The sequence below is a fragment of the Lactuca virosa genome, chromosome 3 (genome assembly GCF_052849685.1).
Source record: "Lactuca virosa cultivar CGN04683 chromosome 3, Lactuca_virosa_CGN04683_v6, whole genome shotgun sequence".
Lineage (NCBI taxonomy): Eukaryota > Viridiplantae > Streptophyta > Magnoliopsida > Asterales > Asteraceae > Lactuca > Lactuca virosa.
Window position 1 is genome coordinate 321,623,261 of NC_136428.1, and position 72,089 is coordinate 321,695,349.

General features: G+C 37.5%; 1 protein-coding gene and 1 long non-coding RNA gene across 7 annotated transcripts; both read left to right on the forward strand.

Annotated features, from left to right (window-relative positions):
* Nucleotides 1–5,909: 5,909 nt before the first annotated feature.
* On the forward strand, nucleotides 5,910–33,979 carry LOC145164734 (uncharacterized). Its single transcript, XM_079083427.1, has 3 exons — nucleotides 5,910–6,165; nucleotides 32,619–32,720; nucleotides 33,168–33,979. The coding sequence occupies exons 1-3, from the start codon at nucleotides 5,910–5,912 to the stop codon at nucleotides 33,977–33,979; spliced, it is 1,170 nt and encodes a 389-aa protein (XP_078939553.1).
* Nucleotides 33,980–52,877: 18,898 nt separating this feature from the next.
* On the forward strand, nucleotides 52,878–55,341 carry LOC145167369 (uncharacterized). Of its 6 annotated transcripts, none has more exons than XR_013741108.1 (4): nucleotides 52,878–53,490; nucleotides 53,601–53,928; nucleotides 54,404–54,462; nucleotides 54,653–55,341. It is a non-coding gene; the product is annotated as an uncharacterized LOC145167369 (long non-coding RNA). The 6 variants fall into 6 exon arrangements; XR_013741106.1 differs by having other exon boundaries at nucleotides 54,404–54,458; XR_013741107.1 differs by having other exon boundaries at nucleotides 52,886–53,490; nucleotides 53,601–53,774.
* The last annotated feature ends 16,748 nt before the right edge of the window (nucleotides 55,342–72,089 follow it).

The following is a 72,089-nucleotide window of genomic DNA, read 5'->3' on the forward strand; positions in this document are numbered from 1 at the left end:
TGAAGATGAAGATGAGCCTATCGAAGAGGAGGAGCAGCCTGGAAAAGAGTTTGATACCTCAGGAGGAGGAATCTGCTGAGTCAGAGTCATCTTGAGAGATTATTGCTCTAATACCTCCATCCTTGATCTAATCTTTCGGTAATCATTCATTGGGAGCCATGACTATAACTACCCCCAGAAAGTTCATACCCATTATGCCTTGTAGGAGAGTTTCCTCACCGCCATCATCACCTAGGTCATCCAAGAAGCCTTTCCCCACCCACAAATGGACTTCGTAGGTGGACGAGTGGATTAGGGAGGAAAGTATTGGTTTTGATGTGGTCGGAGAATCCTCTCAGGAACCTAGGCGTGATCCTATTCCAAAGGATCCCATAGATAGACCAATCTCAGTGTTAGTCATGCGAGTAGTACGACACAGGGATCATATACATCAGGTGGAGGAGGATCGTGATTCACTGAGTAGGGAGATCAGGCAACTGGCTAGCAAATTTGGACATTTGGATTAGGGAAGGATATAGACGAGATGAGGATCCTTCACGCATACGATAATCTAGAGGAGACCTATTATCTGGTGCAATATCAATAGATTGTGATTGAGTATTTAGAGCAACATGTGAGGGAATATGAGTTGATATTGATGATCTCAGATATAGGAGCAGCCACAATGGAGGTTATGATCAGTTTCCTTCAGCACAAGTTTGCACAGATAGTGACTTAGAAGGTAGTTTGTTTTGGCTTGTGGTAAATAGTTCTAGCCAACGAAAGCTAGGGCTATGATATTTGGGTTTGAGGGAGGGAAAAGTAACATAGTAGATAATAGGATATTTTTACGTATTTTGCTTGTAAAATAGATGATTTTCCTGTTTAAACCATATCATTATACACTTTTTGGGAAATCTGAAGTAAAAAGTTTTGGAAATTAATGAAAGATATGTGATCTTATTGTGTTACTTGTTTGATTCGTTTTCTTGATATAATTAACTCTCTTATCTAAATTGTCAATGTAAAACACAAAATTTATCATAACAACTAACATATGCCATAAACTTAGAATCATGCATGGCACTAGGATAAACCCAGGACAACCTGAATCCAATACCGAACCCATGAGCTCAGCCATGATTTAGGAATTAGTAGCGCAAAACATCGTTGATGCAATATCAAACCTAGAAACCCTTAGGAACATATGATTAGGAGGCAATGGAGGTGAGAGTTCGCAAGGAGATAACCAAGGTCCAACTAGAGTATGTTTATATAAAGACTTTGTAAACTATAAACCAAAACCCTTCCATGGAAATGAAGGCATAAATGGTTTGACTAGGTGGATAGAAAAGATGGAGTCTATTTTTGAGATAAGTTTTTGTTCGGAAGACTGCATGGTTAAGTTCGCCATCTACACCGTGGTAGACGCAACGCTAATCTGGTGGACCAGTTACACAAAGACCATCGCCATTAATGTAGCAAATACCATGTCTTTGAGTGAGCTAAAACAACTTTTGATTAAGGAATACTATCCACGTGAGGAGATTCAGAAGTTGTAGCAGGAGTTGTGGAATCAAGAGATGAAGGATGCTGACGTTGCCACTTATGCAAACCATTTCAATGACCTTTCCACCTTATGTCTCGGGATGGTCACCCTGGAATATATTAGAAGATAGAGAGGTACATTTAGGATTTACCTCAGCCTATCCAAGGTTTAGTCACTACTTCAAAGCCAACCACCTTCGACAACACCTAGAGACTAACCTTTTTCTGACAAATCAAGAGATTGGTTATGGTATGATGGTCCAAAAGGCCGACCTTCCGAAGGTGGAGAGTAGAAGAAGGATGTTTGGGAAGGAGTCCAAAAGGAAGGATATGTAACCAGCAGAGAAGAAGCGGGAAGTGAATCAAGCATTTGTTGTTGCCACAACCTCGACATGGACTACCACTAAAAGTATCCCAAGGTGCAATGAGTGTGGGTTTCATCACAATGAAGCATGTTGGATTTGCACCAACTGCAGAAAGAAAGGTCATCTTGAAAACATATGCAAAACCCCACCCAATCGAGGAACGCAACAACAAAAAGTCGAGTGTGCTATGAGTGTAAGGAAGTTGGACACATCAAGAAGGATTGTCCAAAACTGAAGGTACAAGTAGGTAATTCTAGGAGTAGAGCATTTGTGATAAGAGCTAGAGAAGTCATCCAATATCCGACGGTAGTTACAAGTAAGTTCCTAATCAATAATTTATATGAAAATATACTTTTTGATACCGACACTGATAGTAGCTATATTATTCCCGAATTAGGAAATTATCAGACCACCCATCTAGTAAACTTAGGGAAGCCTATAGAGTGGAAATGGCTAACGGCCAAGTCGGTAGTACCCAAGACATACTTAGAACTTTACCTTGACGTTAGATAATCATGATTTTCTCGTCAACCTTATGCCAATGGTCATTGGATGTTTCGATGCCATCATCGGTATGGATTGGTTATCCCCTAGAGACGTTGAAGTATTATCCTTTGAGAAAGCATTACATCTGCCCCTACCAAATGGTGAACCCTTAATCATCTACGGTTATAAACCCGACATAATTCTTAGGGTCATTTCATGCATGAACATCAGAAAATAATTGCAAAAAAAAGTATTATGCCTTCTTAGATCATATTCTTGATAGGAAATACAATAAAAAGAAAATGATTGAGGAAGTATATCACGTGTGTAATTACACTAATGTATTCCCGGAAGATCTACGGGGTCCGCCACTAGCTCGACAAGCATAGTTTCATATCGATCCAATTCCAGGAGCTGCCCCAGTAGCAAAGTCCCTTTATAGGTTGGCACCATCGGAGATGTAGGAACCCTCTAGCCAATTACAAGAACTTCTTAAATAGGGTTTTATTAGATCAAGCTTCTCGCCTTGGGGAGCACCCGTTCTATTTGTCAACAAGAAGGATGGCTACTTCCGAATATGCATCGACTATTAAGAATTAAATAAGTTGACCATTAAGAATAGATATCCACTTCCCCAAATAGACAATCTCTTCGATCAAATGCAAAGATCCAATTATTTCTCTAAAATCGACATGAGGTCTGGATATCATTAACTCAGAGTCGTGGAAGATGACATTCCAAAGACTAATTTTAGAATGTGATATGACCATTATGAGATTTTGGTCATGCCCTTTGGATTTACCAATGCCCCAGATGTTTTTATGGAACTCATGAATTGAGTGTACAAGCCCTACTTACATAAATTTATGATTATATTTATCGACGATATTCTGGTATACTCACGAACCAAGGAAGAATATGGACAACATCTTCGAGTGATCCTATAGATTTTAAGGAAAGAAAAGTTGTATGCAAAATTCTATAAGTGTGAATTTTGGATAAGATAAGTACACATTCTTGGGCATGTGGTAAGCAAAAGAGGTAATGTAACGCCAGTGTTTCGGGGCTAAGCATTAGTAGATGATGTAATAGTCTAGGTCAACCATTGTAACCTATTTTGAAGTAATAAAGATGAAATATTTACGTATTATGTGATTTATGTGTTTTATAATTAATTGGAAAGATATAATTAATAAAGAATAAAAATAAGCATAAAAATGAAGGTGTGAGATAAACCCGATATCTTTACATAAAGTTGTAGTGGTCGAAACAAGGATTCCGGATATATAAAGAACGCCGAAATCCGAGTTATAACCAAGAAGTTATGGTATGTCGAAGTTTTGTGAAAAAACCGACACGACGCTGGGTGACGTAAATAGTGAATTTACGACAGAGGAATTATTGGTCTTAGAAATCTAAACAAAAGTTGTAGTATACGTTAAACCGAGAGCGTGTATAAAAAAACACCCAAATCTGACTTCGTATGAAGAAGTTATGATTTTTCTAAGATTTGGCTTAGTAGTGCACAGCTCGAAACTCGAATTTTAGATCGAGCGGTTTTTGGCCAACGCGACCTAAATGAGAATTTAAAATCTCATTAATAGGAGCTCAACGATAAAAAGACAGAAGAAAACGGAGTCCGTATGTAGAAGTTACGAATTTTTCGCAGTCCTTTAACAGTATAATCTCCTCATACTGTTAAATTTAAAATCGGTCGAGAATTAGCCAACGGAGTCAAAAGGAAAGTTGTAGATCTTACTTTTAGATACGCGTGTATATAAAGAATGTCAAAAATGGAGCTTGTATGCAAAGGTGATGCTCCAGGCAGCCTATAAATAGAGGTGTCGGGGCTGCCTCATTCCTCACACCTTCAATCCCTTCTTTCTCTCTCTAGAAACTCTCTCTAAGCCTCCCTAACCCCCTCCCCCCCCCCCCCCCCCATATCCTAGGGTAACTCCCTAGCACGAGTCGGAAGCCTCGGAGCGCCTGATGGCTCCGAAAAGAAGAGCCTTCGGCTCAAAAACTCTGCTCCAGCGAAGCCCGGTTTTTAATAAAAATCCGCTGTATGTGAGATACGTCTACCATACTTTAAATATAGCTTATATTTAAACATAATATTGTTTAGAAGTGAAGCGTTGCTCGAATTTCGAGTCGTCACTTTAACAAGTGAGTGCATAGTTACTTTCATCTTACACATAGATATGAAGTATTTTATATAAATTACGTGCTATGTGTGCATATTATCTGAATACTTGTTGTCTATGCTGGATGAACGTTTTTATACATGTTTTAAATGATTTAAATTATATATGTATTTTATATCTACAAAATGTGTTGGGTAAAACACGGGTAGATGTAATAGTTGGGTGTGATGAAATAAAATGATGAGAGGTCTCGATGTTGACGATGTTTTCAGTCATCTAGCGGAGTATAGATGACGACCACAGACTTTCTAGACGGTCTAGTGGAACACTAGCAGGCTCGCAACCTGTAGGTGTTTGTGAACGATGTGTTCACCGGTGTACTCCATCCCCCTCATGGTTGCCTTAAGGACATTTACTGCTGAGGAATCCCCTCAGCAGTAGTGTCCATCCCGATAATAATCCTTAGGCTAGGTCCCTTATGATGGGTGTTTTAGGGACATAAAGTGAGGATAACGGGAACGGGTAATCGGGTTATTGATGGTTGATGAAATTAAATAACTTATTTATTGTGGGTTAAAAACCCTATGTGCTCACCAGGCTCCCAAACCTGACCCACTCAGGTTCTTGTATTACAGGTAGTGGCACTCGAGCATAGATGTGATGTTTGCCTGAGGGATTGCGGATTATAGGCCTGTAGTTATGAATAAATGTTGTAAGGCTTATATTGTATTGTTTATGCTTTTGATCTGTATCGAACATGACATCCCTAGGTTTTTAATGAAAGACATTTCTTCGGAAATGCTTTGATAAATCTTTATCATATTTTATTTTGGGAACAAATTCCGCAACACTTTTATTTAAAATCTTACTCTGATTTTCAAACAAAGCATAGACAAAATCGGTCTTTTCTGGCCGTGAAAATGGTGATGTCATAGTTGGTATCAGAGCATTAGTTTAAGCGAACTAGGAATTTGTAGGATTTCTAGAATTAAACTTAGAATGCTAAGCGATGATTGTGAGATGAGTGTCTACTATATTTTAGACACAAGCACTAGTTTATTTTAGGAACGATACCTAAAATGCTTTTATGTGCTATATGCTATTATTTGTTCAGATCTATGGTCTGTTGCCGACCAGAACTGGAAACCTTATGTGTTCAGGATTCTAAACATACGACTACGATATTAGAACTAACATGTAAATGTTTCGGAGTAATAAGGATGATTTAAACATCTATCGAAAATAAAGATCTAAATTCACCTTATTCGGTGTATAGATCAAGATGGCAAGAACCCGAAGTGGAGTCGGGAACGCAAATGGGAACAGGAACCAACCACCAGTGATTGAGCAAATACCCGTTGTGGTAGCCGCTCCTGAGCCAATAACGATGGTCGGAGTACAAGCAATGATCCAAATGACGTTAGATCATCAAATGGAGGAAACAAGGCGATTACTTCAACGAAACCAAGAGGAACTTACGGTACTCGTTGAGAACCCTGAACTGATTCCCGAGCAATCGGAGGAGGGAAACTATAGCCGCCTTGTGAGTCAAGCTGGAACCCAAGGGGCAAGGAATGGACCAGAAAGGGGAAATGAAAAGGATTGTCGAATGTACAAGAATTTATTGGGTGCGAAACCACCAAGTCTCTCAGGATGCCCAAAGTCTATTGAGATTATGGACTGGATTTCCGAAATGGAGATGGTGTTTGAGAGTTGCAACTGTAGCGAGAAACAGAAGACCGTCTTCGCAGTAAGACAACTGAAGACTGGAGCCTTGAGCTGGTGGAAGTTATTGGCAGATACGATGCCGCGAGGAGAAGCCCTGAAGATGTCATGGGAAGAGTTCTTGGAACAACTGAAGGTGCAGTACTCTTCAGAGATAGATCTGATTGTCCTGAACAATGAGTTCCAAAACCTGAAGAAGGGGAGAATGAGCATTGATGACTATGCTACTGCATTCACAGAGAATATGAAGTTATTTCCATACCTAGTGCCAACCGAACTCTCCAAAATTGACAAGATCGCAAACGGACTGCCAGTCGACATTGGCCCAACAGTCAAGATGGCAACCACTCTGAAAGCAGCTGTTCGAGCAGCTAAGAATGTGGAGACCCAATAGAAGGAAAGGGGTCTGGAGAGGGCCAAAATTGGTGAGAAAAGGAAGTTCGATGGATCTTCGAGGTCCAACAAGAAAAGTAAATTCTCGAAGTCTGGGTCGAGAGGAGGAGGTGCATAATCGAAGTGGTGCGACAAGTGCAAGAAGAAGCACTCCGGGAAATGCGACGGAGAAGTCACCTATTTTAAGTGTGGAAAGCCCAGACACTATGCCAATGAGTGCACCCTCACAAAGAAAATATGTTATGGGTGTAACGAGGAGAGGCACATCTCGAGGGACTGCCAGAAGAAGAAGGAGGCAGGAAGACCCAACATTCCACCAAAGCCGAAGGCGAGAGCCTTCCAGATGACGCTTGAGGCTGCGAAGGAGGCAACAGATGTCGCTTCAGGTACCTTTCTTGTAAATGGATTACCTGCCAATATACTATTTGATTCGGGAGCAAACTACTCCTTTGTATCGCATAGATTTGGAGGAAAATTAGCATTGCTTGTAGAAAAACTTGATAATGCCCTAATTCTCGAAGTTTCCAGTGGCAAGTTCGTACCTGTTAGTGATCGTATTAAGAACATAGTCATCGACTTAAACGGAAACAAATTCTACGAAGAGCTGTTGTCCATAGAGTTGAACGGTTTTGACATCGTTCTAGGAATGGATTGGCTTAGCGCCAACGATGCTGAGATACTTTGCAGGAAAAAGATAGTAAGGGTGAACCGACCTGGGAAAGAGTCATTTATGGTGTACGGGGACAAACGCAGAGTAAACTCTGGAATAATCTCCCCGATGAAAGCCAGAAAATGTTTATACAAAGCATGTGGATCATATTTGGCATTTGTGATCGATGTTATGAAGGAAAAGAATGAGGTGCAGAATATACTGGTCGTATGTGATTATCTGGAAATCTTTCCCGAAGATCTTCCCGGATTACTGGCTGATAGACAAGTGGAGTTCAGAATAGACTTGTTACCAGGAACGGCGACAATAGCAAAAGCCCCATACCGATTAGCACCGACGGAGATGAAGGAGCTCATGACGCAACTCTAGGAGTTGTTGGACAATGGTTTCATTCGACCTAGTTCATCACCCTGGGGAGCTCCGGTGCTATTCATGAAAAATAAAGATGGAAGCATGCGAATGTGCATAGATTACAGAGAACTGAACAAGGCAATGGTGAAGAACAAGTACCCATTGCCAAGAATTGATGACCTATTCGATCAGCTGCAAGGTTTGAGCTATTTCTCAAAGATCGATCTTAGGCCAGGATATCATCAGCTGAAGGTGAGAGAGTATGATATTGAGAAAACTGCATTCAGAACAAGATATGGACACTACGATTTCTTGGTTATGTCGTTTGGACTAACCAATGCTCCAGCAGCATTCATGGATTTGATGAACAGGGTTTGTAAACCATTCCTCGATAAATATGTGATAGTGTTCATAGATGACATTCTAATTTACTCAAAAAGCCAGGAGGAGCATGGCAGACACTTGCGAGAAGTCTTAGAAGTATTAAAGAAGGATAAGTTGTATGCAAAGTTCTCCAAATGTGATTTTTGGATCCGAGAAGTCCAATTCTTGGGTCATGTGGTTAAACAAGAAGGGATAATGGTTGACCCAGCAAAGATCGAAGCTGTGATGAAGTGGGAACGACCGAAAAGTCCCACGGAGATTCGAAGCTTTCTGGGATTAGCTGGATATTACCGAAGGTTTATCCAAGGCTTTTCTTTGATAGCTGCTCCATTAACAGCTTTGACCCATAAGGGAGCTACTTATACATGGAGTGAGAAGCATGAAGAAGCATTCGAGATGTTAAAGAATAAATTATGTGAAGCACCGATTCATTCTCTACTCGATGGAGTTGAAGACTTCGCTTTCTATAGTGACGCATCTGGAGTCGGGTTGGGTGGTGTTCTGACCCAAAGAGAGAAGGTGATAGCATATGCATCTCGACAATTGAAAGAACATGAAAAGAACTACCCCACTCATGATTTAGAGTTGGCAGCGGTAGTATTTGCCCTAAAGATATGGAGGCATTATCTCTATGGCACGAAGTGCAAACTTTTCACTGATCATAAGAGTCTCCAGTATCTCTTCAATCAGGAGGAATTGAATATGAGGCAACGACGCTGGCTAGAGTTACTCAAGGCCTACGACTATGAGATACTTTACAACCCTGGTAAAGCAAATGTTGTCGTTGATGCTCTCAGTCGGAAAGTAAACCTTGAAAAGAAGAGGCCAAGATCATTGAGAATAGAAGTTGTCTCGACGATTGTGGAAAGCATCAAGAAAGATCAAGAAGAAGCTTCAGAGAAGAATGACCGAAAAGAAAAACGTTTGGGAAAAACGTTAGTGTTCGGTACAAACAGTCAAGGACTGAAGGTATTCCAATATCGGATTTGGGTACCTAAGATGGGAGGAATAAGAGATCATCTGATGGAAGAAGCTCACAAGACCATGTACTCGATTCATCCCGGTAGCACTAAAATGTATAAGGACCTAAAACCCTACTATTGGTGGCCGACGATGAAGCTCGATGTTGCAAAGTATGTGGCTGAGTGTGTAACTTGTGCAAGAGTTAAGGCACAACATCAGAAACCGTATGGGAGTTTAGAACCTTTACCTGTACCCATGGGTAAATAGGAAGACATCACCATGGATTTTCTGACTAAACTGCCCAGAACGAAGAACGGTCACGACTTGATTTGGGTGGTCATGGATCGGTTCAATAAGAGTGCACACTTCATAGCAGCCAACGAAAGGTGGTCTATGGATAAGCTTGCAAATGCTTACGTGAAGGAAATTGTAAGACTTCATGGTGTTCCTCTAACGATTGTATCGTATCGTGATAGTAGTTTCACGTCAAGGCTTTGGAGAAGTCCACAAGAGGAATTGGGTACGAAGTTGTGTTTGAGTACAGCTTACCATCCGCAGACTGATGGTCAGAGCAAAAGAAAGATTCAAACACTGGAAGATATGCTGAGAGCATGTACCCTGGATTTCCAAGGTAACTGGAATGAGCACTTACCTCTGGTAGAGTTTTCCTACAACAATAGTTTCCACTCGAGCATCAAGATGGCACCCTATCAAGCCTTGTACGGACAAAAGTGTCGTACGCCGTCTTGTTGGCTTGAGGCTGGGGAAAAGCAGTTTATTGGCCCCGAGATAGTCCATGAGACTGCTGAAAAGCTGAAGGTGATCAGGGAAAGAATGTTAGTAGCTCAGGATCGTTAAAAGAGCTATGTTGACAAGAAAAGACGGTCGATGACCTTCGAAGTTGGGGATTCGGTTTTGCTTAAAGTCTCACCGTGGAAGGGACTTATAAGATTCGAAAAACGAGGAAAGTTGAGTCCAAGGTTTATTGGACCGTTCAAAGTTCTTCAGAAGATTGGGAACCAAGCTTACAAGCTCGAATTACCCGAAGAAATAGATAGTATTCATAACACCTTCCATGTGTGTTATTTGAGGAAGTTCACAGGAGAAGTTCCCGACATAATTCCAATCTCAGAGTTAAGGATGGATGAGAATAAGAGGCTAATCGAAGAGCCCGAGGCGATTGTTGACCGTAAGACTAAGAAGTTACGACGCAAGATGGTCGACTTAGTGCTTGTCCATTGGAAACATTTGAATGGGTCGAATCTCACCTGGTAAATAGAGAGTGACATGATGAGTCGCTATCCACATCTGTTTGTTGATGCATGATTCCGAGACGGAATCATCCTAAGGGGGAGAGAATTGTAACCCAGTGTTTCGGGGCTAAGCATTAGTAGATGATCTAATAGTCTAGGTCAACCATTGTAACCTATTTTGAAGTAATAAAGATGAAATATTTGCGTATTATGTGATTTATGTACTTTATACTTAATTATAAAGATATAATTAATAAAGAATAAAAATAAGCGTCAAAATTAAAGTGTGAGATAAACCCGATATCTTTACATAAAGTTGTAGTGGTCGAAACAAGGATTCCGGATATATAAAGAACGTCAGAATCCGAGTTATAACGAAGAAGTTATGGCATGTCGAAGTTTCGCGACAAAATTGGCATGATGCTGGGTGACGTAAATAGTAAATTTACAACAGAGGACTTTTTGACCTAAGTAATCTAAACGAAAGTTGTATTATACGTTAAACCGAGAGTGTGCATAAAAAGAACGCCCAAATCTGACTTCGTATAAAGAAGTTATGATTTTTCTAAGATTTGGCTTAGCAGTGCACAACCCGAAACTCGAATTTTAGATCGAGCGATTTGGCCAACGCGACCTAAATGAGAATTGAATATCTCATTAATAGGAGCTCAACGATAAAAAGACAGACGAAAACGGAGTCCGTATGTAGAAGTTACGGATTTTTCGCAGTCGTTTAACAATATCATCTCCTCATACTGTTAAATTTAAAATCGGTCGAGAATTAGCCGACTGAGTCAAAAGAAAACTTGTAGATCTTATTTTTACCTACGCGTGGATATAAAGAATGTCGAAAACGGAGCTCATATGCGAAAGTTATGAATTTTTGAAAATCGGCTGTTTTACTCGTGTGTTCGGCACCACGTGTCAGCACCAGGCGAAGCCTTGGAGCCTACGCAACACCACAACGTGGAGAGAGGCACCATGATGTGGTGACGCTCCAAGCATCCTATAAATAGTGGTGTCGGGGTGCCTCATTCCTCACATCTTCAATCCCTTCTTTCTCACTCTAGAAACTCTCTCTAAGCCTCCCTAACCCCCCCCCCCCCCCCCCCCAAAGCCTAGGGTAACTCCCTAGGACGAGGCAGAAGCCCCGGAGCGCCTAACGGCTCTGAAAAGAAGAGCCTTTGGCTCAGAAAAACTGCTCCAGCGAAGCCCGGTTTTTAATAAAAATCCGATGTAAGTGAGATACGCCTACCATATTTTAAATATAGCTTATATTTAAATATAATATTGTTATTATGAACCTATAAATAAGAGTTATCAGTGATTCAAAGTCGTGATACTGATTGATCTACTTACGGGAATGATGTCTAGGCTGTGATTTAGTGAGGTGTTTAAAGTGGGATTTCCAAACAGTATACTTCGTATACGAAACGGACCCTACCTCCGATATGATCCTACCTGGTTGTTCCTTACTTGATAGATCAAGAAGTAGACTCTGAGTTAATGATGAATCTAGACTAATAATTAGTCGCAATAAATATTAGACTAAAATCTAGTGATAATAATACTAGGTTTCGTCGAAGGAAATCATATTGTTAAGAAGCAAAGCGTTGCTCGAATTTCGAGTCGTCACTTTAACAAGTGAGTGCATAGTTACTTTCATCTTACACATAGATATGAAGTATTTTATATAAATTACGTGCTATGTGTGCATATTATCTTAATACTTGTTGTCTATGCTGGATGAACGTTTTTATACATGTTTTAAATGATTTAAATTATATATGTATTTTATATCTACAAAATGTGTTGGGTAAAACACGGGTAGATGTAATAGTTAGGTGTGATGAAATAAAATGATGAGAGGCCTCGATGTTGACGATGTTTCCACTCATCTAGCAGAGTATAGATGACGACCACGGACTTTCTAGACGGTCTAGCGGAACACTAGCAGGCTCGCAACCTGTAGGTGTTTGTGAACGATGTGTTCACAGGTGTACTCCATCCCCCTCATGGTTGCCTTAAGGACATTTACTGCTGAGGAATCCCCTCAGCAGTAGTGTCCATCCCAATAATGATCCTTAGGCTAGGTCCCTTATGATGGGTGTTTTAGGGACATAAAGTGAGGATAACGGGAACGGGTAATCGGGTTATTGATGGTTGATGAAATTAAATAACTTATTTATTGTGGGTTAAAAACCCTATGTGCTCACCAGGCTCCTAAACCTGACCCACTCAGGTTCTTGTATTACAGGTAGTGGCACTCGAGCATAGATGTGATGTTTGCCTGAGGGATTACGGATTATAGGCTTGTAGTTATGAATAAATGTTGTAAGGCTTATATTGTATTGTTTATGCTTTTGATCTGTATCGAACATGACATCCCTAGGTTTTTAATGAAAGACATTTCTTCGGAAATGCTTTGATAAATCTTTATCATATTTTATTTTGGGAACAAATTCCGCAACACTTTTATTTAAAATGTTACTCTAATTTTCAAACAAAGCATAGAAAAAATCGGTCTTTTCTGGCCGTGAAAATGGGGATGTCACAGGTAATTATGTCGACCCTTCCAAGATTAAAGCGGTAAAGTAATGGGAAGAACCCAAGACTCCTACAAAGATTCATCAATTTTTGGGACTGGCAGGCTATTATCGAAGACTTATAGAAAATTTATCCCACATAGCCAAACCCCTCACAAAATTAACCCACAAGGAAATAGAATTTGTTTGGGGATACCAACATGAAAAAGCTTTCCAAAAGTTGAAGGAAATGTTGTGTAGCGCGCCGATACTATCCCTTCTTGAAGGTATTGATCACTTCATAGTATATTGTGACGCTTCACATCAAGGGTTGCGATGTGCATTAGTGCAAAGGGAGAAGTTCATAGCCTATGCCTCAAGAAAACTGAAGGTGAATGAGAATAACTACACCACCCATGACTTAGAGTTGGGAGCCATAGTTTTTGGCCTTAAAAATTGGCGACATTATGTTTAAGGAACAAAATGTATAGTCTACATGGATCATAAGAGTTTGCAACAAATCTTCGATAATAAAAAGTTTAACATGAGACAAAGAAGATGGTTAGAGCTGCTAAACCACTATGATCGTGAGATTTGTTATCATCCAGGAAAGGATAACGTCGTGGCTGACGCCTTGAGCCATAAAGGACGAGTTAAATCTCGTAGAGTCAAAGCACTTACAATGAATATTTAGTATAACCTAATCTCACATATTAGAAGTGCTCAAATCAAGACTTTAACTGAAGGAAACGATAAAGAAGAAGGCCTCAAGGGAATGGAGAAGCTGACCATGATGTAACTTGGATAGATCGTCAGAGTAAATGGGGGTACCCTCATCTATTATCGTTGAAAGAGATAGCAGATTTATCTCTCGCTTCTTGTAGAGTTTGTAAAAGTACCTTGGTACTCTCTTGGATATGTCTACAACCTACCATTTTCAAATCGATAGCCAATGTGAAAGAACCATTTAAATGCTAGAAGACATGCTCCAATCATGTGTGATAGATTTTGGAAGCACATGGTATACTTACCTCCCTCTAGTTGAGTTCTCATACAATAATAGTTATCACATGAGCATTAAGGCAACACCATTCGAAGCACTATACGGCCGAAAATGTAAATCTCCTATTGTTTGGATAGAAGTTGGAGATACCTAACTGGCCAAGAAATTCGTAGGGGATACCCTACGAACAATCCTAGAGATTTTCCACAAGACGACAGAAAGGTAGTGCTGATATGAAAGCCCACGAAGGCAGCACGTGACTGTCAAAAGAGCTACGCCGATGTAAGTCATAAACCCCTAGAGTTCCAAGTCGAATATAGGGTGATGCTCAAAGTATCTCTTTGGAAAGGAGTTATAAGATTCGGAAAGCGGGGTAAATTGAATCCAAGGTACATAGGACCATTTGAAATCCGTGATAGTATTGGTCAAGTTTCCTATTGACTTAAGTTACCCCAAGAGCTATATAACGTGCATGATGTATTCCATGTGTCTAATTATAAAAAGTGCCTTTCCGACGATACGCTTATCATTCCACTTGATGAAATTCAGATTAACCCTTAACTGAACTTCACTGAAGAGCCACTCGAAATTATGGACAAAGAGGTCAACCGGCTAAAGAAAAGTCGGATTCCCATTGTCAAGGTATGATGAAAGTCTAGGCGAGGACTAGATTACACACGTGAATGAGAGGACTAAATGAGGGACAAGTACCCTCACTTGTTCGAAGGAAGCCCCACAATGAGATAAAATTTCGGGACACAATTTACTAAACAGGGGGAGAACGTGACAACCAAGAGGATTTCGTCACTGATCACCAGTAGGAGAGAGTAGGAAAATATATATATATAGTAGCCTAACATTTTGTTTTGAGATAATAAAAATCAAATGTGCCATTAATTTTTTTGATAAAATGACTGTTAAGCTCAAAAATAAGCATCTAAAAAGTTGTACCGTCTTTTAAGTTGGTTAACGTATTTGGAAAGTACTCATTAACGTGATTCCAAGGATATAAAATCCGTAAAAATCCGACTACAAAGCAAAGAGTTATGGATTTAAAAAAATGAAAATCAACTGAGTAATAAAAGTTAATTAATGTCAAAATAGTACTTAGAGATTGGTTGAGTTTTGACTAAAAGTGAAAAACGGAGAGTCGTGGTACTCTTTAAGATAAAAACATTAAGATAAAGAATGTCGGAAACGAGATCCGTATGAGAGAGATATGATTTTTGTAAAATCATTTATTTTTAACCCTATTAGGAATTTGTATAGAAATATTTGTATTAAACTTTTGAGAAATTGTCCAATTGTCTAAGTCAGGACAAATTCAAGCTTACGGGTCAGACTATTTATGAAAACAAAGTTGAGAGTTTAGGAACTCACTGAAAATTGCAAAGTAAAATACTATTTTAAGAAAGGTGTAAAAATGTCAATCTTTGAAAATAGTGCATTCATAGTTTAGTGTTTCTACAAAAACAATCCTTTAGAGAATAGATAATCGTAAAATTTAAAACTTTTGATGTATTTAAATAAAAGAAGAAACATAAGGATACATATCCTTCACATATATTTTTCGGATATAGAAAAATTATAAGCATAAAGGTATTCATCTTGTGTATTACTTATAACGAAAGATACAATGAAACTTGCATTTTAAATCAAGTTTCCAAATTTAGAACGAAAGAGCAAATGTAAATAAGGATTACTTGTTTATTGTAGATTTAAAAATAAAAACAAGATGTATATGGTAAAAGGCATAATTGAATATATCAAAGTTGACTAAATCGAAGTTATGACTCACAACTATACACGTATTAATCGCTCAAAACGAAAGGGTAGACTTCTAGTCTATATGTGTACGAACATGGTACCAAGAGAAGCAAAATAAATAGAAACAAAGTTAGATAATGTATTATGTTAATATTATGGCGTGCGAGATCTAAAATCAGAAGGAGAGCGAGAAATAAAGTTTGGGGGAAAGAAAAAGGAAGGTAGCGGCGGCAATGATTGTTATTGTTGAAATTATAAGAACAATACATATAGGTAGATTTAAAACCAGGTTGAGATATATTTCAAACTTCAATATGTGATGTATATTGATGATTAAATAGAAATGAAGAAGTTTTAAAGTGTTTTCTAAGGTTTGCTAAAAATTCACGAGTTATCTATTAAGTTAAACTCCATTTGTGAAAAAGAAGAAACACTAAAACTTGTAATTGAAAATCTGACAGTTTTGACCTTTTTGACTGGGGTCCAACAATGGTTAAAACGGATAATGTAAAGACTTAACATATTTAGATGAATAATTGTGCATTGTCAAAAGTACGTCACTGAAAGTTTAAAAGTGAACACTAAGTTTTGCAATGTTGTAAGTTTTATAAACACAAATTATAAAACTAATTTGAAATGAAATAAACAAATAAGGTGTGTTTTTAAATGTAGGAACCAGTGATGTCTTGTAAACACATTTGGATTATAAAGTTGTAAAAATATCATGTTGGGTTTCAAGAAAACACATTTAAGTAAAGCATAATGCCTAAATGAGGAAGTGGTCAACCAAAACAAAAGTGGTTTGAAAGACCCAGTGAAGCTTTTACACGTAATATGAACTTCAATGTCATATGTTTAAGTTTTATAGCATAGAGTCTAAACACTTTTATAAAAGAAATTGTTTCTAAGTTTTTCGAAAACGTGTCAAAATGGTAAGCAAGGTTTTAAAATGGTTTATATGCCCTTAAAATCACATCTATCCATTGAAATGGATTGAAATGAAATTGAAATAGCAATGTCAAAACAAATATTGGTTAAATTGAGTTTTGAAGAAAAGTGTTAAATTAAAGCAAGTTGTCAAAAGATTTTTAGCGAGAATATGACGTAAATTGTTAGGAAAGGTCTAGTAAGTTGTATAAAGTGGTTATAAAGTATTTTATCGATGATAAAATAAAACCGATGAAACGAATTAACTTTTTGATGGAAGATTAAGAAATAAGGAATAAGTATGTTAGTGTAGCCGATCGTACCTAAATACTAAGGTGAGTACAAGGCGAGTGCCGATGTCTTTTCCCCCAAGATAAAAGACAAGAAAAATTGTTTGAAAAACGTTTTATGGTGTCAATACAGTTTACGACCTTTTATAGAGGTCAAAGGGACATCCTATGTTAAGTTTTAAGCTCAAGGTGGAAACAACGTAGAGCTAAATCGTAGCGTTGTAATAAGGTCTCACGTATGCGTTAAACCTCCGTGTCTCCTCGTGAGTCGAATTGGGAATGCTCTGCAATGATATCCAAGTGGCTACTTAGAAACGACTCATCTACCTCCTTAAGCGATGCTCCAATTTTCATCCGTGTCGGTATCAGAACGCTTTCCTAGTTGTAACTACAGTACGAAGACGATGAAGAGGTATTGAGGAATAATTGGTATAGGTTTTGACTTAAGATTATTACTTGTGTATATCTAGCTACTAATCTTACATCTAAAGTCAATAGCTACCGAGGAATACCCGTTCTTAGTACTATGTGCATTGCTCCTAGAGTGGCTAGTGATATAACCTAAGTGGTTAACCTAGCACTTGATAAGGGATAAGAATATTTCTAAACAAGGGCATTGATATAACAGTGAACTTGGTTTCTAAGTGTATCTAGATGAATGCCTATAATATGCAATGCCCGTACGCACATCAAAAATTTTGTTTTTCAAAAGTTTAAGTTGAAAATTGTTTTGAACATAATTCTACTATAACCATTTCAAGCCTCGCATTAAGTTTCCTTAATTAAGCATAGTTGGCCAGGCTATACTTAATTAAAGTCCAATAATGCGTACTCGAATTAGTTATACCAGTAGTATGTTCAGTATTTTAAAAACGTTTTGAAATTTTTTTTGGCTATAGTTGTGGTTCTCCAAAGGAAAACTGGTATTCTCTATAACCTTCGGCTTTGATACCATTTTCTGTCACACCCCGCTAAAGCGGAAACACAGGGCGTGGCAGTACAAAGGGTTTCATCGCAAAAGTTAAAAGACAACACCAACCATAGTATTAAAAATCATTACAAATTCACAATGGGTTTGAACAACTTTTAAAAGAAATTACAATGTAAATTGAAATACAACACATGCGAATGCTCCTAAAAGTGAAGTGTCCCTAAGTGCCACTTACTCGATGATTCCTGAAAAAGCATGTAAAACGAGCGTCAACTATAAAAATAGTTGGTGAGTACTCACAGATAAACAAAATAATACTGGTTCCATGAATTGAAATCAAAGTTTTGATAAAAGTTTCCAATAATAAAAGTATATTGTTAAGATGAGTAAATAAGTTTGTAAAAACAAAGTTCTTTGTCATCATGAGAGATAAGGTATGTTGCCCAAATAAGATGCAACATTCATATTCTCATGGAAGATAAAGTTCGTTACTCAAACGAGTAAACAAGTTTCATTGTTAAAATGAGCAATCAATTTCGTTGCTACAAGGAGCAAACAATTTCATTGCTAAAACATGTATATAAGTTTTCAGTAATAACAGTTCGTTGTTGTAATGAGAAACAAAGTTCATTGCTATAATTTATAAACAAGTTTATTGCTATAATAAGTAACGAGTTTGTATGTGTATGAGCAAACAATGAGTCTCAACCAAACCTATGACTGAAGCCCTATCAAGATCTATGCTTATCGTTCCATAGATGAATATGGTATCATGCACTCCAGCAATAGGGCGAGTGAGGAGTTGTCAATTCTTAATAGCGCTATCCATAATGACCATTGGCTCAAAGAGTTAATGGTTAGAGATAAGGGAAGGGCCTTAGTACGATAAGTTCTCATGTTCCGTGTTGCATAGACATACATAGAGAGACATAGCAATAAAATAGCAATCATGTTTGATACAAATCAATTTAAATACAACATTTAAATAATAGTTTTTCAGGACATGCTTTTCCACCCCAAAACATAAAAACTGAAAATAGGGGAGTGCGTGAATACTCACAATACATTTAGATGATGCAAATGGTGCCTTGAACTACGTTCCACGTGTACCACTACCGATTCCTACAATAATGGTATTCGCTAGTGAGTCTCTAATCGAAATCTAACACTAGTATACTTACTACTACAATAGAATTATGACAATAATGTGTCAAAATTTAATATTGATAAGTTACAAACATTTTTCTGTGAAAATTAAATTTCAAAGAATCAATTGTTATATAACAATTTAAGTGGAAAATTTTCATTATTGAAATGTTAATATTTAACATTTTAGAGGTGTTCCAATGATTAAATATTCAAAACTAAATCAATTTAGTTCTAAACTTTCCCAAACTTTGCATTTCAGTTTTAATTGATGTCAAACACCTTAAGATAAATTTTCTTGAATTTTTGATTTGTCTGACTATTTTTCACGATTTTAGTTTCTTGAATAACCATAAAATCATGAAAAATACTAAACAGTTAATAAAAATTACCATACTTCAGATTTTGGTTCTAAATGTACTAAAAGACTTCTAGATAAATTTTCATCGATTATGAATATGTATAACCATTTTTCACATATTTAATTCTCTAAATAGATACAAATTCATGAAAAATAGAAATCAGTTATGAAAATACCCCACACTTTTTATAACAATGTCATTACACATACTTAAGCTGGGAAAAATATAAAAAGGGGTTTCTAAACTGTTTAACCCAATTTTATGATTTTTATGCATTTATTCTAATAAAAATGGGGATAAATAGAAAACAGTTTCCAAAATTACCCAAACTTTTTGTAACACTTTTATTATACATGTAGAAGCTGTGAAAAATATAAAATATATTTTTCAATTAGTCTTTCTATTTTTCTTTGTTTTATCCTCTTAAATAATCATTAATTGGAGAATAATTATTAAACAGTTAAAATAAATTACCAAAAATTTTGTACACTTCATTTACAGAGTAAATAATCTGGGAAAAATACCAAATGTGGTTTTTATATACTGAAATCCGATTTTGTGTATTTAAGTGTATTTAATCTTAGAAAATAGGAGAAAAATAGTATACAGAAGAAAAAATCATCAAAATTTTTATATAGCCTCCTTTTGTACTACAAGGTGTTCTGGTAAATTTGCATGAATTTTGGATTAGCAGAACTATTTTTTCTATTTTTAGTCCATTATAAATACAAAAATTGGAGAAAAATAGGAATATATTATGAAAAATTTTGAAAATATTTTTCTAAGTCTTATACCTCTGGTAGAAGCTACGAAAATTGTTATACAGCCTTTTCAAATTGTCTAAAGTGGTCTTATGATTTATTGGGGCTAAACAAAAAGAAAATTCAAAACCATATTAAACAGTAACAAAAGTCATTGAAACTTCATGGGAGATGTTTATTAACTTAAAGAATCATCCAAGAATTTTTCCAGAATTTATTTACTAGTGTAAGTATTTTATATGATTTAACACTCTATTTTCTTATTATTTTCATATAAAAATAAAGAAAATATATATTGAGCTGAAAATTTCCAGAATGCAACTTCATACAATTTAACAACAATGAAAAATTGTTTTCTTATTTTTGATGTTGAAAACCATGCCTAAAGGCTCAATAAAATGTATAGAGAAAACTTGGTTCTTGTGATTTATGTAAAGATTATTGATGTTACTTTGACAATTTTTGCAACATGTTACAAAGACTGTTGAATCAAGATCTTTTTGTTCCTATTAATACATGATATTAAGAGTTTAAAATAATTTTTGAATGATTTGTAGTGATGAATAAGTCCTTTGAACATGCAACACAAAACAAATGTTCATAAGGAAAGTGTTGTTTGAGCAACAGTTTTGTAAAAATTGGTAAAAATCGAAATATTGGAATTTTCAAGTGAGGTCAGATGGGTTTGAGAGCTAACTCAAAATATTATATTTCAGAAAAAGATTTTGGCTAATAAATGAGTGAGATATGACAGTTTAAAGTCAGGTAAAGAAATCTGGCAGATTGCATGCATGATGATTGGTTAGAAAAGTGGGTTTTCATCATTTCCTTGAGTAAATCTTTTCAAGTATTTTAAATATATCATGATAACTCATATTTTAGTCATGTTTCCAGAGATCAAAAGATTAAAACTTATCAAAATGTATACATGCATTTATGAACAAAATTTTGTTTCTCAAAAACTCTTAACTTGAGTTTGATGTTTTAATCCTTAAAATCGATTTTTGCACTAAGATCATGAACATGCAACCTTGTTTATCATACATGCATGGTGTTAAAACACATCCATCATGTTGTAAAAACCATTTTAACAAAAAGAAAACAAGTTTGAAGAAGATGAAGAAGGAGAAAGTGTAAGAAAAAGAGCAAAACTTGAAGGAAAAGTGAAGTAGAAATCGATTTTACCTTCAAGAATACCACAAGATGATGAAGATTTCGAGTTTGAGGAGTGTTCTTGGGTTTGTTTTCTGGAAAATTTCTTGGTTCTTAGAGGGAGGAAGAGAGAATGGAGTGGTGTTTGGAGAGAAAAAGTAGAGAGAAGGTAGAGAGAGTTTTCTAGAGAGAGAAAGAAGAGAGATGTGTGTGTGTTGGAGAATGAGAGTGTGAGAGAGATATGGGGAGAGAGGGATCCGATTTTAGGGGAGGAGAGGCTCTCTCTCTCTTGTTTCTTTTATAAAAATTCAAATCTTTTATAAAAATATCCAACTTTTTATAAAATGTGCACCTTAACCTAGTTTTTATGCATAAAACTCTTGATTTTTGACTTATAAATCAAGGGTAAATGTTAATAACTAAATCTTTATTTTTCATTGAATTGTATTTCATAATAATTATTATGATAAGATAATATTATAAGGTTCATAATTGTTTTTATAGGATTTTTAAGGTTAAAGTTTATAAATATGAGTTTTTAGGGCTTTTAGGGCTTTGGAGTTTAATAAACTTTGAATATCAAAATAAATAGAATATTTGAGACTTTAAATTATCTTATGGTATTATAACTCTTTTATAGTTATAAATAATGTTTGTAATTTATTTTTATCGGTTTATTGGCATTCTATGTAGTGATTCCGAGATTCAAGCGAAATTGAGGAATCGAGTATACTAGTCCTAGTATTCAACTTTGACTTAAGTTCCTACGAGACTCGGACCTAATTTATACCACTAGGTCAAGTGCATGATGTGTGTATATGATTCATAAAAAGGTGTTCGATTCAAAGAGCGACCCGAATATGGATAGTCACTACAGTTAAGTAGTTGTAGAATTCACATATCAATGTGAAATCTAAGTACACCATCCATTGTTTCTATCTGTTTCCAAGTTTCTACTAGGTTATAACTTAGCTTCTAATTACTAAGTCTAATATGTGTTGTGCCTATATGTGCAACTAATTCTAGTCAAATCTAGAACCGACTCGAATTTTGACGGTTGTCACACTCCTTGAGATCATTATATAGATATATAGAGGGATTAGATCGGAGCTCGCACGAAGAAATAATAATTTTTCCAAAATCATTTCATGTGCGCAAGGTGCGCGTCGCTGCTCGTTCCGCATTTGACACCAGATTCGAGTAGATTGCGAGTGACCTGACCAATAAGGGTAGTGAAACATGGCCTTCTCTGGATGGATCCATGATTATCACATGCGACGCGCACAGATATTTGCGTCGCGTGCACCCAAATTCCATGCCTATAAACAGAAGGCACCCAAATTCTACACACCATTATATAACAACTCTCTCTGCACCTCTCGAAGTCATAGCTATCCTATGAGATCCCCATAGTCCCGATGCTGATTCAAACCTATGCGAACGACTCATGTGACTAGGATTAGTTCACGACCCCATTTTACTATTTTCAAAATTTTTACCCCTGTAACACCGAAAATTTTCAAACAAAATTTTCATTTAAAATCACATTATTCTCATAATACATTTCACAAAAATCTCATTTATTAAATTTACAATTCGCAACTCCATAATTGTTTGGTTAAAATCCAGGATCCTCAAAAACATAACTCTTTCACTGGTGTGTACAATCAAGCCGGTGCCTTCCCGCGATCCTGAGAAAACCTGAAACACATAACACATAACACGGTAAGCACAAAGCTTAGTGAGTTCCCCAAAATACCACACACATAGCTCATTAGCCACTCGAGGCTATATCACTGTATGACCCTCCGGTCAATGTGTCTCAGTGGGACCCTCCAGTCCCATGGTTCGTTGGACCCTCTAGTCCGGTCTGTAAAGCTCCGCATAGCATAAATCACAAAGACATAATGCACAGCATACAACATAAGGCAGGATAACATAATACTCAATGTAAGCACATAAGACCCTCCGGTTACACATAAGTACCACTCTTGGAAAATTATAGTGAGAAGACTCACCTTGAAAGCAGCAAGCAATTATCCTCGAACTCGAATCTCGAACTAGCCACTGCCTAACACATAGGGTAAATATCTCTAATTAATACTCGATTCTCGACTCTAAGTAACCAAATGTTATTCTTCTCTCTCTGACTCTCGAATTGGGTAAAATACCATTTTACCCCTCCATAGTCTCCATTGCTCATGTTGACCAAACCCTAAAGTCAATAGAAGTCAAACTCAAGTCAACAGTCCATGTTTGACCCGACTCGTCGAGTGCACTCTTGCGACTCGTCGAGTCCCCTCGTTTCCTCAGAAGTCTCAAGAAAGTCCAGCTCAACTCGTCGAGTTGACCCCCAACTCGCCGAGTTATCGCACAATCAAACCCATCGGGACAAACCCTCACCGACTCGTCGAGTCGGCTCCTTGACTCGGCGAGTCCATTCAGACTCATATCTCATTCAGTCGTTTTCAAGGTAGAGAACCTTCCCAAATTCTAGATCTCCACTCCTAAGGCTCATCAATCACGTAAAGTCACAAGCTTTACGTTCATGCATAGCATTTTGAACTTAAAATGCCAAAACACACCTCAAAAAAGGTTTTTCACTCAAGATCACTATTATGGTTGGATAAAGCAGGGACTTTTGGACTCTAGGGACCTAACATGGTCCAGATCTATAGTTCAACCCTCTCAATGAACATAATACACTCAAGGTCCTCATATTTCGGTGGAAAAACCCTGGATTCATAAATCATGAGATCTATACAAAATAATGAGAAAGGTGCAAGCTTTATACCTTTCCCAGAAGCTCTAAAGAGAAACAATCTCAGATCTAGCAGCACCTTCTTGACCCTTGGCTTGGAATTCTTCTCTCCTCTTCACAAGATGCAATAAACACTCATAATTAACCAAGCACTCTCTCTCAAAGCCCAAAGTTCGTCTAGGGTTTGTTCTCAGGGAAGTGTAGCCGCAAATGAGGCTATAAGTGCCTTTAAATAGACCCTAACCCCCAGAAATTACGGTTTCTCTGCCCAGCACCTATTCGGCGAGTCAGCTCTCTGACTCGTCGAGTCCACTCATTAAATCCACGCTGGCAACTCGGCCCTACTCGGCGAGTCGGACTCACGACTCGTCGAGTTACTCTATAATTCTCAAGTTTAAACACACATTTAATGTATTCGAAAATCCGGATGTTACAATTCTCCCCCACCTGAATTAGATTTCGCCCTCGATATCGCTTCTCAATGCTACATAGATTGAACCCAACAACCCGAAAAGTACCACCGAAGGATCTCATACCACACAACTAACTTCCTCCATAGACACCTGAAACAAAATAGGAACTCCCAAACTCGGAAGAGGGCATACCCTTCTGCCGCTACGATACCCCTTCTGACTCACCAGAATCTGAAAACTCTAGTGGTCTGTCTCACTACCCGACCGCCCTCTCAAGCTATAATCATGTTATTCGCTCCTCGAATAACGGACCCTGAAAACTCATTGCCCCTCTGATTCTCTCGTAGCGACTGATAGAAACAAGTCAAAGCCCAAAAGAAAAAAAATTGCCACCGATCGCTCATACCAGACATACTAAGCGCTCCAATCATACTCCAATGAGCGAAAGGGTCACATTACACCAGCGACCCATCCCCTGTACTGCAATCGAAATCACATCTGAACAAAGAACTCTCAACACCCTACCCTCAACACAAGAAAATGATCATGCTTGCTCAGAAGCATCCTCTGACCTCTAAATATCATAATCCTCAGCTCCCTCTCAGATATCCCTTTTAACACTGATCACCAGGTCAACTATCGTCCCCACAGTTGAACCTCCAAAGGTTACCCATTGCATGACCCAAAGGTCTCACTGACTTCCTTCTCACAACAACTATCTCGACCCAGTGTGACATACAAGTCACGAAGTTCGCGTTACTTTAAGCGAATCCGAAATTCGTCTCACCCCCAACCTCTGTCGTCTACTACTCATTAGTTCCATGCGCCTTGCGGTCCTTTCCATACAAGCGAACTGACCCACTCAGGTCTAAGACATCAGATGACACCCAATACTCCTCAAAATGAAACCCATCTCTGAATCTGGAATCTCATTTGCCTGCCCAATTCACCACTCAAGCCAAACTAAAACTCAAGCGTCTGGTCCGACACGGAATTGGAATCACTCGTCCCAATGAAGCCCTCAACTCATGACCCATGACCCGCAACCCACACGTACATCACTCCTCCAATTCCGCTCAATTGCGATAACCACAACTTAACTCAGAATATAACGATCCCCGACAAGCATAGTGACCACAGTCTCGCTCCTGGTCCGACCACCATATTCCCGAAACTCAAAGAATAAGGCTACCCAAGCCTAAAAAAACTCTTCTGCGTCATGCTCTGACTAGCGAATACTACGGCTCCCTATAGTACCATAACATTCCCTCATACTATATCGTGAAGGCTACGGCTCCCCGCAGGCCTACACCACTCTCTCACTAACTCATGAATTCTAAGGCTCCCTATAGTACCACAATACTCTCTCGCTGACTGGTGAACACAACGGCTCCCCGTAGAATCACAAAACTCTCTCTCACTGACTCGCCATGGGCTCACTCCATGGTTTTCCCCGGATAATCCGAAATGATTACTCCCACTCGGATCCACTCACCCTCTTATCCCCCTTAATCTCATCCTCGATTCATCACCCCACTGAGTTCACTATCGAATACCCCACGGCTTAACATAGATAGGTACACACGCCCACCCATGTTAATCATCACCACTCCTGGCGACAACCGTCGTGACCAACACTTTTCTTGCTGCAATTTACACTCTAGAATACTTCCGCTTGATGACAGATAGTTGAAGGGCTCCCACTGGAACCGTCGTCACTTGATACTCCACTTGACATCTCATGACTCAGGTCTCAAAATAATATGAAATTTTAGGGCCTCAACTCAAATACCTCGGTACGCCATCACAGAACCTCACGATGCATTGCCTCAACCACTGATCCGCCACCCATGGCATCATACTCGGATACCGCAATGTATCCTCCCAGAATCTCACAATATCTCGACTCCACCACCGATCTTCCTCTCGCACAACTCGCAACTTCAAAATACTCCAACCCTCAACTTGAAACACAGAGGAATCATCAATGACTCGGAACATATTGATGACAATTCGAAACTCCCTCCTCTATTGCTCAAGACTTATGCAAGAATACTCATACCGACCCTGAAGTTAGTTGCCCAAAACATCTGCTATCCTTCCCGAAATGCAGATAACAATCCATACATCAAACTGATACTTCGGCATTCGACTCCAAACCTCAATGACCCATCCGCCTTGAACCCAAACATTTGCAATCCGGAAAAATTCTTGACCTCAATAGATTTCCTTGGTCGGCGGCCACCTGCCGTGGATACACCCATCCTTTCATGAACATGTGCATCATGCATTACCTCGCTCCGCACTTCGCCTCGACCGCCAATAACCCTGGTCTCATGCATTCGAACTGCAGGTCTCGATATCCAGTTCTCTAACCGCCCCTGAACAAATCTCTGATCCTTTCAATAAAATACCCGGATTCTCCCCCACTCAAGGTTCGAACCATCACCGCATGCATACCAACAATCTACTACAGAGACTGTTTCACCAGGTATATTACACTTGACCCTTGAAATGAACCTCGCAATCGTTCAATGATCTTCCCGATGGGAATCAAGCAACTCCAAATATCCCGCGTCTCAGACAAAACCTCAGAATCCTCCCAACGTGACTACCTCTAGTCATCTTGAATGCCTCAGACCGACACACCGTCGGATACTCCGACTGTCCCGACACCGTCCTGACTCTCAATCTGGAAATAATGCACCATCATGCACCTCGTTTCTGATTCCCCGACCAATCTCCCAACGTCAATCCAATCTCATACTGACACACTACCAGACATCTCCAGTGTCAAGTAGTAGTGACAACTCTCAGTCTGAAAATTACTCCTCATTTTCGACTTCCCAACCAACGTCCCATCATGAGAATTCTCATGAGAGCAAAGACCTCACCCCGACACTCGATATCCATCACAGACAATGAGTGCCACCGCCCCAATATACTCCTCTTGTTCACCTGACACTACTACTAACATATGCCCTACTATCCTCAAGTAGGGTATATGCTTGTCCTTGACCATCTCAGTCCCCAATGATGACTCTCTCATGCTATAATATTACCTTGTGGTAGACATATTGCCAGATACTCAGGTGAAAGATCGCAACTAACGCTACCCCACAGAGTTTACCTCCAAGCTCAAAAACCGGAAGCTCAATATATCTTCTGCTTCTCACAGAAAATAGCACCACTCTGGTCACAACAGTGACAACTTCACTATCAGCCGATTACTCAACTCAGACCGTAATCCTCCATAAAGCACCATCTCTACCGATCCCTGAGTCTCTCGACTCCAACTGTCATCTCCCCAAAATCTCTCGGAAACTAACTCAGTTTCCCTCTCACGGTATGCTCCATTGAAACCCGTTCAACATGGCCCTCTGGCCCCACACTCTATCACATCTGATCTCAGTATAATCAATCACAACGGGATAACTGGTAAAACCAGAAGCACTGACTTCCTCAAATCATGATACTCGAACCTTCTGATCATCTCTCGATCTGCTATGAATCATGGTACCCGAACCATGTTATCTCCTCTTAATCTGCTACTTAGAACCTCTAGAAGTCTCCCTGTTTCGAGTACGGGTCCTCTGCTTTCAGTAGTACGGGCCCATACTACCTTCCACATCTACACATACCTTCCACACGGATCGTCCCAGATTTCCTAAGTATCTACTCAACCTTCTCGATCCCTAATCTCGTTCAACCTGATCGCTCCCCAGCGAATACTCTAATCTATCAGCATACTTATCTGACTAAGGTCACTCTCTAGGCTCTTCCTAGGTTCCCCCACTTCTCTGCCATTAGCTGCTGAAGAACTCCTTATGATGCCAGCCATCTACCTCCTGAATATCGTCATATTCACTTAGTAGCTGACTCCCATCATCGAGAGTTCCAAAAAGCACGAAGCAAGCAGCATTCGGGCATCGAATAATCTCCACCAGCATGTAAAACCACTCTATGTTACAACTCTATTTACTCTATTCACACTCAACAGGTGTCACCGAACTCAAGCAACTCTACCCCACACGGGTATCTAATTACTCTCTTAGTAGGCTCCTCCAAAGCTCATATAGGCATATCTCTTAGATTACTCCTCTACTCAAAGCTCTATCTCTGAAATATTCCTGTTGGATATTCTTACTTCGGACATACTCAAAACACATGACAGATAGCAAAATCCCTAGGCTAAGGCATCACAAATCAGGCAACTCTAGCCCTAAAATATGAAATACCTAGCCTATCTCCTAGCATGCGTCACTAATATCTCAATAATAACTCATAACACAAATAAGTAAGGGTACTTTGGGAAATCACCGTTCGGGCTCTCGCTGATTGTACACACTGCTCCTTCTCGTTTTCTCTTAGACACCTTGCTCGTTTTTAAAAAAAATCATTTCTTTTGAATTTTTTTCTCAAATCCCCAGTTTGAGTCCAGACATACCCGAAGGTGTATCCGAATCCCTCAAACCAAGGCTTTGATACCAACTTGTAACACTGAAAATTTTCAAACAAATTTTCTTTTAAAATCACATCATTCTCATAACACATTGCACAAAAATCTCATTTAATAAATTTACAATTCGCAACTCCATAATTGTTTGGTTAAAATCCAGGATCCTCAAAAACATAACTCTTTCACTGGTGTGTACAATCAAGCCCGTGCCTTCCCGCGATTCTAAGAAAACCTGAAACACATAACACATAACACGGTAAGCACGAAGCTTAGTGAGTTCCCCAAAATACCACACACAGAGCTGATTAGCCACTCGAGGCTATATCACTGTAAGACCCTCCAATCAATGTGTCTCAGTGGGACCCTCTAGTCCCACTGTTCGTTGGACCCTCTGTTCCGGTCTGTAAAGCTCTGCATAGCATAAATCACAAATACATAATGCATAGCATAAAACATAAGGCAGGATAACATAATACTCAATGTAAGCACATAAGACCCTCCGGTCACACATAAGTACCACTCTAGGTAAAGTATAGTGAGAAGACTCACCTTGCAAGCAACAAGAAATTATCCTCGAACTCGAATCTCGAACTAGCCACTGCCTAACACATAGGGTAAATATCTCTAGTTAATACTCGATTCTCGACTCTAAGTAAATAAGTGTTATTCTTCTCTCTCTAACTCTCGAATTGGGTAAAAGACCATTTTACCCCTCCATGGTCTTTATTACTCATGTTGACCAAACCCTAAAGTCAACAGAAGTCAAACTCAAGTCAACAGTCCATGTTTGACCCAAATCGTCGAGTGCACTCTTGCGACTCGTCGAGTCCCCTCGTTTCCTCAGAAGTCTCAAGAAATTCTAGCTCAACTCGTCGAGTTGACCCCCAACTCGCCGAGTTATCGCACAATCAAACCCATCGGGACAAACCCTCACCGACTCGTCGAGTCGGCTCCTTGACTCGTCGAGTCCATTCAGAATCATATCTCATTCAGTCGTTTTCAAGGCATAGAACCTTCCCAAATTCTAGATCTGCACTCCTAAGGCTCATCAACCACGTAAAGTCACAGTCTTTATGTTCATGCATGGCATTTTGAGCTTAAAATGCCAAAACACACCTCAAAAAGTTTTTTTCACTCAAGATCACTATTATGGTTGGATAAAGCAGGGACTTTTGGACTCTAGGGACCTCACATGGTCCAGATCTGTAGTTCAACCCTCTCAATGAACATAAAACACTCAAGGTCCTCATATTTGTGTGGAAAAACCCTAGATTCATAAAATCATGAGATCTATACAAAATAATGAGAAAGGTGCAAGCTTTATACTTTTCCCAGAAGCTCTGAAGAGAAACAATCTGAGATCTAGCTGCACCTTCTTGACCCTTGGCTTGGAATTCTTCTCTCCTCTTCACAAGATGCACCACAAACTCACAATTAGCCAAGCACTCTCTCTCAAAGCTCAAAGGTCGTCTAGGGTTTGTTCTCAGGGAAGTGTAGCCGCAAATGAGGCTATAAGTGCCTTTAAATAGGCCCCAACCCCCGGAAATTAGGGTTTCTCTGCCCAGCACCTACTCGGCGAGTCAGCTCTCTGACTCGTCGAGTCCACTCATTAAATCCATGCTGGCAACTCAGCCTTACTCGGCGAGTCGGACTCACGACTCGTCGAGTCATACTATAATTCTCAAGGTTAAACACACATTTAATGTATCCGAAAATTCGGATATTACAACCCCGAGGGAGGGGATACATGCTTATCAAACTGCTTTATCAAAATATATTTATATCTTTAAATATCAATCATTTCATAAAGAATGAAACCTTAGGATAATGTAGCTATAGATACTATACTTACTTATAAGTTATGATACTATGCCTAAGAGATATGATGTTAGATAGTCTAGGAAGTGATGTTACCTAGATGTTATAATAACCAATTTCCTAGGGAAACATAGTACCTAGAAGTAATGTCGGACAAATATAAGGATATGATCTGTACCTAATCGTTACTCTAGCCAAATATCCAGTTTTCAAATTAACCATAATTAGGGTATGTATGCATGACAAATTATATATATATATACACTTACTACTTTATAATGCATACATAAATTGGGACCCACTAAATTTTAAGACAAAGTCTTAAAAACAAGGAGGTTAACTATTAACCTTAGGATTAAATTTCAATGGTATATGATGGTAATCCAAGTGAATAAAAATCAACCAATAAAAAATAAAAGGGTTAATATACCAATCTTTTGTAGCTATGAAATAACACACAACTCAATCACTCATACATTAAAACAAACATTATAAACTTGTGTGTTAAGGACGTAGACCAATCGATTTCTCCATTTCTCCCCCTCATCTCAACCCCTCAAGAAAAGCCTAGAACTTCAAACATCTTCCTTGATGTCGCCCCCATCAGCCATAACCACCGCACCGAACCTCATCTTCATTAAACCATGTCATTATCATTTCTCCCTCTTGGCAAACGATCCTGACTATTCTTTTCAGTCTATAGAATCATTATTTTCTCTTATATGCTGCTTATAGTTGCTTTTTTCTTTATTTTTAGATCTCGACTTTGGATCCCAGCGATGACGTTTATTCAGGGCCGGTCCTGACGGTGGGCGACCCGGGCGACGGCCCCGGGCCTACGGCTCAAGGGGGCCCAAAAATTCTAGAATATATAGTGTATATATATATATATATATATATATATATATATAACTTTTATTTATCTATATATTTCTTTAGGGCCCAAAATTAGTCAAATGTCCAGTCCAAAATCACATTGACCCAAGTCCCAAACAAATTAATACGGCCCAAACAAATTAATATGGATGCTAAGCCGCTTGATCTTTATGTCGCTGAAGTCGAGCGTGATTTTGATTTCCATGAATAATGAATTATCAAATAGGAACCATACCAAGGAAGGTAGCGGGGAATGTGGGAAATCGAGATTAGGGCACCAGGTAATTGAATCGACGTGACGACGCCTCACGCCCTTGATACTGAATCGTCCCGTCGATTTCTCTCACAAATCACAATCTTTAATCTCTAATGGCTAATTGTCTTGACTCTAGATATATTTGGTTGCCGGTTTCTCAATTCTTAAATCTCAATTCGCACTTTGTCTCTCACAGTCTCACAAAGGCACGCAGCCAGCAGTTCTCTGTTTAAATCTCGTTTCCGGTTTCGTTTCTCAATTCTCAAATCGCCGACACAGCCACACAGGGACAAGCCGACAAGGACACCAGGTCACCATCAGGTAATCGACTAATCTTTCTAGTTTCTAAACTCTAATCGATTTCAGTTTCTCAATTGATCAATTCTCATTCAATTGGTTTCATTAGATTCAATTAAAGAGGAATTTAAGAATTAGGGAAACCATAAGGTTGATGTTTGTTTCACTAATTTAGAAAAATTTTGTTTCTGCTTAGTAATTCAGTTTCAATTCTCAAGTCGATTAGGTGGTGTTGGCCTGTTGCTTACTTAGAAAAATTTTGTTTCTGCTTAGAAAAAATTTTAATTGTTCATCTTTTTTGTTTTACTTTTTGGCTTAGTAACTAATGATAAAAGTTAATATACTGTTGGCTTGTTGCTTACTTAATTAGTAAATACATTGTTTGATAACATAGTAATATTGTCATAATTGATGCAAATCATGCAATGTGTTCTACTGTTTTGGTAATTAGTGTCAATATTACGTTTTATTCTTAAAATAGTTAAAGAGGCAAAATATTTTTCTATAATTCTTGATTGTACTCCCGATGTGAGTCATAAATAGCAAATGATTTTGATTATACGATGTGTGAATTTTTCATCTAAAAAAATGCAAGTTGTTGAATATTTTTTAGAATTTTTAAAAGTAGATGATACTTCTGGTTTGGGACTTTTGAATGAATTATTAGATGCATTGAAATGGTTAGATCTTAATGTGGATGATATAAGGGGTCAAGGTTATGATAATGGGTCTAATATGAAAGGAAAACACCAAGGGGTTCAAAAAAGAATGCTTGAAATTAATCATAGAGCTTTATATATGCCTTGTGCTTGCCATAGTCTTAACCTTACGCTTAGTGATATGGCACTTTCTTGTGAAAAAGTTGTTTCATTTTTTGGAATCGTGCAACGCCTTTATACATTATTTTCTAGTTCTACTGAAAGATGGAAAATATTGTTAGATAATGTTCAAACTTTAACCTTAAAATCATTATCTAATACTCGTTGGGAAAGTAGGATTAAAAGTATAAAAGCAATTAGATTTCAAGCTCCTCAAATAAAAGTTGCTTTGCTAAAATTAAGTAAAGCATGTGATGACCCAAAGTAAAAAAGTGAAGCTAAAAGATTACTTAAATCTTTTGGGAAATTTGAATTTTTAATTGGTATGGTTATTTGGTATGAAGTTTTATTTGCCATAAATATTGTAAGTAAAAAGTTGCAATCTAAATCTATTTGTATTGACACTACTATTAACCAAATAGAAAATATTATGAAGTTTTTTGAAAAATATAGAAATGAAGGTTTTACATCAAGTATGAATATTGCTAAAACTATTGCACTTGATATGGGTGTAGAGCCAACATTTCCATCAAAACGTCGTATTGTTAGAAAAAAGCAATTTGATGAAAGTGATCATGAAGAAGAAACACAATCGGTTGAAGAGTATTTAAAAGTTAATTATTTTTTGGTTGTTGTGGATATGGCAATTGTTTCATTAAAAAATAGATTTGAACAATTAAAAAACTTTGAAAGTATTTTTGGGTTTTTAAATGATTCAAAGATATTAACTTCATTAAGTGAAAGTGAACTTAAAGAAAGTTGTATAAAGTTTGCTACTACTTTTTCTAAAGATAATGTTTCTGATATGGATTCAAGTGAACTTTTTTCAGAATTGAAAGTGTTGAAAATGACTTTACCTAATGATATAATTTCTGCTGTTGAAATTTTGGATTATGTTAAAGCTGTTGATTGTTACCCAAATACTTTTATTGCATATAGCATTTTGTTAACCATTCCTGTCACTGTTACATGTGCAGAGAGAAGTTTTTCAAAGTTAAAGTTATTGAAGAATTATCTAAGATCGTCGATGTCGCAAGAAAGGTTGAACGGATTGCCAATGTTATGTATAGAGAAAGACATGTTAGATAAAATTGATTTGGATAACATTATTAATGATGTTGCATCTAGAAAGGCTAGGAGAAATAATTTCTTGTAAATTAGTTGTTTTTGTAATGTTGTGACCATATTTGTGTTTTTTTGATATTAATAATGAATTTTGTGAATTTTATAGCATTCGATTTCGAATTAATTTTTATTATATTTATGACTTTGGGGGGCCCATTTTTTATTTTTGCCCTGGGCCCACAATATCTTTGGACCGGCCTTGCGTTTATGTACAAAGAGAATTATGTATTTATGTTGCGGCTTGTACCACTCACAGCCTCTACCAATCCCTCAACCGAAAAGAGTGCAGATGAATCATGGACCACCAGAGCAGCTATGCCTCATTCTTTAGATTTATGTGTGTTATTTCGTACATTTTCCTTAGTGTAAGTATGTTATCATTTAAGTTTGATTTTAGATATGGATTTCCAACGATTCCATGTTTGCGTTTTCAGATATATATTTTCAATGGTTTTATGTTTAAATCTTTTACATGTTAAGTTTGAATAAATGTTGTATATTTAAGGTGTTTACATAAATTGAAACTATGAAAAACAATAGGTAAAATCCTTTAATCATAATATTATTCGATTAAATGAGCACAAATATGGGTTTAATTGATTTTTAATCTAAACTATCAAATCAGTAAGTGAGTTTTTAAAGGTAGTTATGTTTGTTTGATTCAGTTTTGTTTATGAGTGTTTTTAGATTTACATTTCAGTTTTGTTAATATATATATATATATATATATATATATATATATATATATAGATATATATATATATATATATATATATATATATATATATATGGAAAAGTTCAATAGACGCCATAATTATTGGTTCTTCAAGGAACCAAATCTTTTTTTCAATTTCTAGAGCTTATTCTTTATCGAAAAAAAAATCTAAAAATATCTAAATTCATATATTAACATTGTGAATGTGAAAAATATTTTTCGGATTCACTGTGTGAATCCAGATTCACATTGTGAATTTTCAAAGATTCACATTGTGAATTTGACGTAAAAAATAAATTAAAAAAAATCGAATTTGATATCATTGGAAAATGGATAAAAAGTTATGAATTTATGTATTTTTAGTTTTTTTTTTTTTGATAAAAAATAAGTTCTAAAAGTTGGAAAAAAAAATTGGTTTATTGGTCCATTGGTTAATTATGGTTCTCTATTGAACCCCACCCTATATATATATATATATATATATATATATATATATATATATATATATATATATATATATATATATATATATATATATATATATCTTTTCTTTTTTAGTTAGACTTTTCAATGTGATAATAATTTATTAGCTGGAAAGCATGATGTTTTAGGATACAATCATAACTTCATTGATTTATCCAACAAATTGTGCTTATTATGCTATAAATTATATATATTTTTAACTTGTATTATAAGATAAAATGGTCATCACATATCCAGAACTATGATTTATGATTTATATTTTCAATTAACAAAGTTCGCCCATGTTATGCTACACATGGATTTTGTTCGACTAGAATAAAAAAATTGTATTTTGAATGATAAAACTTATAGACAATCCATAATACAAATCATGATCTATACCTATTTTTTGTTAACGCTGCAAAATATGTCAACTCATGTAGAGTTATGAGAAAAAAACAATGATAATCTATACATTAAGGTGCACATTAATGACGATGAATGTGACTGCTCGATAGCAAAAAAATGTGTTGTCTTAAATGAAGCAATAGTATAATTATTTGTTGGGCAAGATAACTTCATTTTCTTTGGACTCTTATTTAATTCTTTTAGGTGTTTTTTTACATATTTTAATTGCATATAATCATATATGAAAGTTTATCAGTTTTTTATACATATTTTAGTTTCATATAATAATATTAAAGATTTAAATTTTATCATGTATATGTTTATATAAAATTATGGATGTAATTTTTATTAACATGAAAGAAGAAAACACATATAATATAATTTTTATTTACTTTTCATTATCATCAAGACATCAACCCTATATCGTGGAATAATTTAGAAAAAAATATGGTTAATTTCTAATTATTGTTCAAACAATCGTTTTGACCGTATGCAAAACCCAGGATACAAAAAACTAAAAGCCTAAATGTCACACCTCCGAACCAGACGGCGGAAACGTCCGAGGGCTCGTGTGACTTAAATTGAAATATCATCACAATGAATATATATATGAAACATAACACATGCATCACCAACCATTACATAGTACAACTGGCATTGTTTACATCAAGTACAAGTTTTACATTACATGATTTCGAAATATAAAGTGTTTGGTGATTAGCAACTACAAAAGAAACTTTCATCACACTGGATGCCTCCTTGTCTAACGATTACCTAAGAATACAAGTTATTTTGAAAACGGTCAACATATATAATGTTGGTGAGTTCATAAGTGTGTTTGATGTGAAACAGTTTATGTCATTTGAAAAACCCAGAAAATCCGATATTTTCTGTATTAAAACTTTTCTTGAAAATGTAGTGATGGTCCTGTAAGTATGTGCGTGAGTGATTTCAATACGTGAATAAATGAGACGTTTTACATTATAGTTTTTGAAAGTACAAATGAGTAAGATTTGTTTCCCCGGAAAACCCGATGTTTTCCGATATAAAGTTATGATAGTTTCGCTTTATTGAATCGTTACATCGAATGAATATGATTTCTCTTGATTAATGATGTCGGATTTCTACGTGAGTCGTTATAACCATGCATGATAATGACTAGTTCGTCTGTCTTGTCATTCTAATGAACACCGAAATTTGATCTTAAGACTTTGTCACCCTAGACTGGCCGAGTCTAACTGTAGCGAACAGCTTAGGTGTGGGGGAGTCACCACCGTATAGATCTATACACAAACTCTCGCTCTCCCTCCAGGAGACTTTGATTACAACTACAGACTACGACCGACACCTATTGGTGTCACCCGTTATTACTCACTCAATCCACATGAATTTGATTAACCTTGATTAAGGATCTAATTTTTATTTTACTTGAAGAGGTGATAAACCTAACAGACGAGGAAAAGAGGACTGTTAGGCCCTACTAATTTCGTATGTTATTTATGGCTGTCGAGTATACGAAAAGCACGTTGGCCCATTTCACATACGATTTATTTGGACCATACTAGTAATACTAATGGGCCACTGAGGCCCAATAGCATGTAAAAACCATTGAGGGTCCCTTAACCATGTAAATGGGTCGCAGGAGGCCCAATAACATGTATTAATTATGTTGGGCCCAAAAGCCATGTTAATGATCCACGAATGCCCATTAAGCATGATTTGAATCTCTCAAGCCCAACCATTTGAACGTTTACTTGTTTTGCATAGAATTAATGTTGCGAGTTGTTTAATCGATATGTCGTATAAATCACGCATTTGTTTTATAACGATTTATAGATTTATAAAATAGGTATTTTTCTATTTACAACCCATAAGTTATAAAGTTTTGTATATTTTGACCCAATTATTATTGTTATCAACATAATTGACCAAAAACATCAGTTTGACCTATTCCGCCCCTTATTTTGTAAAGTTGGCAATTTTGCCCTTTTTATAAAAAAAATGACATTTTAGGTCCTTGAACCCTTTTTCTTGACATCTTTGACCCAAACACTTATTTAAATAATGTTTTAAGCCCAAAAGTAAATTTTAGAAAGTTTCAACCCTTTAGTTAAAAGATTTGCATTTTTGTCCACATTTTTCGCAATTTTTAAACTTTTTACCCAAAATCCAAAATCTTTGTATTTTCAATCCTTTTTAACAAATATGATCATTTCAAACCCCAAAAATATATTTATTTACCTTTCTACCCACTGTTTTGAGAACTTTACCATTTCAGCCCCCTTAAATCCATTTTTTTCGCAACTTTGGGCCTATGGGCCGAAAAGCCCAAAATTTAGCCCAATAAGCCCCAAATTTCATTTTTAGTCCTTTGAAAAACATAATGTTCATAGAAATTTACATTTTAACTGTTTTGACATTTTGAACCTTGTAAAAACCGTAAATGACAACTACTTCCCAAACTTTTGTTTATTTGACAAAAATAGCCCAATAATGAGTTTTATGTTGTAGTGTGATATTTTAAGGCTTGTATATTAGTTTATCTTGACATGTTAAGTTAAATATGACCTAGATTACATATTTTTCCTTCTTGAACTATAGATCTCGAAATATCTTTCATTTGTAGCATACATATACCACAAAAACATAAGAAATCACACATAAGATACAAATACACATAGATCTTCACATTTTACTTGCATTCTCCCCCATAAAACATATGAAAACCGAAAATAGAGGGGTATGAACTCATCTTTGATTGTTGTTTTCGATTTGAAGAGAGATATGGAAGAGTTTGATGCTATTCTCGGCCCTAGCAAGCTTTTCTTGGGTGGATCTCGAACTTAGTATGTTTCTAGGAGTATGATCATGAATTTAAAGTGGTAAGAAGAGTGAATGAGTGTAGAAACGAAATATGTTTGCAAGATCTTACCACTAGAGTGTAGCTTGGAGTGATTTTTGGATGAAATCTCCTTGAAATGCTTCTAATTCTCGAAAAGTCTTGATGAGAGGGGAGGGATGTTCTTGAATGTTTTACTTAGAGAGAGTATGAAGTGTTTTGTGTGTGTGTGTTGATTCTCGGCCGCAAGTAATAGGAAGAAGAAGAGAGAGAGTTGAGGTGACCATTATAGATGCATGTTGGTCCATGCATGGAAGTATGAGGTGTAATAGTGAGGTGGCAACCTTAAAAGTCAACTCTTCCCCCTTTCTTTTGTAGTTGGGCCGAATTCTTGGACTTAGGAGGAAGGAAGTAGTTTATCTTGGGCCATTGTTTGATTTTGTTTGAAACCATGAGCCTATTAAGTAGGTTTTCGGCCCATTGGGCTTTTAGAGGTGGTTCACAGCCCAATGTGCATAAAAGAATTGATTTATGGTCCATTTGAAGGTTCTAAGCCCAACATAGTCAAATTGGAGGCTTATTGGCCCATTAGGCCCAATAAGAAAACCCTAGTCCATAATGGACTTAAGCCGGGATTTTTAGGGTTTCCAATCTTTTGTTGAATATTTGAAGTGTTTTATAGAGTGTTTGATGGAATTTTGTTGTGATTGATTAAGCATCATGCATACTTTCAAGTTTTAGTTACAATGTTATCCTTGTTTAATGTTTACGAAGCATTAGAATTCCTAGTTGTGACATCATCCCCCCGTTAGAGTGAATTTCGTCCCGAAATTCTTTTCGAATGCTAGAGTTGAGAATGCGAGAATAGGTGAGGGTACTTTTGCTTCATCTGGTCTTCACGTTCCCAAGTGAATTCCGGTCCACGCTTTGCGTTCCACCGAACCTTCACTATTGGAATGTGACTTTGCTTAGTACGCTTCACCTCCCCGTCCATGATCTCGACGGGTTCCTCGATGAACAGGAGATTCTCGTTGATTTCGATTTCTTCTAACGGAATGACGAGAGTTTTGTCAGATAAGCACTTCTTCAAATTGGAAACATGAAACACGGGGTGCACACTGCTGAGTTCGGCAGGTAGTTGCAGTCTATAAGCCACCGGACCGATTCGGGCAAGAATCTCGAAGGGTCCAATGTACCGTGGGTTTAGTTTTCCCCGTTTCCCAAAACGGATCACCCTTTCCAGGGGGAGACCTTTAACAACACTCGATCCCCGACTTTAAATTCCAAGGGCTTTCGCCGCTTGTCGGCGTAGCTCTTCTGTCGGTCGCGTGATGCTTGAAGTCGAGCTTTGATTTGAACTATTTTCTCTGTCGTTTCGCGTATGATTTCTGGTCCTGTTAATGCATTGCTTGGTGTCTGCCCTCTTTCCAGCTGAGTGTCGCCTACCTCTGTACAGCACAACGGTGATCTACATTTACGACCATATAATGCTTCGAAAGGAGCATCTTTGATGCTTGCATGATAACTGTTGTTGTATGAAAACTCAATTAAAGGTAAGTGGGTATCCCACGACCTTCCAAAGTCTATCACACATGCTCGAAGCATATCCTCCAGCGTTTGAATGGTTCGCTCACTTTGACCATCCGTCTGTGGGTGGTAAGCAGTGCTCATGTCGAGTTGTGTCCCCATAGCCTTCTGTAGCGATTGCCAAAAGCGTGAAGTGAACCTACTATCTCGATCTGAGATGATAGATATTGGTACTCCATGGAGTCTCACAATTTCCTTGATGTAGATTCTTGTTAGTCGCTCCATCTTGTATGTCTCCTTTATTGGCAGGAAATGGGCGGATTTTGTCAACCTGTCGACTATCACCCATATGGTATCCAATCCATCTGTTGTCTTGGGTAATTTGATCACAAAGTCCATAGTAATCCTTTCCCATTTCCACTCGGGTATTACCGGCTGTTGTAATAGTCCCGAGGTCTTTTGATACTCTACCTTTACTTTAGCACAAGTGAGGCACTTGCTAACGTATGTGGCAATCTCTGCCTTCATGTTAGGCCACCAATAGTATTGCTTGACATCGAGGTACATTTTATCTGACCCTGGATGGATGGAGTATCGTGTCTTATGAGCTTCATTCATGACTACTTCTCTGAATCCCCCAAGTTTAGGGACCCAAATTCGGTTCATGAAATAATATGTTCCATCCTCCTTGACTTCGAAGTTCTTTTCCATTCCACGTAACGCTTCGCTCGTTCGGTTTTCTGTCTTCATGGCGTCGAACTGGGCTGCTTTGATTTGTGAGGAAAGATGGGATTGGTTGGTTATTGAAAGAGTCTTCACACGACGATTGGAGTATTCTTTCCGACTCAAGGCATCAGCTACCACATTAGCCTTGCCTGGGTGGTACTTGATTTCACACTCATAATCGTTTAGCAGCTCAACCCATCTTCACTGCCTCATATATAACTCCTTTTGATTTAAAATGTGCTAGAGACTCTTGTGGTCGGTGAAAATGGTGCATTTGGTACCATAAAGGTAGTGCCTCCAAATTTTCAAGGCGAAGACCACAGCTCCCAATTCGAGATCATGGGTGGTATAATTCACCTCATGTGTTTTTAGTTGTCGGGATGCATAAGCTATCACCTTCCCACGCTGCATGAGTACACAGCCTAAAACCTGATTCGAAGCATCGCAGTAAACTACGAAGTCCTCTATTCCCTCTGGTAGTGATAATACTGGTGCACTACAGAGAGCTTGCTTCAGAGTTCGGAAGACAACCTTCTGCTTTTCCGTCCATTCAAATGGTACACCCTTCTGTGTAAGCATGGTGAGTGGCTTGGCTGTTTTGGAGAAGTTCTTAATGAATCTCCTGTAATAGCCTGCGGGACCTAAAAATTGACAAATTTTTGTGGGTGTCGCTGGGACTGCCCATCCTTCAATGGCTTTTATCTTAGAAGGGTCCACATGTATCCCTTCTTGGACGACAACATGACCTAAAATGTTTATGCTTCAGAGCCAGAACTCGCATTTAGAGAGTTTTGCGTATAACTTTTCAGTTCGTAGGGTTTCCATGATTTGCCGGAGATGTCGGCCATGCTCCTCTTCGCTTCGAGAATAGACTAGAATATCGTCGATGAAAACGATGACAAAGTTGTCGAGCAATGGTCGGCAGACTCGATTCATCAGGTCCATGAATGCGGCAGGGGCATTCGTTAGACCGAAGGGCATTACAACGAATTCGTAATGTCCATAGCGGGTTCGGAAAGCGGTTTTGGGAATATCCTCTTCCCGGACCTTGAGCTAGTGATAGCCGGACCGTAGATCTATCTTAGAGAAGAAATTTGCTCCCTGGAGCTGGTCGAACAGATCGTCGATTCGTGGAAGTGGGTAGCGATTCTTGATAGTGAGCTTATTCAGCTCTCTATAATCGATACACATCCTAAAGGATCCGTCCTTCTTCTTAACAAAAAGGACCGGAGCTCCCCAGGGTGAGAAGCTAGGTCGGATGAATCCTTTACTCAAGAGCTCGCTGAGTTGGCTTGACAGTTCTTGCATCTCCGCAGGAGCCAACCTATAGGGTGATTTGGCTATTGGCGTAGCTCCCGGTACCAGGTCAATTCAGAACTCGAATTGTCTTTCTGGGGGTATCCCTGGAAGATCTTCGGGAAAGACGTCCGGGAAGTCGCAAGCCACTGGGATGTCTCGAATATTGACCTCTTCCTTGGACTTATCCACTATATGTGCCAGAAACGCCAAGTCCTTCTTTTGTAGACACTTTTGTGCCTTAATGCACGAGATAAGACGAAGGTTCGTACTGGGTTTGTCTCAGTATATAATTAGGGTATTGTGATTAGGGAGATGAAGGCGAACGGCCTTCTCGTGACACAAAATTTCGGCATGATGGGGGCTCACCCAGTCCATGCCGATAATCACATCAAAACTCCTAATAGTTACAGGCATCAAGTTTATTTGAAAGGTATGTTGATTTAAAGTCAGGGTACATCCTACATAGATTTCCCCTGCTGATTCTGTTTTCCCATTAGCCATTTCCACCGTAAAGGTTTCATTAAGCTTTTGGGGTTGTTGTTTTAGCAAGTGTTTGAATTTGTTACTCACAAAGATTCGCTCTGCTCCGGTATCAAACAGGATGCATGCATATGAGTGGTTAAGGAGAAACGTACCGGTGACGACAGCGGGATCCTGAACCGCTTCTCCTTGCCCCATGGTCAGCACTCTTCCTGCTGCTCCTGTCGCCTGGGTGTTTGCATTGGGACAATTTCGTCTGAAATTTCCAGTTTTCCCGCACCCATAACAGGTATAACTGGCTCCGTCCTTGGTGTTGTTGTTGTGCATCTGCTTTTTTGGAAACTGGGCCCTACAATATTTTGTTGTATGGCCCTTCCGGTTGCACCTTGTGCACATCATCTCTCTGCATTCCACGAGGTGATGGTAGTTACATTTGTTACACTTGGGAAGATTCCCTGTGTACTGCTTCAGAGTATTTGGCGTGGATGAGGCTGGAGCATGTGGTGCTGGAGTAGCTTGGGTTGCTGCGTGGACAGTCAATGTCTGTTGCTTCTTAGATGATTCTGAGTTATGTTTACCTCTTCTCTTGTTACTCTTTCCTTTCTTCTTCTCTTCTTCCTTCTTAACATCCGTTTCCACGATCTTAACACTCTTCTTATTGCCATGATCATATAGTTTCTTGGCCAATCTTTTGGCGCTATCAAACATCTCAGGGTTTGCCGCAATGACATTCCCTTGGATAGGTGCAGTCAATCCCCAGATGAACCTCTCAATCTTTTTCCCTTATAAGGTGATCATACCCGGACACAGAAGGGATAACTCGCTAAACCTGGATATGTATGCTTCGATGTTGGAGTTCTGAACTGTCAAGTTCCACAATTCCTGTTCCATCTTTTGTATCTCGCCTCTAGGGCAGTACTCTGCCAACATCATTTCCTTCAGTTCTTCCCAGGGCATCACGTTTGCCACTGGAAGGGTCATGGCTTCAATGTGACCATTCCACCATGAAAGAGCTTGATCGACAAAGGTACATGCTGCGAACTTGACCTTGCACTCATCTGGACACCCGCAAATTTCAAAGATGGATTCGATTTTCTCAATCCACCTCTTTAGGGCTATGACGCCTCCCGTTCCATTAAAGGTTTGTGGCTTGGCGTTGGTGAAGTCTTTGTAAGAGCATGCTTTGGTAGGTCCTTGATTTATTCCGTTGTTTGAACTTCCAGCTCGCTGCCCGTTTCCTCCGCTATTGTTCCCCTGGTGGATTTGCGCCATGGCTGCTGTGACCGCAGCAGATACAGCGGCTTGAAACGCGGTTGAGTTGACTTCCGGGGGTGTCGGTGGTTGGTTATTTCCATGGTTTGGTCTCTGAGGCATCTTGCTGTTATGGAACAGAAAGATGTTGAGTAGGTATTATTTTTAAGTTGGGAATTTCATGAATCGGTTTGCGCATCTAAGTGTTTCAATAAATTACACTAATCAATAAGAACATAAAACACATAACAGATAACAACATCACAAATAAACACATCGTATTTTCCACTAATATTATCCGCACTTTGATACATGAAAATTTGCTCGAAAGAGCATACATAAAGTTCGGCAGCATAACGACTCTATGAGTAGTGTAATCACTTAAACATGGAGTTGGTAGTACATAATGTAGCGAACATAAGAGAACATAGCACTAGCAGGGGGGTCTACTGATCTGAAGTGCTCTGAGATGTGTCGGGTGGTGGGGCTGATGTGGATGGGCCATGAAGATGCGCCACCTGTCGTTCTGTGGCTCGTAGTCGGTCTTCCTAAATCGCTTGACGTACATGAAAGTTATGAATTACTTCTTGAGTTTCTTGTTCCGCTCTGGCCACTGCGACTCGCATCTGATTCAATTGCTCGGCCGTGTCCTGGGCTAGGTCACCAGTGTTCCGTATCCGCCTCACCATGACAGGGAGTGCCCGATCGGCTGGCCCTCCGTCTCTCAGATCATAAAACTCCCTGGCCATCTCATATGGGGGTCGCTGCCCCTGCTGCCTGCTCCATCTCCAAATATCCACGCCCCATGGAGGCGTGGGGCCATTCGGGCCCATCCGATGAGCGGGTACCCTAATCGGGTAAGGTGGGTTGATGACTTCGGACTCTGCATCCGAATCACCATCGTCGTCATCACCGGGTTCTTCCTCGGACTCCTCTTCGGGGTCTTCTTCGGCTTCTTCTTCTTCCAAACCTGCCACTGGCTCAGCAGGTCCGCCCTCGACTTTTGCTTCAGGTTCCTCTTCAGACTCCTCTTCGGGGTCTTCTTCAGGTTCCTCTTCCAGCCATCCGTTATTCTCCTGGTTAGGGAAATACGGATCTCCAAGATGATGGAAACCGGCCATACTGTCTGCGAGAGGGTATATCAATATATCATTATTAATCCTAAGGTATTCTTAGTTGTTATGAAATTGGGTTAATGCATTCTTCTTGATTAACAATAGGGTATGCCTTGGGTTTACTGACCACCACGATCGTTCCAGGGCATGTAATAGTTGTATTACGAAGAAATGTAGTTGATCAGGCTACATTCATCCCTAATACAACTGTGAACAGTCCTGGCTTAACCGAGATGTTAGGTTCTCCCAATCGTCTTATTCGATTTGTTATTATGTTCATTTTTCTAAGCCGCACAAATAAGAGTGTTTATTAGTGTATTTTATTTGTTTTGTTCAGAGTTATTTAGTCCCTCTATGGGTTTATAGTTGCATATCAATGTGTGGTTAGATATGCTAGTTCACTATAAACAGTGCTCTGATACCAACCTGTCACACCCCCGAACCACACGGCGGAAACGTCCGAGGGCTCGTGTGACTTAAATTGAAATATCATCACAATGAATATATATGAAACATAACACATGCATCACCAACCATTACACAGTACAACTGGCATTGTTTACATCAAGTACAAGGTTTACATTACATGATTTCGAAATATAAAGTGTTTGGTGATTAGCAACTACAAAAGAAACTTTCATCACACTGGATGCCTCCTTGTCTAACGATTACTTGAGAATACAAGTTATTTTGAAAACGGTCAACATATATAATGTTGGTGAGTTCATAAGTGTGTTTGATGTGAAACAGTTTATGTCATTTGAAAAACCCAGAAAATCCGATATTTTCTGTATTAAAACTTTTCTTGAAAATGTAGTGATGATCCTGTAAGTATGTGCGTGAGTGATTTCAATACGTGAATAAATGAGATGTTTTACATTATCGTTTTTGAAAGTACAAATGAGTAAGATTTGTTTCCCCGGAAAACCCGATGTTTTCCGATATAAAGTTATGATAGTTTCGCTTTATTGAATCGTTACATCGAATGAATATGATTTCTCTTGATTAATGATGTCGGATTTCTACGTGAGTCGTTATAACCATGCATGATAATGACTAGTTCGTCTGTCTTGGCATTCTAATGAACACCGAAATTTGATCTTAAGACTTTGTCACCCTAGACTGGCCGAGTCTAACTGTAGCGAACAGCTTAGGTGTGGGGGAGTCACCACCGTATAGATCTATACACAAACTCTCGCTCTCCCTCCAGGAGACTTTGATTACAACTACAAACTACGACCGACACCTATTGGTGTCACCCGTTATTACTCACTCAATCCACATGAATTTGATTAACCTTGATTAATGATCTAATTTTTATTTTATTTGAAGAGGTGATAAGCCTAACAGACGATGAGAAGAGGACTACTAGGCCCTACTAATTTCCTATGTTATTTATGGCTGTCGAGTATACGGAAAGCGTGTTGGCCCATTTCGCATACGATTTATTTGGGCCATACTAGTAATGCTAATGGGCCACTGAGGCCCAATAACATGTAAAAACCATTGAGGGTCTCTTAAGCACGTAAATGGATCGCAGGAGGCCCAATAACATGTATTAATTATGTTGGGCACAAAAGCCATGTTAATGAGCCACGAAGGCCCATTAAGCATGATTTGAATCTCTCAAGCCCAACCATTTGAACGTTTACTTGTTTTGCATAGAATTAATGTTGCGAGTTGTTTAATCGATATGTCGTATAAATCACGCATTTGTTTTATAACGATTTATAGATTTATAAAATAGTTATTTTTCTATTTACAACCCATAAGTTATAAAGTTTTGTATAATTTGACCCAATTATTATTATTATCAACATAATTGACCAAAAACATTAGTTTGACCTATTCCGCCCCTTATTTTGTAAAGTTGGCAATTTTGCCCTTTTTATAAAAAAATGACATTTTAGGTCCTTGAACCCTTTTTCTTGACATCTTTGACCCAAACACTTATTTAAATAATGTTTTAAGCCCAAAAGTAAATTTTAGAAAGTTTCAACCCTTTAGTTAAAAGATTTGCATTTTTGTCCACCTTTTTCGCAATTTTTACACTTTTTACCCAAAATCCAAAATCTTTGCATTTTCAATCCTTTTTAACAAATATGATAATTTCAAACCGCAGAAATAGATTTATTTAGCCTAATAACCCCCAAATTTCATTTTTAGTCCTTTGAAAAACATAATGTTCATAGAAATTTCCATTTTAACTGTTTTGACATTTTGAACCTTGTAAAAACCGTAAATGACAACTTCTTCCCAAACTTTTGTTTATTTGACAAAAATAGCCCAATAATGAGTTTTATGTTGTAGTGTGTTATTTTAAGGCTTGTATATTAGTTTATCTTGACATGTTAAGTGAAATATGACCTAGATTGCATATTTTTCCTTCTTGAACTATAGATCTCGAAATATCTTTCATTTTTAGCACACATATACCACAAAAACATAAGAAATCACACATAACTTACAAATACACATAGATCTTCACATTTTACTTGCATTCTCCCCCATAAAACATATGAAAATCGAAAATAGAGGGTATAAACTCACCTTTGATTGTTGTTTTCGATTTGAAGAGAGAGATGGAAGAGTTTGATGCTATTCTCGGCCCTAGCAAGCTTTTCTTGGGTGGATCTCGAACTTAGTATGTTTCTAGGAGTATGATCATGAATTTAAAGTGGCATGAAGAGTAAATGAGTGTAGAAAGGAAATATGTTTGCAAGATCTTACCACTAGAGTGTAGCTTGGAGTGATTTTTGGATGAAATCTCCTTGAAATGCTTCTAATTCTCGAAAAGTCTTGATGAGAGGGGATGGATGTTCTTGAATGTTTTACTTAGAGAGAGTATGAAGTGTTTTTTGTGTGTGTGTTGATTCTCGGCCGCAAGTAATAGGAAGAAGAAGAGAGAGAGTTGAGGTGACCATTATAGATGCATGTTGGGCCATGCATGGAAGTATGAGGTATAATAGTGAGGTGGCAACCTTAAAAGTCAACTCTTCCCCCTTTCTTTTGTAGTTGGGCCGAATTCTTGGACTTAGGAGGAAGGAAGTAGTTTATCTTGGGCCATTGTTTGATTTTGTTCGAAACCATGAGCCTATTAAGTAGGTTTTCGGCCCATTGGGCTTTTAGAGGTGGTTCACGGCCCAATGTGCATAAAAGAATTGATTTATGGTCCATTTGAAGGTTCTAAGCCCAACATAGTCAAATTGGAGGCTTATTGGCCCATTAGGCCCAATAAGAAAATCCTAGTCCATAATGGACTTAAGTCGGGATTTTTAGGGTTTCCAATCTTTTGTTGACTATTTGAAGTGTTTTATAGAGTGTTTGATGGAATTTTGTTGTGATTGATTAAGCATCATACATCCTTTCAAGTTTTAGTTACAATGTTATCCTTGTTTAATGTTTACAAAACAATAGAATTCCTAGTTGTGACACTAAAACATACAATACAAGAATACATTTTATAACTAATTTATATTTGAAGTAAACATCTTCAATATTGACCATAGTGGTTGAGTGTTATCACTTGCTTATTATTTAGTTATTTTTAAATAAAAAAATTGGTTAAATATATAATGTTATATTTAATTATTTTATTGGTGTTTGTTTTGTATATTGGTTAATAGTTATCTGATTTTAATTAGGTTTTGTAATTATGTATTAAAATATATTTTGAAATAATAAAATAATGTTTTGAAAAAGTCATACGTAACTATTTACATATGTATTCTTATATTTGACTATTAACAATATTTATCATAATAAAAACAAAGATAAAAATAAAAATAAAACTCAAACGTATGAATAAATTTAAAATAAAATAAATATATGTAAGAATAATTAAAAATAACTTATAACTTATAACAAAAATACATAATAAAAATACAACTTGTAAGCTAGATAATTATTAATATTAAGATAAATCTTTAAAAAAACTCGAACGGGTTAGTTATTCCGAGTTAAAGTTGGACATCAAAGCTATTTGTTTAAAAATAAAATTAAGGGAATACTTGGTAGAAACCAGCCGCATGTTTTCAATCTTTTTTAAACAACTTTTTCTATGTTGTCGCATATATAACAACGTATCCGAAAGAAAAGAACATTTTTACTTTATAAGTGATTACAACAAAGGATTTCCATTTTAACAAAAAAAAGTAATATATTTTTTATTTTAACCTAAAATAACAATATATTTTGTTTAAACGTAAAACTTTAAGAATTTGATTTAACCTAAACAACATTTTTTAGTTCTAACCCAAAACTAAAATGTATTTTAATTTTTATTCGAAAATAACATTCTGAAAGGAAACTAATATTCGTTTGAAACTATTCATCAAAAGTAACGATTCACCACCGCAGCATCGTACGGGTACACCACTAATATATATATATATATATATATATATATATATATATATATATATATATATATATATATATATATATATATATATATATATATATATATATATATACACACGCGCCCATTGCTCTAGAATCTAAGGAAAGTAGCTTTGGAGGGGATGTTTAGGAATTATGTTTGATTTTTTGACGAATTCTAAGGATTTTTCAACAAATTTTGTGGGATTTTAGATTGTGCGTGTAAAATTCTCAGCGCGTGTCTTTAAAAGTATATATTTTTTTTTCTTTTTCTTTAAAGGTAGTATTATGTTATCCCTCATTTACACTCAATTCTTCCAAAACTTCTTCCCGAAGGAATTCCACTTATCTATCCTCTCTTTTTCCTCCGCTCAAATAAACCAGGTACTTTTATTTATTTATTTACTTATTTATTTATTTATTTATTTTTCTTTAAAGGTGGATTACTGTATAATAAGTCTGTTTTTTTTTTTTGGATTTTTCTTGGATTTTCGGCTATTTTTTTTTGCATTTTAAACAGTCTTTTTAACATTTTTTTGCCGGGTCGGGTCCACTAAATGGGACAATGTGCCACCGTTTGAAAAGTCGATCTCTGCACCTCCAAGCTTCCATTCACCTCCTCAAACGCTTCCCTACTTTCTCAGTACACTACTACCTCCATCACCTCTCTCTACCCAACAACCCAATATACCGACGTTTGCCCATTTCACCTGCCTCTATCATTCGATTAACAAGCAGCTTTGAAGGATATTGTCTGATTCACTTTTCATTCAGCCAGGTGAGTTCATCGATCAATGTTAATTTTAATGGTGCTTTATTTTTTGTTTCTGATTCTAAGGTCCTGAAGTCGTAAGGGTTTTGAAATTTCAACTGGTGATTTACATTATTCGTCTTAATAAACTATTCCCTCATTCCAAATTTTCGTTTTTAATGAGAAATCATCTGACTATAAGCAGTTTCTATTGCTTTTTTTTTCTTTTCAGTAAAAAAATCTATAATCTGAAACCTCTATATTCATCATCAACAAAGATCCTCTTGGTTTGTTTTCTGATATCCTTTTTGTGTTTTCTGTCTCTAAAAAATATTTTTAATGGTTCCAAAAGTTAGATTTTAATTTTATTGCATTTCATAAAAGGAAAAAAGAAAAAAAAAGTACTTGCTGTTTGAATTTTTGTGTTGTTGCATCTTCTTACCCCAACTAACTCTTCGGTTTTAGCTTTTTTCCAGCTTTTAAAATTAATATGGGGGATCCTTCTGTTATTTCGGGCAGAAAACGAGGCCCTCTAGGTTCAACCGATAGATATGGAGATAAGAAGCATAAAGCAATAATTATGCTCAACTCAGAAAAAGAAGTGATGAATGATAAAACTGAAAATAAAAATATTGTCTTAGGAGATGTATACAACCGGAAGCAGTACAGGAGAGAAGCTATTGTAAGATGGAAGTTAAAGAGAAATAATCATACAATTGCAGTCGTAACAAAAGTTCAAACACAATTTGTTGTCAGCTCCTATAAATATTTGTGGTCACTCAACAATCGGACTCTCGTTCAACCATATCCTGAGCTTCAACCACCTGTATTCCCATGTCACTTTCAGTTTACCCCTTTCACCCAATTGCACAAACATGCGGAAACTGACAATTACCAAAGTAAGAAAAACTTTCAAAACTCAAAGATTTATTACATTTACTTTCCTTTTATTCGTGATGAAATTTCATTTTTCAAATCTACCTCTGGTGAAGGATCTTAAGACATTCCACTTCCTATTTACTCTGATGGAAGTAAACCCAATAATGATGCCAGATAGGAGGTCTACATCTTTACATCAATTTTTTTAAATAATGTTTCCAAATAGTTGTAATGAAATAACATTCTACTTTTATTCTACTCCAAAAACACAGACATAAGGGGTGTCGTCATCAAATGCTTTCCAAGTGAACAATTACATGACGGATCAGAACTATCATCAAAAAGAGACATCATCATCGTCAACGAAGAGTATGTGAATAAACAAAACAACTAACCCAAAACAAGAATATTTGTCACTTAATATTAGCCAATTGCATATCATATACACCACATGATAATTAACATATCTAAATTTTAATCACTCAGGAAAATACTTCTTCTACTTACGTTATGGAATTCCTTTGATGACAATGAAGGGCACGCTCTACAGAAAATGACTACTACACCACCAATGATATTTGGAATGAGATTGAAAGTCATCACTTCCAACGGTAAGTATAACTCACATCACAAAACAACAGCACAACATATATACGCTTCGACATACAAACCTATCAAACCATTAACTTAACTCCAATACAGGTCTGTCACTTACCACAACAATGGGCTCTGCAATCATGATTAATCCACCAGTGGCGAAATATCTACATTTAGATAATTGGTACATTCTATACTTTAAAACTTTTAACTTTTGCTGCTACTTATAACAAGATTACATACTTATTTGTACATCACAGGTACAATGAAAATGAAGGAGAACTGGAACAGTTACTTAACAGAAAAACTTACAATGAAAGTGATCTTTTGTTCCCCATTCCACAAAAAAATGACACAATTCCTATCGCAACAGCAATCGAAATCCTGAAAAGTGTAAGTAATTACAACTACTAAATGACTTAAATTACTACTACTTTCCTTTTTACAAAAAAAATAAATAAATAAAATAAAATAAAAAATAAAAAACTAACAATTAATCAACATGAACACTTTTAAAAAAAAAAACAGCAGAAGCCAGTGTGGATAAAAGGCAGCCTCAGTCTACTACACCAACATAGAAGTTTCTCAAACACATCATGTGCCAACTGTCAAAAATTAATCGAAGCAGATGTAAGCTGGATTATCATATGCCCTTTTTGCTATACAGAATCAGAAGTCCAACTTATATAAGTACCTTTTCACCATAAATTCACATCATTCACAGGCAACATACTTACAAAATCACAAATATTTGGCCAGCTCCAGAGCCACAGTTCAAGTTGATGATGCAACTGGGTCACTCTCTGCAACAATATCAACACCATACCTCGAAAAGTTCATTCCCTTTACACCTGAGGAATTAAAAGATGCAGAAGACAATGTAAGCCCAACTACCTTCACAATAATTCATAAAAAAATTAAACTAAATACAGGGGAAAAGCATTCACGATACGATAGCAGCATCAGTCGACTCGTTGTTACTTTTCGCATTTGTGTGCTCGCAAAAGACATGCCACCAACAAGAACCAAGCACAACATACAACATTGTGAAAGCATACAACATCACACCAGCCAAGAAACCAAAATAGAATAGGGACGAAGAACCCCTTTTAAAAACATTTTGCTTTTTGAAAACCATTTATAAAAATGGAACAACAATAGCCAATGAAGCAACATCTCGCAGATTAAAATCTGACAAACTTTACTTTTTGTATATTGCTTCAAATGCACAAATCTGTTAAAAACTACATATGAAGAAGTTTTCAGTGCTTGTAGGAAGATAATTGCAATATGATTTTTTCGGCTCGGGTCTATTATTGTCACTTTTTATTTTAAAAACTACATATGAAGAAGTTTTCGGCTCGGGTCTATTATTGTCCCTTTTTATTTTAAAAACAACAAAAATGAAAAAAGACATGTTACTGATTTTTTGACCCTCACGGGCTCACACGTGTATCCCACCGTTTCAATCGTCTGATCATATTTTGAACACCTGTATCCCACCATATGTCTTTCCCATCGCTTTCACTTCCTTCCTCAAGAAATCCTTTTCTCTCCCATTTTTTTATACCTCACAGGTAATCGACTAGATTTTATAGCTCATGAGACATCCCCTTCTATCTGTCTCTTTTTTCTCTTTGAAACGATGTTGGTTTATGTTTTTTGAGTATGTCACTTCTCCGGTGATTTTATTAAGCCCCCTCTGTAGCTCGAACTGCGCTCTGTTGCTTGCTTATCACATAACACAATCAAAAATTAATCAATCAACCATGGTGCTATTGCTAGCTGGCTCATCACTTCTTCTCCTCTTCACTCTATCTATCTCCACACTAACCCTAAAGAGCCCCTGGTCATCTCTCTCGGCCACCACCTCACCACAGCCATCACCACCGGCTGTTGTCTCTCCTACGATACTGCCATCATAATACTTCCATTTCTTTAGTTCTTCAACTATGATCTTTGTTTGATATTGAAATTGGTATTTCATTGCAACATGAAATTGTGGACAGTGTTGCTTCTAATGGGAAAAAACAAAAAACAAAGACCGATTTCCAATTTTTTTTTTTTTTTTCAAATGAAATTAGGGCTTTTGGTTCTTGGCTATTGAGTAAAGGTAATAACTCTTCTTTTAATTCCTATGCTTTTTTTTTGTTTGTTTTCTCAAATCTTGTTTCGACTGAGGATTTTGCCATCTCATTTCTCCTTGTTGTTTTCCCCAATTAGGATTGCTCCAAAGTACATCGGCAAGATTTCAAAAAATGAAGACGCGGTCGTTCTGCTTGCCACTCTTGGATCCTCTTTTACCGCCACCTCTCCTTAATTGTGGCCGAGTCACCACTCACCCGCTTGACTACCCCGTCACGCACACGCAGACTCCATCTTTCTTCTGTATTTAAGGTACTTATATAATTTTGGTAAGGTTTATGCGATTTTTTCTTTGTTCTTGTACGCTCGTTTCCTCTGCCAGCACCACGTGCTTCGTTTTTCCGCCCAGATCGTTGCCTCCTTCATAAGCTGGTCAACTTGTTGCCTGCCTGTTCTCCAAGAAGATGTAAATGCCTATTTATTTATTTATTTATTATTATTATTTTTTTAATTTTGTGTTCGGTTCCTTCTTTACATCTATAGTTTGGTGTTTTATTGATTGTTTTATACCTAAGTACAATTCTGTGTTAAAATGTTTGTTTTTTCAGATTATGTGTTCTTCTGTGTGGATTGGGTTAACATTTGAAAAAAAAAATTATGATGCATTCCAACTACTCGATGAAATGCTCAAACCAATTTTCTGGATTTTCATTCTAATCTGTTATTATCCCGTGCATATTAGATCATATTAGATCATACTTAAATCATTATGTTCTTGAATACGTTCTAAACTTCAATGTATGTGAAGCCCATATAAAGTCTAAGAGATTGAGGGTTATGTGCAACTTCATTAAACTAAAAAGAGTAACGAATAGTTATGTTGAATTGACTATAATTGTAGTAAAAGAGAATTGACTATAATTGCAACTTCATTTCTGCAGTGGTTGCGGCTTTTTGTTCGATATTCGAGGTCAACCTATTGGACTAAGTTAACATGTCGGTATATCTTTATTCTTCTCCTTCTATGTTTTTTTTAGTGAATTGACTCAGTTTAGGCTCTTGACTTTGATGTCACTATGTATGGCTTTACCATAAAATTTCCTTTCTATTTATGCTCTTCTACTAATTTAACTTGTATTTTATGAAAGCAAAGGAATGAATAATGATTTTTTATGTTTCGGTAAATCCAGAGTACCCAAATAATGGATATCCAGAAATAAGATTACAAGCAGATGGGATATGTCATCTATAAATTGATTGCGTTCTTGATTTTCATGAAATATGTAATGATGGAGATGGACTTCTACCTTCCATTTTGATGGTTTGTTTCAATTCCTGCTTTTTAAATTCGTTTATATTTTTATTAATTAGTGTTGGGTTTTGCCACATGTCAAGAAGCTATCAACCATAAAAGTGTTTATTTTGTCCCAACTTTTTTGAGAATTTGGTACTATGCGCAAGTATAAGAGCAATTTTGTGATTACATATCGTGGGCGGATATGTAATTCATTATTCTGTTGGTTATAGCTATGCAAATTGATATCTTTGCGACAGCACACCAAGGAATGCATTTCGTTTTCCTTAATCTTGGGTAAAGCTTAGTCGGTAAGTAGTGGTGAAAAGAGAACTGATGGTGGCATGAGGGTTGTCTGGCGTGTGGGGGTGTATGTGTAATTGAAGGGGAAATGAAACGGCATGATGGATGGTGCTACACCTAAAACACACCAAAGATGAGGTGGCCATTTGTATAGTAATCTCTCCGCTCCTTGACACTTGCTTTATATTGTATATCCTTGTATTTCGACCTTATACAGATTTGTCTATATATAAACCATCTTGGAAATTATCCTAAATGAAAAGAAGTGGCAATGTACTTTCATTTCTTTGTGTGTTGTAGCATTTTACACATGTTTTCTTTTCAATTATAGCATCCTGATAAACAACTAAAACTTAATCTTTACATCACCTTCTTGCATAATACATGACTGACCACTGGGCCGTCCTTAGGACGGCCATTAGAATTGCCTAGTATATATATATATATATATATATATATATATATATATATATATATATATATGAGACCTAAAATGTATAATTTTCAAATATAAGATTAACTAGTGATGAGACTCATGGACTACTTTAAAAAAAGTTAAATATAAAAAAGTCAAAATATTTGAAAACTTTCAATTTATAAGAAAACTTTCAATTTATAAGAAAATAATAAAAATAATGAATTATTATAATTGAAATGTTTTTTATCTTTTAAATTTAATTAAATAATTTTAATAAATAAACAAAAGAAACTAATAAGCTTTAATTTAGGAATTTTGAAATTAAAAGGAAGTTCATGAAACTGATATCAATTTATTACTACATTTATTGTAATTATTGTATTATAATATTATGTGAAATTGAATAAAACAGAAAAACTCATAAAATGACATGTGGAAAAAAATTAATTCAAAATAACCACAAAATGATATTTGACAAATTAAATGATAGTGTGACATGTGGCAAAAAAACTTCATTTATTTGAGTAGATAGGGCTTATATTATGATAGTTACTGTAAATCACTAAGAAAGAAAGATTAAAGATAAAATACCTAGGATTAATACGACAGTGAGCTGATATTATTCATCATTAGCTTGATTAAATTCGGCTATCCTGAACTGTAATCGTTAATTTTGTAAGAGCTACAAAGATATGTATATATCCATACTAGGATTGACACGCCCACCTACGTTTGCTAGATACAATCTCGGCAAGATAACTTTCTTATAAATCACTATTCGACGTCCTATGAAGCATCCTGCGGGGAATCACTAGTCAAACAACGTCGATTATTAGGGCTCATGGCAATACATTACAAACATCTTACTAATCCGACTACCAAGAGGGACGTCTTGAAGTGGTAGATAAAATATGTTAGGATTAATAAAATATCCAAAAAGATAATAAGATAGGATCGGTAAATATTTTACGTAGATAGTAAATTAGAATTAGTAAAGTATCCTAAAAAGATAAAAAGCTAGTAAAATATCTTAAGAAAGGCTTTTCTAAAAGAAAAAGAATTCTTGATTTAATACAACAAAATGAAGCAGAAAACTATAAAAACTTGTGAACTCACCAACATTATCTTGATGTTTTTCAAAATACATGTATTCTCAGGGAGATTAGGGTGGAGGATAGTCGTGCCAAGGAAGAGGTCTTCAAGGAAGCTAGTTGGAGTTTATTTCCGTTATTTCTAGTTATGTTCTAAATGTGTGCTTGACCTATGAAACAATGTAATCCTAAATAAATTATAATAAATAAAAGTATCATTTGTGTTATATTTGTGTGTTATGTTCTTTATATATCTTTGTGTCTCGATCCAATATCCCTACGTCGCACAGTCCGGTGTTTCCGTTGTTGCCCGGGGGTGTGACACAATATTTGACATTCACATGAATGGAAATCACCAATACCGTTCAACAAGTTTTCTTGTTCATCCATGACCCAAGCTAGTCTCAGTTTTCGGCCCTAAAATGCATTCTTAAATATGTCTGGTACAATAGTTCATGGTTTTTAGTTGTATGCATCACTATCACGACGCCTTGTTTTTTATTCTGATGCCGATTGGGTTGGTTCTCCTTCTACCATACATTCAACCTTCGACTACTGTGTCATTCTTGGTCCGAATCTTTTATCGTGATCTTCCAAACGCCAGGGTACCATTTCACGGTCCAGTAGTGCTGAAGCGAAGTATTGTGACATTGCAAATGTCATTGTAGAGACGAATTCCCAACACAAGCTACATCTCGAGCTGCTTTACTCACCACTCACTACTACTCTATCGAGAGCTGCTATACCCACCACTCACTACTACTCAGGTTTATTATGAAAATATATGTACGGTTTACATGTCTTCTAGTCCGGTGCCGAATCGATGAACGTACCAAACACATCGAGATTTACATTCACTTTGTGTGTGAAAAAGTTTCGGTGGGACAGGTTCGAGTTCTTCATGTCCCATCTTCGTTCCGGTGACATTTTTACCAAGGGACTACAGTCTCTTTTATTTCCTGATTTTAGATATAGTCTAAACATCCTTTCGATACCTCCCGTTCCGATTACGGGGGGGGGGGGGGGGGGGGGGGGCGGCTATTAGCGTGTATTTGTATTGTATACATACGTTGTGTCTATTGGTAACACATTATTATAGTTAGCCCATTGTTATTATAATCAAAATATTTATGTGTTTCTGTGTATATTAGAATGGAATGGAATATATCAGGTTCATGGGAAAATTATCTTTGTAATAGTATTTACGAACATTGCTATAATATTAGTGATATTTAATTTTAAAAAATTCAACGAAGTAGCAATTTATGGTCCCCACTTAATCTTCCGATTAATCCCTGCCTAACCGATTAATCTCTTGACCCGAACTAATTCCATTACATTAACTAGCTAACGTCCAACGTTTTTTACAACCATTGTTTTTACTAATATGAGAATGTCAAAATCCGACAGAATTGGATACAAGGACTCCGGCAATAATATATTTGATTCCGATTTGGTTCTAAATCTGACCGAGTTGAAAGAGACATTGGCAATACCTATGAAGATGAAAAAATTGTTGGTAATAGCCCTGCAATCCCCCATGCCTTAACAAGAACCATAGTTGGAAAGGAGATGGAATATTGTTCAAAAAAACATTCAAGATGGTGTTGTCTCAAAATCAGTAAACGGGAAAATCTTTATCGTCATCCAAGTCTAAAGGGTAGGTATATGACATGCCGTTTTCTATTCAGTTAATGGACAACCTACTGTGCAGTTCTAATTCACAAACTAAATGTCAACGACGTTGTCCCTATCAACCATGTTTCGCAAGAAGCGTGTTAGCTTGGTTTGCCAGGCACCCCAATGTCCAAGGAGCATGTTGCTTTATATATTTTAAATATTGCTTTATGCTATGACCACCTTTTCTGTAGTACGTTTTCGATGGCCAAGCAACAAGTCTCCTCTAACTTTTTTATATTTTACAATTTCATCTTTGTTATAACACAAGTTTGATATTATTGGTATCTAACCGAATGTTTATGTATATATATATGTATGTAGGTATGTATGTATGTGAATTAGTAATTTCAAATTTGGCCCAAGGATTAGAGGGTTATAATTAAAAAATTAAGAGCTGGATGGTTAGATTTAATGGTCAATAGAAGAAAATGAAACCACATAATCCAATGGTGCAATGAGAAGGATAATTGGACTATTATAATACAGGAATGTTTCTGTAATTTTGTCAAATAACTATATAAAAAACGTCATGAATTTATCGTATACAAAAACATTTGTATACAAAAAGAAGGAAGAAGCATAGGGCTATGGTACAATCACGCGGAATAATACGTACGTGTTTCAAGATAAACATGTCGAGAAGGGAGTCGACGACACAAAGTAGACCTTGGAGAATCTACGTGCCGGTTTCCTTTCAGTTTCAGATGATACAGAAATCCAACCTCTCGCTTTCATCAGCTGAAACAATAGCGTGTTATTATTTTGAAATTGGGCCATCATACGATAACAATTTCTTCTATCTTTATTTACATGAACTTTCCCAACTCAAGCACTAAAACTTCATGTTTTGCATACTACGATTTGAGTCTATGTTAATTTCAGATGTTTGGTAATTTCTCGGTACTTTCTCATTATTTCTGTTTCCTTTATTTTATCCCGTTTTACTGTTCAGGGTGTCAGGGTAAATATTCAGAAAGTGGGTGTGACCAAGTCTTATGTTTGACCGAGTATTTTGGAGAATAAGAAGTACAGGTGGGTAGTTGCATGTTTATTTTATTTTCATTTTTATTTACAGTACGTGGCATGTAGTGTAGCAGCTTACTTGTTTTGTCTGTATATAGTGTAGAATGTTTTCTTTCATAGATGTAAATGTAATCTGTTTCCATTTGCAAGTAAATATAAACAAAGAGAAAACCCAAATAACCTTGAGCAATAAATGAGAGTCGGTATCAGGTGTTTGTTTTTGGTCTTTATCAGGTAGGAAAGGGGCTGATTTCCAACAATTTCCAGAAACACTGGTGATTCTCCTAGGAAGCATAGCTTGGATGAACCGTTAATTAATCACTTAAGGCTATATTTGGCGTACTAGCTAAAAAGTTAGTTGTTAGCTGAAAAGCTAACTAATAGCTGAAAAGCTAGCTGTTAAATAAAAAGCTAGCTGATAGCTGAAAAACTAGCTGATAAAAAATGTTGTTTGATAAAACTAACTGAAAAGCTAGCTGAAATATATAAAATGACTTAAAAGGACATGTGAAAGAATGTATTTCTATATTTAATTAAGGGGTATATTTGAGAAATTTTAAAAAAGCTCCTAAAAAGCTAGTCTAAGTAGCCTTTTAAAAAGCTTGTTTATAAGCTAGCTTTTAAGTTACTTTTTGGCTTCCCAAATATGACAACATAAAAAAGCTCGAAAAATAAGCTAGCTTATCAACTAGCTGTGGCGTGCCAAACATAGTCTAAATCTATGATTTCCCTAGTTTACCAACGGTGTTTTCAACTAATGATTTGTATGTTGAATCTAAACACCAAAAGAAACAAAGTAATTATATGAAAAATTCAAAATCATGTTATACATTATATAATCACTTAAGGCTATGATTTCATTAGTTTATAAATGGTGTTTTCAACTATTGATTTGATTTCCATGTTGAATCTTAACACGAAAAGAAACAAAGTAATTATATAAGAATACCAAATCATGTAATATATACACTATACAATCACTTAAGTCTATGATTTCTTTATACATATCAAGTTAACTTGATATGTACTAATTAAACGACCTTCTTTCTTTAAATTTCATCTAGCCATAAAATCCCACTCCGCGCCATCAAAGATTGTACCGAAAACTTGAACAAAAGAAAAAGTCATCGGGATGGGTGGTTACGGAAAGGTCTACAAGGGCATCCTCACCTGGGCGAATCATGTAAACGAACTAGTTGTAAAACGTCTAGATGCCAGTGGATTTCAAGGTAACAAGGAGTTCCACACAGAGGTGACAATGCTTTGAATGTATCAGCACAAAATCATTATAACCCTTATAGGTTTTTGTGATGATAATAATGGGATGATCCTAGTTTACGAATACGCAATCAATGGATGTTAGGTATAATCTTGATGCTCAAAAATTGAGATTAATAAATTATGTATGGGTTAATATTTAGTATTTGTTTTATTTACTTAGCTTTTTGAATAAAGGGTGATCATTGGAAGAGTATGTGCACGTGGGTGAACTTGGTCATCAAAGGAACCTATTTTCTAGGAATAGTTAGCTTAGTTCTACGTTGTTGTTTTTTTCCGCTTATTTCCGTTGGATATGTACCGACTATATATAGCCTTTGTTTGTTTGTTTTTTTAACATGAATAGAGTGCAGCCATAGTGTCCAAAATACATTTCATCTCCATCTGTTTTTCTTCCATTTTTTATCTCGTGTACAACAGAACATAATTGCTTGTTCTTTATATTTTATTTGTACACAGGTTTGTGGGTGGGCCTGAACCAACATTTGGTATCAGAGCACCAGTCTCATACCTGGTTCGCAGCAAGAAAAGAGGATAAAAGCAAGCAGCAAGGTATCACTGCTGGTGATACGAAGATCGATTGATCTGCCGCAAGAAACAACACTCAAATAGAAAGAAAGTAAGAAACAACACGCAAGTAGCAAGAATCAATAAGCAAGAAAGCAAGAAAGCAAGTAGCAAGAAGAAAGAAGAAAAGAAAGAAGTAGCAAGATAAGAAACAGGCAGCAAGTGGTAAGAAGAAGAAAAAAAACGAGTCCGAATCCTGTTTTTTTAAACTCGAAATTTCAGCAAGAAAATGGTGGAAAGTATAGGTTCATCAACAGTTCGTGAGCAAAGTAATATCACACTCCAATGCCCTAAATTGACTGAAACCAAGTACACTTCATGGCTAATCTTGGTTGAAGTTGTGTTGAGAGCACATGGTCTTTGGAAGACAGTACTCGAAGAAGTTGAGGACGAGAAAAGGAACTATACTACAAAAGCTATAAATTATCCCACTCTCCCAAAAGATGTTCTTTTGTAAAGGATGCACAAGATGTTTGGGACTCCATTAATATTCAGTACTTAGGTACCGAACGGGTGCAAATGGCAAGGTTGCAAACATTATAGGGTGAGTTGGGACGAGACAATAAATGACTTTTCAGGAAAGATAAGTTCTATAGCTGAGAAGTTTAAAAGTCTTGGTTCATGTACTGATGAAGAAGTGATTGTTAGAAAGCTTATTAATTTCGTTCCAAAGAAGTATTTGCCAATTGTAGCTTTTATTGAGCAATACTCTGATCTTGAAAGTATGCCACTTGAAGAAGCTATAAGAAGGATAAAAGCCTATGAAGATAGGCTCAAAGGTCATGATGAAAAAGAGGAAGAGCAAGGACAACTCTTGTTACGAGGTTCCAAGAGCAGTGGGCATGAAGATAAGCAATGGGGAAGAAGAAGAGGTAGAGGAAGAGGATTTGGTAGAGGTGAAAGAGGACGTGGAAGAGGCTCAGGTAGAGGTGATAAGAGCGGGTTTAGATGCTATGACTGTGGAGAGTATGGACACTTTGCAAACGAGTGTATAAAATGGAAAGACAAAGAAAACGAAGCTAATTTTATACAAGAGGAAGAAGTGGCTTTGCTGTGATAAAAAAAAGGTCAACAACATCAAGATTAGGGGTGACTATGGGGTATAATCGTGGAAGATTGAGATTAATAAAGTATGTATGGGTTAATATTTTGTATTTGTTTAATTTACTTAGCTTTTTGAATAAAGGGTGACCAGGTCATTGGAAGTGTATGTGGACGTGGGTAAACTTGGTCATCAAAGGAACCTATTCTCTAGGAATAGTTAGCTTAGTTCTAGGTTTTTTTGCTTATTTCCGTTGGATATGTACAAGCTATATATAGCCTTTGTTTTTCTGAATCTGAATAGAGTGCAGCCTTGGAGTGCAAAATACATTTCATCCCCATCTACTTTTCTTCCATTTTTTATCTTGTGTACAACTGAACATACTTGCTTGTTCTTTATATTTTATTTTTTTACAGGTTTGTGGGAGGGCCTGATCTAACAATGGAAGCCTCGACACTTATTTAAGTGTCACTACCACATCGGATGGATTATCATGGCAATACTGTCTCAAAATATGCATTGGTATTGCTTCTGTTTTGGACTACCTTAATAACCATGTTGCTAAAAAACACAAAATAATTAATCGCGATATAAAAAGCGTGAATATTTTGTTGGAAAAAAATTGGAATAAAAAACTTTCAGATTTTGGATTGGCTAGGATCGGTTTAGCAAATCAACATAACACCTTTGTGATCACTCACCTTTGTGGTACACATGGTTATGGTGACCCACAATATGAAAGAATGGGTTATTTAACGAAAGAGTCGAATGTTTATTCGTTTGGTATGGTTTTTGTTTGAAGTTTTGTGTGGAAGACTAGCGTGTGTTTCCAATTACCATGATGAGCGGCGTTTCTTACATCATTTGGCTTGAACCTACTTCAAAAATGGAGAGTTGGATGAGATTATTGATCACATAATAAAGAATGTTATCAAACCAAGAGCATTGAGAACCTTCTCAGCTATTGATTATGTATGCTTGCAAAAATCTCGAGAAGAAAGACCTATAAGTGCTGAGATTGTATACCAACTTAAGGAAGTCAGGAAAATCCATGTGAGTGTGAATATCCTTTTTATAAATTTACTTAACATGTTTTGACGAAAAATTGTGATTATCTACATAAATGTACATTAACTACTAACACATTCTATATATCATTTATTTTTTATTCATCATCAGTTAGAATATGAAGGAGATGCACACTTCTTTAGTCCATACACAAAGGGAATCTTTTGTCAATCTTCATTAAACAAAGGAGACATGTACAAATAAAAATCTACAGTAAAATTTAGGTTTAGTGATTGTATATAGAAATAGTACTGAGACGACACAACACCACAAGTTGGTCTTGTACATAGGGAAACAAACATTATAAGGTAAACAAATCTTTATTACTTTATATATATATATTTATTATGTCTCTACATGACATAACTGGCCTCTAACTTTTGATCAACGACCTTAATTAACCCCATATTTGTAAAAAGATGAGTTAATTGATGCTTCCATATACCAAAAGGCTTATGAGGTAGCCATTATTCAGATATGCCCATCAACCAAGTGGTTAACGGTTCAAGTCTCGTATACAACAATGACATTTAGGTGTAGTTTACACGGTGTGTCATCCTTCTAAAAAAATTGAGTCTTCCATACAAAGGTACTTCTCACCTATAAATCGTGTTGGGTCATAATTTGTAATTTTAGTAACCGGAAGTTGAGTATTAGACGTTCTATGAATTAGATCTTTGACTAATGGTCGTGTTAAATATGAATCGACCATTTGGATCGTGTTGATGGAGCATTTGGAGCACTTGGAACTCAATGGAGCACTTGGGGTTCATGGAGCATGTGACAAAGGAACTAATCATCTGAGAAAGGGATGGATATTTTGACAAAGGAACGGATCAAGTTCCAAAGGAACGAATCGTACAGAAGGGGGTTTGGAGCAAACACTTAGGAGTGATATGGAGCAACATGGGGACCTTGTTGCGCCATATGTTAAAGGGATAGGCCAAGAAGGATGCTCTTACGCCATGACATTATCTTCTTGCGCCATGATACTCCCTCTTGCGCCATGAGGGGTTCCTCTTGTGCCATAAGGATCCCTCTTGCGCCAAGGGGTACCCCTCTTGCGCCATGAGGATTGTTCTTGCACCGTGCATGGCCTTGTTGTGCCATGAATGTTCTTGTTACGCCATGGTGGTGTTGTTGCTCCAATCTTGATGTTCGTGCGCCACACAATAAACCTCTTGGGCCATCCATATTCCTGTTGCGCCATGATGGTGCAAGTTGGACCATCTTGGTCCTTGATGAGCCAAGTATGCTATGAAGTCCTCTATGATGCTCAATATTGTTCAAGGATGCTCAGAAGTTGGTATTTCTCAAGGATTACACCATGTTGTGCCACCATGATGGATGTTGGTCCATTAGTGTTCATGATGCGCCACTTGTACATCACGATGCTCCACTATGGCACAAGGTGCTCCAACATGTGCGTTGTTGATGCTCATAGGTTGTATGACATGGAAGAATGTTCCAGAAGATGATGCATGGTGGATTGTGATTGGTTGACACCTTTCATGGGCCTATAGGCCAATAGGCTTAGCCCATTATGGTTTTAGGTATGATCCCTCAAGTATAAATAGGGATGCATGCTTGGTAATTTTGTATCTTGAATTCTAGAGTGATAGACAAATCTCTGTGTAACTGTACTTGTAACCTCTATTTGAGAGATCTGAAATAAAGAATACTCCCCTCCTGCCCATGGACATATGTTACCTTGACCGAACCACATAAATATTGTGCCTCTGTTTGCAAGTTATCCACTTTACTTCTTAACAAGTGGTATCAGAGTTGCGGTTTGTATTCCTATGATTGAAGATGTCCACTCATAAGTTTGATTTGGAGAAATTCAATGTTTCAAATGACTTCACATTGTGGAAAGTGAAGATGAAGGCTCTTCTGGTTCAACAAGGATGTGTGGCGGCACTGGAAGGAGAGACAAAACTGCCAAAGGACATGGTAGATGAAAAGAAGGTGGACATTCTAAGGATGGCACGTAGTGTCATTCTATAGAGCTTGAAATATGAAGTACTGATAGAGGTCGTGGATCAAACAACTGAATCTGAGCTATAGGATGAACTTTGTGACAAGTACCAGAACAACTCCTTGACGAACAGGTTGTACTAGAAGCAAAGGTTGTACACTCTCAGAATGTCTGAAAGTACACAAGTGAAAGATCATGTGGATAACTTCAATCGCATCTTATTAGATCTACAACGTGTTGATGTGAAGATTGAAGATGAAGATCAGCTCCTCATTCTCTTATGTTCTCTTTCGAATTCATATGAGCTACACTGACTTAGGAGCAGTTTCTGGACATGTTCCTAGGAGAGTATATTCCTCTTGTGGAGCGGGAATGATTGGCTCAGGAGTACCTGGATCTGAGATAGATGACCGAGTCGGTGACGTAGATTATGAAGATGTTCACTGAACGGGATTTGTTCTATCCTAAGTTCGCTACTTCAGAGCAGGATCAGATGATTCGATACTTGAGCATGCTCAAGACGAATATTCGACAGTTTGTGTCTACCCAACGATACAGTACCCTCATTGAGCTTCAGTATGCTGCGAGGAGGCGAGAGATTCAGATAAAGAACCTAAGAAAGGAGCAACGTCAGGCTCCGATTCAGTCCAGCATGCAGCAAAGCGGTTCAAGTCCACTGGCCGAAGTTCGAGATCAGCTGAAGGGAGGTGCAAATCTTTTATATGTAGCAAGTGTGGCGAGGAGGGTAATTTTGGTAGAGATTGTAGGCAAAGTGCGAGAGTTTGTTTCCATCGCGGCTAGGAGGGCCACATTAGTGCTCATTGTCCCTTTATCATTTTTGGTGAGGTGTTGGGCTCTACACCCCTAGCTTGGTAGTTACTTGATTGTCATTATGAGACAGAAGGAGTTCTGGAGGCCGAGGTTGGAATTGTCAGTTCTTTTATTTAGTCGGTTGTTGCAGTGTTGGTATTCATATGTATTTTCTGTTTATGTTTGGAAGTTCAGTAGTAACCTTGGATAATCAATCGAATGGAATTTCCTTATTAGCTCTATTCTAATTGAATTCTTATTATGGATGGATTAACTATCTTTGTCCTCAACTGTATGCGTGGTGGAATTTGTGAATGTTGTGTGGGTTCAGATTGTCTTGTGTATGTGGATATCAGTGGTTGGGATCAAGTTGTAGAGTTCAAGTGGGTCTGGGTATCAAAGGACTATGAAGTTTTTAGATTCTAGCATATTTCAAGTGGGGGGGAGTGGAATCTCGAAGCAAGAAGACCTTGTGCCAAGGTTCGGTTCTCACTCGTATTTCTCCAAGCTCAAGACTTCTACGCAACAGTTGACACTTCCGGTTTCGCGACAAGATCATCGTCAGCTGTTGGATTTCCTTTCGATTAGTATTACTTTTAGTTGTGATAAAATCTGTAGGCCATGCTTTTGCTTTATACTCTAGGATGTTAGGAGCCCAGGTTGAGCAATGTGATGAGGGCTTCCTTGTCGGCTCTTATTTGATTAGGGCTTAGAGGTCTGAGTCACAACCCAAAGACCTAGTATGGTCAGTTAAGTCTTGTTGGGCCCGACTGTTGTCATCGGTTAATAAATCGGGGGTAAGCCCGAGTGTTGTCATCGACTAGTGGATCGGGGGTAAGCCCAAGTTTTGTCATCGGTTAGTGGATCGGGGGTAAGCCTGAGTCCTATTGTCGATTAGTGGATCATGGGTAGGCATGAGTGTTGTCAGTAGATAGCTAAGCAAGGTCGTCGCATGCGAATAAGAGCGTGTCCTAGTTTGGTATGTGACTAGTTGGTTCTCATTGTAATGGTGCACGTATGTCTAGGATTAGCATGACGGCGATTGGCCGAGGAGGTTTAGATCCAATCAAATCTACGGGTTTTTAGTTAGGGGTTCCATCTTGAAGAGGAAGCGACAACTGATTTCGAGGACGAAATCTAATTTAAGTGGAGGAGAATTGTAACATCCTGTTTCCTGCCATTTCTACGCCGTGGACTGGAAGTTGATTTTGTAAGGCCTTGGGCCTTAAGGAGGCAAAGTTTAGTTCTTGTGGAAGGAGGTAATGATAGTTAAGAGGTTTTACCCTTGAATTGTGTTTTGGGCCGAAGGTTAGAAAGGGAAAAGTCATAGGTCGTGTTCTTGCAAGAAATATGTATTTTTGTTCTGGAAGTTTTTAGTCCAAGATATTTAGATAACCTTGTGGGCTCTTCAACACCTTTCCGTAGTTATAAAGAACGTCGAAAATGGAGTTGGAACGAAGAAGTTACGACTATTTGAAGTTAGGGCGATTTTCGTATATCCACATACGCTAGGCTTTCGGGGATTACGTTGGACGTACTAGTCATCCCTAGTACATTGGGTGTATACAATTAGAACCCAAACCCTGTTTTCGTAGTTTGAGCCCTATTTAATCTCCTTAACTTCCCCAAACCCATTCCATTCTTAGCCTCCACCCCTTCAACATCATCCCTTGAAACCCTAACCCTATTTTGAGCCTTGTAAGCAAAAAGTTGGTGTTTTTAAGTGCTTTGGAGTGTTCTTGGTGCATCTTGGAGAACAAGGAGTTCATTGGAGAAGTGTTGGTTGCATTGGAGCTTGTACATTCAGACCTTGTTCACCTTGATCTTTCTTTTGGAGGTATATGATGGGAAATCTAGGTTTCAACTACAATGCCTTAAGCGGAAAAACAATCAAAACAATTCAGTTGATTATGGCACATGCAACCTAGTTTAATTTATATCTTTCACATATTAGCAACATATTCTGAATACTAGCATACAAAAAACTTTCCTATAAACATAAAAATTCATCGACAAGAAAACTAACCTTTAGATTGTTATTTTAAACAATCTTCAGTCCTTTTTCTTCAAAATACCTTTGGCAGCTAGCACCACAAGTGTAGTGCCTCTGATGGTTCACACCTAAGACTAGCAACTAAGGATTATGGAGAGGAAGGAGGAGAATTTCGGCAAGAAGTCTTCTAGGGTTAGGAGTGTCGAATTTGTGAAGGCTAAGGCTCTTTATATATGTGAGGTAGCTTAGAGGCAAAGCGAGGGTTTAGGGAGAAAACCCTAATCCCTTTGCTTGGTGACCAAGCAGCCCATGAGCCCCCATCCAAGGCCTTCGAACAAAAATTCCTTCCTAGAAGTTTTTGTCCATCCTCTTACAAGGAGGTTCTAAAGCCTTTTCCTCAACTATCAATAAATAACCTAACAACCCCCACACTTATAGATTAATCCAATTAATTCTAATTAGTTTTTGATTAATTATTAATCAAATATGCCAATTTCTAATTAATATATTATTATCATAATATATTAACAAATTATATATTCCAATTTATTAATCAAAAAATAAATCATTCTCTTTCTCTCTCTCTCTATCTCTCTCTCTCTCTCTCCAAAGTAATCATGTCCAATTGCTAGCTGTGAGGGCAACCCAAAAGGATTGTGCAACTATCATGTAACGCCCCGTTCCTTTGGTAGAGAAGAAGGAAGGAGACAAGGTTCAAAGGAGAAGAAGTAGATCCAGAAGCTAGCCCTCTTTTGCTACACATTCCGGTAATCAAGCTTAACACTTGACTTATAGTTCTATAGATCTCTTTTTTGTCACTTTTATGGAGTTTTGGGTCCAACAAGCTTAATCCTTAAGACCTGGTCGTCCCAAGTCGATTCACCTTCAGATCTAGGTTCTGGAATCGAGAACATGGCATGAGAATGAAAGCTTTATGGTCATGATAGCCCATGCACCCCTTTAGACCTCATTTTTGGGTCCTTTAAGCATATACTCCCATGCATGCACGTAAAGTTCGTAACTTTACGTGCTAGATCGATCTTAGAAGCCCAGATCTACCTTTTGGATAAGTGTTGTACGACAGAAATCGAAATATAAGGCATGGACATTATCGACTCGGCGAGTCGTTCTTGGGACTCGGCGAGTCCAGGGTATTGAGTCCCCTTTCTATTGTGGTTCAAAGGAACCCCAATTGAGTATTAACAAGGTCGGACAGGTCCTGAGGAGTGCTTCGATGTATTAAGATATAGCCATAATCTAGGAATCATGGAACTCGACGAGTGCAAGAACACACTCGGCGAGTCCAAGACAATCTCCTTACCTGCAAGAACAGACTCGACGAGTTGTTCATACAACTCGGCGAGTCGTAGACTGGATGTGTTCATATGATGAAGGAGAACTCGACGAGTTGTTCATACAACTCGGCGAGTTGTTCATACAACTCGGCGAGTCAGATGAAGGATGACTCGATGTAATCAGAGAAGGAGAACTCGTCGAGTCTTTGCTAAACTCGACAAATAGAGTCGGGTTGAGAAATAAAAGAAAGGATAGGGACTCGGCGAGTTGGTGGCCCAACTCGGCGAGTCGGGTCAATTAGAAGGTGAGTTTGACCAGGATGTTGACTTTGGCCATGGGTAAAATAGTCACCCTAAGATTAGTAATCAGTGTTTGATTAAGTGTCTTTATGGGAATTGTAGTCGGAGAGTTACCGGAGCAGCAGCCAGACATTTCCCGCCCAGCACTCCAACAGTCAGCTTTACGAGGTGAGTCTTCTTCCAGTAGGAACGGGTCTACGACAACAATGCTGACCCGTTTAGATGATAGTAGTTCCAGACTTCGGTCCGATGCCGGGCGGGGCACGATGCAGTAGTATGTATGCTTGATGTCTTCGTGATTCATGCATGATTGTGATATGCGTTATATGATCCGGACTTCGATCCGATGCAGTATGTGATTATGCTATATGTCCTTGTTATGTTATGTTCAGCTTATTCCGGGCTTCGGTCTGATGTCGGGCGGGGCCCGATGCAGTGGGCGGGGCCCAAGTTATTCCGGACTTCGGTCCGATGCCGGGCGGGGCCCGATGCAGTGGGCGGGGCCCAGACTATGTCGGACTTCGGTCCGATGCCGGGCGGGGCCCGGTGCAGTGGGCAAGGCCCAGTATTTGTTATATGTGTTATTGTATGGTATGTAGTAGTTTGGGGGAGCTCACTAAGCTTCGTGCTTACAGTTTCAGTTTTGGTTTCAGGTACTTCAGCTAGCAAAGGGAAGGGTTCGGGATGATGGCATGGCACACACCACCGTTTTAGCCTGGGAGTTAGACTCTGATATTTTGATATGATCTTGACACTAGTTTCGATTTGATAAATTTATTATGACATTTTGAGATACATGATTCATGGTTTTATCTTTTAATATTTGATATTATGGTTTAGTAAAGTTTTCAAACAAAAATTTTTGGGTTGTATTTTTGGGATGTTTCTTATCAATTCAAGTTTATACCAATTATAGTTATGGGCTTAGACACCTAATCCAACAGTATAATGTTTATGGGAATTATAGCCGGAGAGTTACCGGAGCAGCAGCCAGACATTTCCCGCCCAACACTCCAGCAGTCAGCTTTACGAGGTGAGTCTTCTTCCAGTAGGAACGGGTCTACGGTACAATGCCGACCCATTTAGATGGTAGTAGTTCCGGACTTTGGTCCGATGCCGGGCGGGGCCCGATGCAGTAGTATGTATGCTTGATGTCTTCGTGATTCATGCATGATTGTGATATGTGTTATATGATCCGGACTTCGGTCTGATGCAGTATGTGATTATGCTATATGTCCTTGTTATATTATGTTCAGCTTATTTCGGACTTCGGTCTGATGCCGTGCGGGGCCCGATGCAGTGGGCGGGGCCCAAGTTATTCTGGACTTCAGTCCGATGCCAGGCGGGGCCCGATGCAGTGGGCGGGGCCCAGACTATGCCGAACTTTGGTCCGATGCCGGGCGGGGCCTGATGCAGTGGGCAAGTCCCAGTATTTGTTATATGTGTTATTGTATGGTATGTGGTAGTTTGGGGGAGCTCACTAAGCTTCGTGCTTACAGTTTCAGTTTTGGTTTCAGGTACTTCAGCTAGCAAAGGGAAGGGCTCGGGATGATGGCATGGCACACACCACCGTTTTAGCCTGGGAGTTAGACTCTGATATTTTGATATGATCTTGACACTAGTTTCGATTTGATAAATTTATTATGACATTTTGAGATACATGATTCATGGTTTTATCTTTTAATATTTGATATTATGGTTTAGTAAATTTTTCAAACAAAAATTTTTGGGTTGTATTTTTGGGATGTTTCAAGTTGGTATCAGAGCCTTGGTTTGAGGGATTCGAGCGCACTCCCGAGTGTGTCTGAACTCAAACTAAGGAAGTGGTATAAAGTTATCAAAAGAAAAGAGTTTTAAAAAAGCAAAAAAAAAAGAATTTTGAGAAAGAAAAGAACTTTGAAAAGAGAAAAAATGGTGTGGTGCATGCAATCAGCCGAGCTCAAGTAAGTACTCCCAAATTATCCATACAATATGTTATGATTATCAGCTTTATTAGAACAGCATGCTAGATTAGGACTAAGGATCTAGGAAGGATGCCTTATGTGCCTGTTATATGTGTTTCAGCTCTATGAAAACTGCATGCTAGTATAGAATTGTCAGTATGATAGACAGAGTAGTATATGCTTGATTATGATTACTCAATGCTCGAATGCTGCTTGCTTTGTGCTTTTACGAGTCTTAGTTTTCTTTCACTAACTAGTAAGTGAATATGTTACGTTACATATTGTGAGGATTAAATAATTTCAGAAGGTTAGGTCTAGCTCTATTGCGCAGCTCTTGTCTGAGTCCAACCGTTGTAGGGTAGGATCTCTCATTCGAAGAATTATCTAGTCTTAGTGATATGTAATAGTATTCACGAGCTAGTTAGGGGGAGGTAGCCGGGACTTCTTGTGCAGCTGATAGCGGAGAGTGGGTTGGTGATTACCCTAGGGCAAGTCTAGGATGAGTGTAGCAGAGAGCAGTGGTAGTAAAAGGGACTTGGTGGAG

Coding starts and splice junctions, on each gene's coding strand:
- LOC145164734 (XM_079083427.1), top strand. CDS start 5,910: ATGGTCGGAGTACAAGCAATGATCCAAATGACGTTAGATCATCAAATG. Junction 6,166..32,618: donor ATTGGGTGCGAAACCACCAA/GTCTCTCAGGAT, acceptor AATATTTTTTAG/AATTTTTAAAAGTAGATGAT. Junction 32,721..33,167: donor GGATGATATAAGGGGTCAAG/GTTATGATAATG, acceptor TTTGGTATGAAG/TTTTATTTGCCATAAATATT.